Source organism: Zophobas morio, unplaced genomic scaffold (genome assembly GCF_036711695.1).
Source record: "Zophobas morio isolate AGI-343-1 ecotype UQ-CSIRO unplaced genomic scaffold, CSIRO_AGI_Zmor_V1 ptg000048l, whole genome shotgun sequence".
NCBI lineage: Eukaryota > Metazoa > Arthropoda > Insecta > Coleoptera > Tenebrionidae > Zophobas > Zophobas morio.
This window is the reverse complement of record NW_026972153.1, coordinates 334877-403893: the sequence shown is the minus strand read 5'-3', so window position 1 is coordinate 403893 and position 69017 is coordinate 334877. Positions and strand designations below refer to the sequence as shown.

At 33.2% G+C, this 69017-nt stretch overlaps 7 protein-coding genes and 2 long non-coding RNA genes across 17 annotated transcripts; 4 read left to right on the top strand and 5 right to left on the bottom strand.

The window, feature by feature from the left end:
* The first annotated feature begins 10492 nt into the window (after window positions 1–10492).
* On the top strand, window positions 10493–11897 carry LOC135142498 (uncharacterized). Its single transcript, XM_064074212.1, has 8 exons — window positions 10493–10660; window positions 10818–10935; window positions 11052–11111; window positions 11162–11220; window positions 11271–11345; window positions 11404–11496; window positions 11544–11652; window positions 11708–11897. Exons 1-8 carry the CDS (start codon window positions 10559–10561, stop codon window positions 11845–11847), a joined length of 756 nt encoding a protein of 251 aa, XP_063930282.1. The 5' UTR covers window positions 10493–10558; the 3' UTR covers window positions 11848–11897.
* Window positions 11737–13977, bottom strand: LOC135142497 (protein Red-like). 2 transcript variants are annotated; one of them, XM_064074210.1, is made up of 7 exons: window positions 13884–13977; window positions 13685–13761; window positions 12302–13621; window positions 12182–12239; window positions 12004–12122; window positions 11856–11944; window positions 11737–11787 (listed from the first exon to the last, which is right to left on the bottom strand). In XM_064074210.1, the coding sequence occupies exons 3-5, from the start codon at window positions 13048–13050 to the stop codon at window positions 12024–12026; spliced, it is 906 nt and encodes a 301-aa protein (XP_063930280.1). In that variant the 5' UTR covers window positions 13051–13621; window positions 13685–13761; window positions 13884–13977; the 3' UTR covers window positions 11737–11787; window positions 11856–11944; window positions 12004–12023. The 2 variants fall into 2 exon arrangements, with proteins under 2 accessions (XP_063930280.1, XP_063930281.1); XM_064074211.1 differs by lacking the exons at window positions 13685–13761; window positions 13884–13977 and having other exon boundaries at window positions 12302–12873; window positions 12945–12998.
* An 8969-nt stretch (window positions 13978–22946) lies between these two features.
* Window positions 22947–25948, top strand: LOC135142513 (uncharacterized). Of its 6 annotated transcripts, none has more exons than XM_064074232.1 (15): window positions 22947–23259; window positions 23330–23422; window positions 23473–23554; window positions 23605–23699; window positions 23751–23795; window positions 23848–23943; window positions 24587–24798; window positions 24858–24925; window positions 24980–25047; window positions 25104–25177; window positions 25227–25281; window positions 25331–25394; window positions 25447–25517; window positions 25573–25649; window positions 25701–25948. In XM_064074232.1, the coding sequence occupies exons 10-15, from the start codon at window positions 25142–25144 to the stop codon at window positions 25761–25763; spliced, it is 366 nt and encodes a 121-aa protein (XP_063930302.1). In that variant the 5' UTR covers window positions 22947–23259; window positions 23330–23422; window positions 23473–23554; window positions 23605–23699; window positions 23751–23795; window positions 23848–23943; window positions 24587–24798; window positions 24858–24925; window positions 24980–25047; window positions 25104–25141; the 3' UTR covers window positions 25764–25948. The 6 variants fall into 6 exon arrangements, 4 of the variants coding, with proteins under 4 accessions (XP_063930302.1, XP_063930303.1, XP_063930301.1 ...); XM_064074233.1 differs by having other exon boundaries at window positions 25441–25517; window positions 25582–25649; XM_064074231.1 differs by having other exon boundaries at window positions 25441–25517.
* On the bottom strand, window positions 25786–28280 carry LOC135142510 (hepatocyte growth factor-regulated tyrosine kinase substrate-like). Its single transcript, XM_064074226.1, has 15 exons — window positions 28189–28280; window positions 28050–28134; window positions 27911–27986; window positions 27757–27855; window positions 27636–27704; window positions 27527–27581; window positions 27359–27411; window positions 27236–27304; window positions 27077–27163; window positions 26874–26957; window positions 26743–26817; window positions 26437–26682; window positions 26311–26383; window positions 26173–26255; window positions 25786–26118 (listed from the first exon to the last, which is right to left on the bottom strand). The coding sequence occupies exons 1-15, from the start codon at window positions 28220–28222 to the stop codon at window positions 25786–25788; spliced, it is 1521 nt and encodes a 506-aa protein (XP_063930296.1). The 5' UTR covers window positions 28223–28280.
* A 7080-nt stretch (window positions 28281–35360) lies between these two features.
* Window positions 35361–36009, top strand: LOC135142519 (uncharacterized). Its single transcript, XR_010282560.1, has 3 exons — window positions 35361–35598; window positions 35658–35853; window positions 35933–36009. It is a non-coding gene; the product is annotated as an uncharacterized LOC135142519 (long non-coding RNA).
* A 5738-nt stretch (window positions 36010–41747) lies between these two features.
* Window positions 41748–43864, top strand: LOC135142509 (dihydrofolate reductase-like). Its single transcript, XM_064074225.1, has 7 exons — window positions 41748–41837; window positions 41948–42033; window positions 42413–42462; window positions 42514–42619; window positions 42670–42741; window positions 42801–42913; window positions 43473–43864. The coding sequence occupies exons 2-7, from the start codon at window positions 41954–41956 to the stop codon at window positions 43649–43651; spliced, it is 600 nt and encodes a 199-aa protein (XP_063930295.1). The 5' UTR covers window positions 41748–41837; window positions 41948–41953; the 3' UTR covers window positions 43652–43864.
* Window positions 43865–44289: 425 nt separating this feature from the next.
* LOC135142499 (ubiquitin-conjugating enzyme E2 A-like) lies at window positions 44290–46199 on the bottom strand. Its single transcript, XM_064074213.1, has 5 exons — window positions 46103–46199; window positions 45958–46038; window positions 45682–45797; window positions 44532–44620; window positions 44290–44422 (listed from the first exon to the last, which is right to left on the bottom strand). Exons 1-5 carry the CDS (start codon window positions 46144–46146, stop codon window positions 44297–44299), a joined length of 456 nt encoding a protein of 151 aa, XP_063930283.1. The 5' UTR covers window positions 46147–46199; the 3' UTR covers window positions 44290–44296.
* A 2291-nt stretch (window positions 46200–48490) lies between these two features.
* Window positions 48491–49229, bottom strand: LOC135142490 (uncharacterized). The gene is made up of 3 exons (XR_010282547.1): window positions 49052–49229; window positions 48694–48840; window positions 48491–48558 (listed from the first exon to the last, which is right to left on the bottom strand). It is a non-coding gene; the product is annotated as an uncharacterized LOC135142490 (long non-coding RNA).
* A 6396-nt stretch (window positions 49230–55625) lies between these two features.
* On the bottom strand, window positions 55626–60019 carry LOC135142504 (uncharacterized protein HI_1586-like). 3 transcript variants are annotated; one of them, XM_064074219.1, is made up of 21 exons: window positions 59976–60019; window positions 59494–59577; window positions 59361–59422; window positions 59128–59198; window positions 58415–58586; window positions 58040–58154; window positions 57921–57992; window positions 57736–57864; window positions 57563–57664; window positions 57437–57513; window positions 57305–57374; window positions 57179–57253; window positions 57061–57129; window positions 56884–57006; window positions 56660–56830; window positions 56455–56600; window positions 56335–56392; window positions 56216–56278; window positions 56052–56156; window positions 55841–55951; window positions 55626–55780 (listed from the first exon to the last, which is right to left on the bottom strand). In XM_064074219.1, the coding sequence occupies exons 2-21, from the start codon at window positions 59558–59560 to the stop codon at window positions 55659–55661; spliced, it is 1980 nt and encodes a 659-aa protein (XP_063930289.1). In that variant the 5' UTR covers window positions 59561–59577; window positions 59976–60019; the 3' UTR covers window positions 55626–55658. The 3 variants fall into 3 exon arrangements, with proteins under 3 accessions (XP_063930289.1, XP_063930288.1, XP_063930290.1); XM_064074218.1 differs by having other exon boundaries at window positions 56884–57129; XM_064074220.1 differs by having other exon boundaries at window positions 55626–55777; window positions 55895–55951; window positions 56884–57129.
* Between the last annotated feature and the right edge of the window lie 8998 nt (window positions 60020–69017).

The window sequence follows — 69017 nt, the reverse complement described above, 5'->3', positions numbered from 1 at the left end:
AAGTGCATTGTGTGATGAGATCCGAATGAGCCCAAGTTTATTTTTATAGTAAGAAACAAATAACTGCTCAGAACTATTTATAGAGCGAAGGGCGACTACCAGAGAGCGATAGGCGTGCATTTGAGTAAGTCTAAAGGTGAATCGTCTAGTTTTTTTTAAACTTTTAAACTGTTGGAGTAACTATCCCCTTTATCACGCTGTTATTACTTAACCTCTGAGCAATCTATTTAGAATAAGGTATAATTTTTGTGGGGCGACGACCAGGACATAATTCATGGAACAGAGCCATAAAACCAGTAAGTTAGGTTATGACCTTGGAAGAGATAAGGGGCCTGATAAACCGTTCAGCCTCTAATTGGAGGTTGAAAGACGAAATATGAATGCAGGAAGAATGGAGATTTCTCAGGCCTGATTATGGGAGCTTGGTGGAGTCAGTTGTGGATTAGCATGCTAAAGAAACCCCCAAGACACATTATATCACCTCTTCCCGAAGGGCGATTATCGAACCTTACTCCTCAATCGATAAAAATGAACTAATTGTGCAATAAATTAACGTTTAGTAAGCTTTTTTTACTTTTCTAGAAGAAAACTTAAATTAGGAGTGTGGCGGAAAAACCTCTAAATAATTTAGCGGCCGAGTTATTGAAAATGTTTAAAACACAGGAAGGTATAAATAGTATTTTAATAATCTTAAATAGATACTTATTATTTGTATGGGCTTTGCTCTCTTTAAGGTAATAGCAGAAGAGGTTTCCACCTATCTTAAGGGATTTATACAGGTGTAAGATTTTCTAAAAAACATGTAATAGGAAATTAATGTCCGGACGGAGAAGACTTTAAAGATTATTATGATTACAAATCACGACCCAAGGGATAAATGGCCAAAAAGAATAATTTAGAACTGTATACATTCTTTAGCAAAAGCTTGTACAGGTGAAATGTCGAGTGGTTTACCTTTTAGTTGACTACATCTAGAGGTATAACAGATTATTAATAGCGTAGGCGTGAACCCATAAATGCGAATCTTTTTATAAATTAGATAGTGATTTTATGTCAGATGAGGAGTTAAAAACTGCTTGTTTCAATTTTTAAGTATTGAAAAACTAAAGAAGAGTATGACTAAGTAAACAGTCTGATATAAAGGTTTTATGACGTCATATTATGTTGGTAGAGTAGTTGAAGGGTGGGTACTAAATTCGATAGAGAAAATAGATAAAGACCTGCTACAATTTTTTAATTTTTAAATAATAAGCATCCGTTAGAAATATATAGTAGCGTATATGCTGACTAATCACTCACTGAAAACAGTTGAAAAGAATTTTTTAATTGATTATACATAATTTTCTATTGTTTCAAGAAAGGTAAAAAAAAAGTTTTCATGTTTAAATTACATTATTAAAAAGCAACTAGTTAAATACGAAAGCCAAACGTAAACTTATAAGCGTTTTTAATAGATGGTAAGGCAGTGTTACTGACACGGCGAAGATTTAATAATATTACAAGAAAACAACTTGAAATAAAATTCTTTTCCACAGTTTGAGTAAAATAAGCTAAAAGAGCTTTAGAAATTTTCGTACTTAAACTTATTTTTATGTTAAATGTAGTGTAGTCAGATGGTTTCGCGCTTTTTTAGTTTATTTAAAAACTACGGAATAAGGATAAATTAACCTTTCTCGCCACCTTTTAGTTGGTTTTTGCCGTAAAGCTGAAGTGCCGACAGCTAAAAAATAGTAATTAGAAACCAAATTAAAAATTATTATATTACAATATTGCTTAAGTACTATACATTCCCGTAACATGCTGTTGCTTGAAGGTAAAAAGGGAAATAATACTGGTAAATTTTAATATTAATATTTATATTATCGCTTTTTAACAGCTTTAAGACATTAAGCAATATTAAAAAGGGGACCAATTAAAATAAGGCAGTTACTTCAAGCAATAATAGGGTTATATTGTGATGGTCATACTGCAAAGAGGACGTTATTTGGACACTTCTAAACATGGATTAAAAAAAACAATGCTCTTAAAAGGTAATTTCAATGGTAGCCCATATCACTCGAGGGTCTTCTTAAACATACACGTGCAGGCAACTTTAATAAATTACCTATCTTTTGGTTTAAAGTATTGCCAACTGTTAGTTAGTATCCCACTCGCGTATTCCTCGGGTAGCAAGATTATTAAACTAGTTACCAACTGCACTTAAAGACTAAGGATGGGCATGGCGCGCAACTTACAAAAATTTTATACTAATTGTTTAGTGTATCACACACAAAGGCTTGTCACGCTTTACTCAAATAAATTTTAAAGTTGCATTCACACTAAAATTGTACAGTTATACATGAATAGTATGTGTGCAATAAGATTTTTATAAGAACATCTGGAAAATGTTTTATAATTCTGAAAGTTCAGCTATAACTTTTAATTTTTTATTTAGCTTAAAGTGCTTAATGGTTTGTAACAGCACATATGTTAATAACTTGGGGACATAGAAAGACAAGAATATATGTTACTTTTGGCTATAGTATAAAAGTTGATTGTTCCTTCTCAGTTATGAGTAAATATCCTCTTTTATTATTATTAATTTCTTTTGCTGACTATAGGTAGGTCGAGTGTAGACGGCTTAGTCTTGCTGGGGCGAAAGTAAGTACCCCTTCTGTCTTCGGAATAGTAACCAATTTCCTGGTGGTTTGTCTTTTCAACTCGGCCGAGTTGAAGTGCGTCTCCTCAATGCACACTCCCCTTTAAATATATAAAAAGTGGTAAATTTATATATACAATAGTGTGTACATCATGACTAACAAAAATTTTTTGTGTACTTTTCATGGTCAGTACTTTTTATTTATGAAGATAATACTATCACCTAACTGCTAAAAGCACTATTACAGAATTAATCTAGGATTTTTTAACTTAAGGTCTTGCATTTTTATACTGTAAATTCACTAAAATTGACCCTTTGTGCCTATGTTTATTGATTATAAATGAATCAAGATACTATTAAGAGTCTTTATTCCTGCCTGCCTGTGCATTTTAGGTTAAAAAGGTTTTTCAAATGTTTAGATCGAACTACCAAAATCAATCCCACTAAGTTATCTTTCTTATTCGTAGAAGGAAGTACTAAAAGTATTACTCATGTTGACTAGAAATGAACTAGTTTGAGGGCCTTTCCTCCAGCATTTGATGAACTAAACAAACCCTCAACGCAGTATTTCCAGAACGTCAAAGGCGAGTTGATCCTAGCTTATTATGTTGGCTATTTCATATACTTTGATTAGTCAAGATTCAACTAGGATTATGGCACCAACCACTCATAATATAAAAATCCAAGACAACTGATTAAGGTAGAACCCAGGCCCAATCTTGGCCAATCTAGATTATGTCATACAAATATTTTCCCTTTTTTTCTTAATTTGAAGTCAATATATCTCGTTTTTCATTTTCCTACAAGGACCTAGTTTTTTATAAAAGATAAGCAAAAATGTGTGTAGCGCTGGTTAACGTTGTATTACCTGGAAAGTCTTGGCATTTTTCTGGTAAAAGCACTAAAACAAATACTTTCTAAAGTGCGAAGACTGAGGCAAGCATCAAGGTGCTTTATATAATATTGGCCATAAAACCAAATTTACAACTAATTTCTGTAGATAAGTCAATAAAAATATCTCAACCCACTCGTGGCCAAGGCAGGAGGCATAGTGTTATTTATCATCACACATTACCAGAGCAGTCAAAACGTCTCCACTCAAACTTTGTAAGTTGCATTAAACGTTATCTTACTATGGCAACTTAGCAAGTATACCCAAGGTTCCACAGGCTCCTTCTTCAGTAGCTCTAATGTATTTCTATTCATTTTTACTTTACCATTCCATCTAACTTTGTCCCATGTTCTACTCTACATGAAAAGACAGCATTTTCAGCCAAGTAAAATTAGCTCGAAAGCACCAGTACTTATTAAAGACAGTTCAATATGATAAGTAAGCATTTACTTTAATGCCGGCTTCGACGTCGCTCCTAGATCCAAAGAGGAAGAAACATAGCCCCTATCCAACAATCAGAATATCTCCATTACTTCATTATTTATGAGGAGCAAGTACTCTTCCGTCGGATACAACTATTATAGTACCCATAGAAGTCTTCTTCCAATGATACTTTTGTAAGAAATTATAGCATAACATTGGTAGACAATACTCTATTTCAACCAGTTTTTAGCTAGTTTATCAACATCTCGAATAGATGCGAATAGTATTATTGACTATGACACTTATCAGATTTGCCTGGCGTACGGGCATAGAATTCTATTTAACCATCCACAGAATCTTGAACTGGATAGAATCGAATTAGCTTCCTTCTTTGGAAGGTCAACTACCTCAACCGCAATACAAATTTAAACCTAAACTTTTATTACTTTTAATCGAAGCATTCTAATTTCACTACTACCTTCATTAAAAATATTTATAATGCCAGGAACTTTAATACTACTCTCCCGTGTAAGACACTAGCGATAAAAGGACTATTTACCAGACTTGTTGGTTAGAGGTTACTAAACAAAATTAGCCCAAGCATGCTCAAAGTATATGCTAGTTTGCAATAATACAGGGAAGTTAACCGACTAGAATGCTCTGCTGTACTACAACAAGTGGATAACGATACGACCGCGTAAGCTTAGAGAATAAGAATCAACACTTCCTAAGCTGCCAATCGAAGTCTAACACAATAACTTATACACGACATTTAAGACACAATTTAAAATACAAGATACAAAAAAACACGATATACAGAAAACACAAATAGGAAAACAAAAATAAACATAGATTACAAAAAACATTTGTATAATACATTAAGTGTAAAGTACACAACCATAAAACCCATGCACATTAACACAGAAAAACACAATATAGAAACACACGCTAACCCTCTAAATTTTCACGGGAAAATGATCCGTGATTAATCCAATCAGAATCCCGAGAAACAACAAATAAAAATACAAAGAGAAATTAAATTTCAACACAAAAAATTTAATTTGGCCCATCTTATTAATTGGATACAGACTAAACAAAGTAAAATTTTGTATGGTTCCATTAAATTTACTGTACTTACATGGAAGCATATTTCGACCTCTTATAAAGGGTATAAATACAGAACCGAAACTGGTCAATAAGAGCACCCTTGATTTTAATATACTTCTTTTATACATTTCCTTACTCAAAATTTTGAAAAATTCTCTGGTAGTGCAAAGTAAGAACTCTTACAAATCTACGAATGGAATTACATGGTTGTAAAAAGATAGAAAGATACATCTCTTTCCCCAGGCAAAGTTAAAGGCGTGCAGAGATCAGGATAGACTTGCAAAATTAGCCCGAGATAAATCATGATTAGACCAAAATGAGCTAAATCTAACAAAGGAGTTTCACAATATGATTTTTTCTTATTGATTTCGGTTATTCCATTTTTCCAAGTAAATTGGTAACTAACACAGAAAACAACTAAGAAGCTACTGGCTAAGTCCACTATTTGAATACCTCCAGCACCGTATTACTACGACGTTAGGGGTAAAACACCTTTACTAAGCGACAAACCCCCAACGCTGTATTTTTACAATGTCAGGAGTAAAGCCACTATTTGGCGTAAAAAAGGAGAGCTTTAATGTGTTTATTAATTTATTTAAGTTAATATTATTATCAAGATATTATTTACTGTTTTGTTCATTTTATTTCATTTTATTGTATTTTATTTGGTAATTTAGTATTATCAAGATATTATTTAATCTATCTAAGCTTTAGTATTCTTTATTATTATTACTTTTAGTAGTTATAGTTGTAATATAGTGCAGCATAGCCAAAATTCATAAGTGTTTAAGGCGATAATAGTAGGGAAAGTAGTAGTTTTGTCCGTGATAAACTCTAGACTTGATCGTAAGCTTAAGTTAATTAAGGCACTGATAAAGTTACTAGTTAAAGGACCTAACATACCTATGGCTAGGTGTAAAGCGTCTTACCTAGTTTTTAGGGGTGTAAGGCACGATTTTTGAAGTGATTTGTAATTGGATAGGTTTAGTAACTTAACAGAGGACTAAAGAGTCTAGCAAAAGTTGTATACGTAATTTATCGACCGAAGATTGAGTTGTCCCCGTAGCTCAGTGGTTAGAGTGTTGTCACGCAGTCTCAAGGTAGCTGGTTCGATTCCCGCCGGTACCAACTCGCATTCTACAGTTTCCCTAAAAACAAGACCTGATAGAGTCTATTTAGTTAAGCATAAACTTCCGACGTGTTGACTAACTAGTTGGCGAAGGTATTTACAGGAGAGAGCCTTCGGATTATTAATTTTTAAGGGTTTTTTTGATAAATAAATTGCAGATGACTTAATTGAGGATGAGAGTGAACATAAGTAGCATAGAATGTATTACCTGTATACGATTCGGTGCTCACAAAACCGTTGCAACAAAATGGTGAACCTATCTAAAAGCCTTATACGAAAAAAGGCTTCGAGAGTGAAGTGATCATACTCGGCAGGTACGCTACGTAAGTTTAGGCTTAAGCATTTTAAGGATAAAGGAGCTAGTAAAAAAGGAAACCTAAAGTAATTATGGACAAGGAACCCGTAAAGTGAGAAACTTTTTAAGATCATACTAAGGTAAAATAATGATGTAATTGCGGGTCATCAACAAGATAACGTGATGGCAAGAAGAGCCAACCATACTATAAGGAAAGGGCTGGCTAAAAGTAGATATGAAAAAAAAATTAATGGAGAGGAGAGAGCCGTTAAAGACTAATTTACCTTAATAGCAGACTAACAATTTCCTATAAAAAAAGGATGTATATATATATAAATTTATCGCAGTAGTGTCTGTATTTATATTTTTTAAAAAAATAATATTTACATTTCTATATAAATAATTTATTCCTTTTAAATTACAAAAATAATAATTTTTTGTCCGATTAATATATTAATCAAAAGTAGTATTTTTTTGGTTAAATTTATTATTTTTAAATCTTTATTTTCATTTGGCTATTTTTGGTTTTTTTCGTGTTATTGTTGAAAGATTATGTTATTGTATTTAGTGTATTTTTTAATTTAGGTTTCCCGACCTTTAGAAATAAGTTCCTTCTATGTTAGGCTTAAAGACCCAAAGGGTATAATATTTTAAAATAGGACGTCAGCCGGTAACAATTCGTTTAAAGCTAGAACAAACGCGAGAAAGTTGTATTCTCTAACAAATGAGCGCAAAAACGTTAGAGCGGTTGCATTAAGAAGATAAAAATAAAAAGTAAGGCTAAGTTTGTCTTAAAATACAGTTATTACCATTTACGTGATTACAAAAGGAAAGATAAGTTGGAAATTAACCGTTAAAATGACCCAACAAAGTTTTAGACTTTGCTATATTCTTGGTATGCTTGATAGTATATGTACAATATATCATACAATCATTAGAAACTAATACGAGAGGCTATTATCTGGTATTAGATAGACTAGCTAGTAAACTATTTGTTGCAGGATTATTTAAACACCTAATTTTATATAGTGTTAGTGCACAGCAATAACTATGCCCCGGAGACTATTATTTGCCAAAATAAATTCAGCCGAGCTTCCATAGGAAATGTGAGAGGACTCTAAAGGCGTAGGTTCAACAGCACTGGCTTCTGGGGCGTAGGATCATGAAAAACAAAAGACCTAAACGGAAGGAGTCTTTAACTTCAAGACTTCTTTAACCTGATGGGGAAAAAGAGAAGGAGGGACTGATATATTGTCCTGTAAAGGAAAAGGAGAAAGGGTTTCTAGAGAGCAAAAGAGGTGAACAAAAAATGTGCGAGGACACGAGAAGAGTTCCGTGGTGCATGCCAACAGATTAACTGTGGGAGGATTACGTTATTCATCAGTTATTTCTAACAGAACTTAAAAATGGAATAAAGACAAATAACAGAATTTTAGCAAAACTTGAAGCTTAAAATGCGAATAACAAGCATTTTAGTATAAAGAAAATGTGCGGAACTACTCCTGTTTATATTTGTATACAACTTTACCTGGTACTCCATCGAGACAGTAAACTCTCAATACTTCTAGCTTCCTTTCAAAAGTAGACGCATTTTCTTATCGGGATATTGAAAGAGAAAAATCCTAGTGTATGGTAGCCACATATGATCAATAATCGGAGTGCTAAAGGCGCTCATGATGACGACTCCTTAGCTCGGACAAAATAAAGTCCTTCCCAGCTATCGCCTTATAAACCAAACAGAGAGTAGTTTAAATGATATAGATACAATTAGAGCAATGAACATATTTGCAAGGTATAACTTAATTAATAACTTTTAAAGTGGTCATCATATTAGGGTTTTAAAAGCTTGGGATATAGTGTGTCAGCTAAGTGGAAAAGGATTCACTAAGCAAACAATTATAAGAGGCTGGAATCTTAACAGGCACTCACATTTTCCTTTCGACTTCTTGTGCAAGATATACTCCATTAAATGTAATTTCCGATAATTTAAGTATTATAAATTTTTATAATTTTAAGTGACTATTTTCTTTATTATAACCTTTGCTATCCTCTTAAAGTTTTTATTTGGGTTGTTAAATGTAATGCTACATTATAGAAGGGTTAGTAAAAATTGCCAAAGGTACGCAACTTTATACATAAACAGGAGAGCTACGCGCCATAGTGACGGTGCCAATTAATTTTTAAAATTTATTAATATATATATGACCCGGTGCTCGACGAGGTTAGTTACCTCCGAGACATTCGACTTATGAAAAGGTAGCGTAAAAATAAGGTATAACCTTAATTAAAGTAAATTTTCTAACGAGGTTTTTGAACTCTTTTACTGCACTTCGTATACCTTCCATGTAGAGAGGTTTTAAACTTTTTAAATAACACAATTATATGAGATTTACAAAATTAGTGTATCTAAAGCAGCTAGTGTATGTGCCCCTGCACTTAAATTAAACACGTATTGCCTGTTACAAATAAGGCAATCTTTAGGGGGCCCTTCTTTAGCAAACACTCTTCATGAAACAGCAGGAGTGGCTTGTTAAACCAAAAGTAATAAAGTACGCAACCATTAAAAGCCGAAAAGGATTGACCCCACAACCTTGAGTTTGCGCCGTAATACACTTAACCCCTGAGCTACCTTAAAATCACTGAAACCCGGTATGATGGATTTACATTAACTTGTTATACTGAACCCACATAGCTCTTGTCAATAATTTTTAGTCCCCGTACTTAGAGCAGACCCGCGTTATTTAGCACCACATATCACTATAACTGGTAACTGGTATCTTATTCTAGGCCAACTTTTTGACTAACATTTTACTGCTATTATTAAATTCTTCTATTTATTGGCAGTTAATGGACGCTGTATGCCTATATAAAACTATAAAACACCGTTCTTGCTTTTTAAAAAAACTAGGTTGCGTAAGGTAAAAGAGAAACGACGATGGTAAATATTTTCAAATATCTGTGAAATGCCTTTTAGCTTACCAATGCTTAGAACCAGTGTTCGACTTTGGATGAAAGGTAATAATATCCCATTGCACCTATTGCATTTCAGTCGAAGTTTAGTCTATAAATTGTAATGACACTTATAGTTTTCATGACATTACTTATAACAACTTTTATGTTTGCGCACTGACATTATCTAATATGGTGATACCAAAGTTTAATAAAATTTACTCAGTAAAGAAAATATACTATATTTTGTTAATCTCACTAGCCCAGCGACGCTATTAAACGTGACAATCAGGCCATCGCACAACCGCGCGATACAAGAAAAAATATTTGTTAAGCCCTTTTAAGCAATGAACTACAAAAACAAACGTTTTTCATGAAGTCTTAACTTATAAGAAACAAAAATTAGCAGTGTTCTTGAGTTAAAAACATATGTTAATTTTTAGCTCTTAGTATACTGTCGTACAAAACTGCGAAAACTTATAATTATATATATATTAAATATTATAGACAGCAGAGTATTATGCACAGTATTTTCTTTTTTCAACCAAACTTTCATGTATTCCCTGCAACAGGAAACGCCGCGGACAAGAACCCGGAATGAGCGACGAAACCGGATGGACACCGCTCGCACTTAAGTTATTTAAAATTTAAAAGGAAACAACTGAAGAAGCTTCAAAAACATTTAATTATTTACATTTCATTTTGTCATTGCCCATCTTCTAGTGTAATATTGCTCTCTAACCCAATTAATTTTGAAAATAAAAGAGCAGAGCCCCGTGAAAAGACTGGGAAGTTGTCAGTATGTGTTTTAATGTATACGGTTTGATACAAAGTTGTCTCACAAGTTTGTAAATATAATATAAGGGGTCACTCCATGGTTTAACTTAAGTAGGCTTATTTTCAGACCAATTTTTTATAATAAAATTATACAATTGTTTAACTAAATTAAAAAAAAATTAAATTTATTGGTACATAGCGGCAATACGACCCCAGCTTACAAAAAGCGGTGCGTCCTACTATTCCTTGCTTGGGCGTAGTAGCGTGCCCCTTCCTATACTCTTGCGATTCAAAGAGTGGCCGTAGTACTCTTTATATTATTATATTTTTTGCGATTCCTTAAGACCAATGCCTGATGATTCAAAAATAAAGAAAAAAAGTACTGAGCAAAGTGAATCCGGGCTTAGGGTAGTTATTCTTGGCCCTCCAGGAGCTGGAAAGGGGACTCAAGTAGGCCCTTTATCATTAATAGAATTTAGTTGATTTGAAAAAGGCAACTTGCGGAATTATATTATAGATATTTATTATTAAAATAATTAAACGATTGCTAGTTTTTATTTATAAGGGGGACCTTAATGTGAAGTTTATACAAACCAAATATTTATAGGCTCCTAATCTCGTTGAAAAGTATAAAATATGTCACTTAGCCACTGGAGACATGCTCAGGGCTGCCGTTAAAGCTGGAACAAGTCTTGGCATCAAGGCTAAAGCCATAATGGATGCTGGTTCCTATTCGTAAAGTTAATATTTATTTATAGAATTAAGTAATATGAAGTATACTCCAGCTACAATTATTTTGGAATATAAAACTTTGTATGATCATTTTTATACTAACTAATAGGTAAACTCGTGGACGACGATACCATGGTTAACTTGATTAAAGAAAGTCTTAAAAAAGAAGGTAAAAATTGTTGTCGTCCTAACTTAATATTGTAACCCTTGTTTATTAAGAGTGTCAACATGGTTTTGTTCTAGACGGTTTCCCGCGTACTGTTATGCAGGCTGTTAAAGTAACTCCTTAAAACGCTTAAATAATATTTAAAAATTAATATCCCCTAAGTTGGACGAAATGCTTGATGAGAGAAAAACGCCCCTAGACTCGGTTATTGAGTTAAAAATAGACGACTCCTTGTTAGTACGTAATTATTCATTTAATTTTTTTATTAAAAAGGCTATTCGACGGTATATTATAGGTTAAAAGGATATTAGGAAGGCTTGTGCATCCTTCAAGCGGAAGATCTTACCACACTGATTTCAATCCTCCCAAGCAAGACATGCTCGACGACGTAACACATAATAACAATAATATATAATTTTTTAATCTGCTCTGTAGATTACTAAAGAGCCATTAGTCCGCCGCACTGACGACAATGAAGAGACTCTAAAGAAAAGACTGAAAATCTATCACCGACAGACATACCCCCTATGCGCTTATTATTTAGGTATAGTACAATTTCGGTTTTTTTCTGCTAAAACTCTCTCATATCATTTCAAAAGGTAGAAAAATTTTAACGCAGATAGACGCCTCATCCCCTCCAAACGTGGTGTGGGAAAATATTCAAGCAGTATTTTCGGAGCTTGAAAATGTTTGTCAGAAAAAAAAAACTCTTATGTATAATACGTTTATTGGAAGTTAAAGTTTTACCCATTACATAAATAAAGCCTAAGCCGAGCTTATTAGAAAATAGAGAGCATGACTTGAACTTTCGAGAGCGATATAAACAAATATATATCCTAAATTTTAAGGTTACATATTACTTTTTAGAGTAAATAAAATTCAGAAAACTGCTTACCTTAAACTTTAATTAAAGTGTTATAAAATTGGTTCGTTAGTGCCTTTATATTGATTTCTTATTTGGCTAAACTTGTTCAACTCTAAGTCTATCTTGGACTTCATGTCCAACTTCCCGCCCTTTATGGTTATAAACAAAGTAAATGTTAGGACCAACAACCGTCTAAAAGAATTGCTACCTTATTTCGGCGTGTAGTACGCCCTTGATCCATTTTAAGTCCGAACTGGAAGGCGGCCCTAACAATTCGAAGTGCTTAGGTGGGGGTAGATAGAAAAAGAACGATCACATATAAAAGCACTTAGGGACGGCTTCTGCTTTCTCCTTATGTTTCTCCCAGTCAACTTCTGTTTCAAAGTCCCATCTCTTTAAGTGGGCCCTCTTACTACCGCTGTCCATTTTGGTAAAGTCTGGCTCGCCGTCACTATCGCTTTGGTTGACACTTACATCCGCCGCATAAGAATTAGGATAACATTCTAAATAACTTTCCTCCATCTCGTTGCGAGAGGATAAAAATTGACTCGGCTTTTTACTTTGATGTTTGGCAGGCGCATTTATATTGTGGTCCGGAACATTGTCATCATCTTCAAGGTCTTTAATTGCCGTCTCAAGAGTAAATTCTTTGTCTCTAACTTTATTAATACTAACCTTACTATTAGCTAAGTCGTAAACTTCAAAGTAATTTTTAAGATCTGCTTTATAAAATGTGCTAGTGCTATTGACTTCTTCCCCTGCAAGTGTTGTGTCGGCTTCGTCTTCTGAGAAAATAGTTTCTTTTTGGAAAAGCTTATTATCTGGAAGATCGCGTGAATCCGCACTTACCACTGCCTTTTTTAACTTCCGATTCTTTTTACTCTCCCTACCTCGCAATCCCTGGCGGGTGTACAAAAAAATTTGTTGTAGTTTTTCAATGACAATATCATTGCTAGAATCTTGGTGACTACCACTATGATAGTCATCCCTAGCAGTCAAATCCGCCAAGGAGCGCAGGACAGTGGTAGGGGGATCGAAAATATCTTCAGAGTCGGTTAGATCAAAAACGTAAGCCATTCGACCGGGTTGAAATAGCTCATTACGCTTCCTTAAACGGTTAAATAAAACCTTACAAATATTCTTACCCAGTCGTGTCCTACAAGCTTCAAAACCTTCCTTTAAACCATCACTAGTCGGTGCAGCTAGCCGCTAAAAACTTCATCGGATTGAATGGTATTTTCTTTCAACTTTTCTCTTTCAAGTGCAGTTTTTAACAGCTCGTTCCTCGACTTCTGAAGCAAAGCATAATCCAAACCTTTTACTAAGTGCGTGTGCTGTAAATCTCCTCCCAAAAACTTGCTCTCTTCATAAGCCAACTCTCGGTCCTGTAAGTCCAAGTGTATCTTCTTTATAAGCTCTTCAGATTCTTTGTAGTCAAGATTAGTGCCCTCTCTTCTTTCTTTAGCTCTGTCTCTATATTTGGCTGCCAATTCAGCCTCTGCTTTTGCCCTTTCTTTAAAATATTCCGCGTTAGGATTATGCTTTCTTTTGTGAGTAGTAGCTTTCCTAGGAGCTAGGTGGGCGGATTGTTTCTTTATTGTTGCATAATAACTAGCTGCTGCCCCGTTAATAATTTGGTCAGAGTCACCTAATAAAGATTATAATATTTTATACTAAGCCCACAATTTTATCTAAAAGTAAGGAGCAATACTAGTCCGTGGCGTTAGTAAAAGCCTTCTAAAATCTTGGTTGCTTAGCTGTTCTTTTGCTACAATTCTGTGAGGTTTTCTATTAGAGTAATTATAAAAAGTAAAAAAATAGATGTATTTTAACTAACACTTTTACAAAAATAACAACTAGTAATACTAGAGAATCGCGTGAAACATAATAACTTGTTTAAAGAAACTTACAACTGCGGTGCAGCGAAATTAACCTCTGAAACCATTTTACACAAAGGTATAGATACTTAAGCTCGTTAAGTTAGCAATAAGTAAATTAAAGTTAAGTAATCGACATTGAGCGTTGAACACACGGGCTATCAATGCGTAATTAAGTAAATGGGAGTTTCTATCTGCTAAAATGTGAGTGGTCAGAGCAACTTTATTATAAATTAAAGCCATACTATAGCCCAATCCAAAGAAAAGCAATTGAAAAGCTCGTTACAATAGAAAATATGTTACGACTGGGGTTAAAGGCTAATTTCACTAAATTTAAAAATCATAGATTAATTTGTAATGTCAAGGGAGCTTAGCTGGCAGTTCTAAAAATAAAGATCATTTTGGCTTTCTAAATACTAAAGGAAATTATAGAAATACTCGATTTTTAACATTCTTTTGAGTCTAAGCTGATGGCAGATTTTTTACACTAGTATTGAATCGAACCTATAGTAGCACTCTTTCCACCAGAATATAACTCTCAAGACATTTTTAAATTCTCAGAGAGACCGAAGAACTGCGGAGGAATATTAAATTTGGTTTTCGGCCGTTAAGTCAGTTGATTTGCGAAAAACCACTTTTAAGAGAGGTGCTATTTTGCGAATTAAAATTGGAGCGAAGCAATAACTTCCTGCTTAAGCTATATATGTAGAGCCACGATATCTGAATTGCGTTTTTTACCTAATGTTATTGCTACAATGCCATCTCATCCGTAATGTCTGTAAAAAGCGTAAATATATATGTAACTCAAGGTAGCAATAAATGTTAAAAATTTATTAGATAATATAAATATGAAAAAATGACCCCTTATACCAACCAGTCACAGAATCAAAGAGCAGGAAAAATTAACTTTCGCACGTATCGAACTCAAACCCATTTACTAGGCAAATTTTTTATCTATAATCTTTATCATTCATAAACTGGGGTTCCTTCGAGCTCATATTTCTTTATCTAATTAATAATTTTCGTTAAATGTACGACGAGGTCCATCTCTAATAATTTAATTTGCAAAGAAAATTAATTTTTATTTTAATATATTATAAGTATTATAATACTATAATAGATATGTAATAAAGTAATAAAAACTGCTTCATCTATATTTCCTCTTACAAAGAGGTTTGAAGGCGTCTCTTCTTTTAAAAATTATATATTAGAAGATCTCTAATTGAGGTTTCCTAGAGCAGCCAGTATTGCTGCCGCCAAGCTCCTACTGGGTGGAGAATATGAATTACGCTTTTATAAGCCGATTTTAATAACACCAACAAGAGAGGGCGAGAGAAATATAAACGTAGGTTTCTCTTATTGACGCAAACAAGTCATATCTATACTTTTACAAAGTATGTAAAGATTCTAATATTATATTATATAAATGCTTTTTTTTGGTTCCAAAATTTTATATAAAATTATTTGGTTAAATTATTTTCTGCTAAAAATGCTAAAAATTGACATTTATTAAATAAATTAGTTTATAAAGTTCTTAATTCGTTTATCCTCAAACAATTTTTTTTTGCATGTTGTGTATAATTTTAAATAGGATTGCGCAGGTGCTTTCAAAAAAAGCTGTTGGCGCATTTAGTTGAAGATGAAAGGCTAATGTAGAGGAAGGCGACAGCGGTTAGTTAAACGGTCCGTGGCCAAGAGTAATGAAGACGAGATTTGATTTATTGTCGAACAAAAGGCGCTGACTCCGACGGTGTTTTTTAAAAAGATGCTAAAACAAATGCCTTTAGCAGTGATGCATTACCTGAGCCTCCTAGTTAACCGGTGATGGCCCTTGATGCCTTTCCAATTCAATGAAAGAGGGCGACTGTTGTGATGTGCATAAACCCAGAGACCCTAATCTGCAACTAGCAACTACCGGCCCATCAACCTCCTGTCAGCTGCCGGCAAAGTGTGTCAGGCCGCTTTTTAGCGCTGTCTTAAAGTTCTCTTCTTTCGCCCCTGCTTTTCATAAGCTAGCTGCATTAGGTGCCCTTTACGCTGATGATACAATGATCAAGTTACCCGCCCTACTGTGGCAGCATCTTCAGCGCTATCTTAGCGCGCTTGCCGACTGGTGCTGTAAATGTAAAGTTGCTATTATTGCGACAAAGTACAAAGCACTTTCTATAACAAAGAAATGCGTCTTCTCTCGTAGTACGCACAAGAGAAATACTTGCGAGTCATCGAACACAAATTCTTTTCACGACCGCACTTGGTCTACTTAGCAGCGGAGGTCAAGTTGCGCATTACGGTTACTTCGCACTAAGAGCAAGCTTTCGCTGCGCAACTAGATACGCTTGTATGTGCTTTACATTCAGTCCATAATGACATACCCGTCGACCTCTTGAGCCTATGTCTTTAAGGCATTAGAGTTCACCGCATTTCAAATGCGAAAAACAAGTTGCTAGCGTGGTAAAAGATGCGCCGTGATTTGTGCGAAATAAACCCTTCACGGGACTTCAAACGCGATACCTTGCCTTTTATGACCGGCTAACCAGGTACATCAACCACCTGGAGGTGAGCAAGCTCATTCACGAGGACGGAGTACATTGTCGCCTTTCACTTGAAACGTTTTAAACGCTAAATTTTGTTTCACTGGTGAAAAAATATGGAAAACCCTATTAAGCTGTGAATAGAATGTAATTAGTTTACATTAAGCTCAAGTAACTGAAGAGTTGACTGGCGAGCACCAAAAGATAATATAAATAAACCATGCTTTAGTATTTTATTATGTAAACATTTAATCGAAAACACTGAGCGCAAGTGGCGACATACACACCTCTAATAATGTAAAAGTTCGATGAATTTATCTAAACTTGGGTTTAGAACTGTAAAGTCCAGTTATCCTCCTGACGTATTCGAGATCGCTAACGTTATATTTATCGGTATTAAATAGGAGTCATTTTAACTTGTACTCAAAATATCTGTGACTTTACCAGCCTTATAAGCTACTATTTATCTTCTAGAAGTTTTATTATAACTTTTGAGGGTTATCAAAAATTTTAAAATGAGGACTAATTGATAGTATGCTAGGTTTCTATTATTTTATTAATTGTAGGCAAATTATAGCAAAAAAAAAACCGGAGGTTAATGTTAACTCTAAAGTACAATATCACAAAACATTAATAATATCATAATACATAAACAAAATCATTTAAAACACATCGTTAGACTATAAATATTATTAACATTCTATTCTCACCAATTTAGTAAAATGTGTAAACCGAATTTTTTTTTTTGTTTCTAACTCTGAGTGTAACAGTCTATTAGTGAAAGTACATCATGGACACACGTCTTGTAGCCTATTAAATTTTAAATTCTATCTCTTCTTGTTTTGCCCTCCCCTTGTAAACCTTTCGGTGCACATTACTTTTATGGTTTCTATAAATTTTAATACACAAAGACATGACATGACTTTTAATAATGATCGGAAAAAATGAATTATAAACAAGAATTTCTACCAATTAAAATTTCTTACTTGATTTCGTGATATAATTTACACCGAGCAAAAAATGGACGCCCAAGCTCAGAAGAGCATTATGAAAACATAAAGTAGTAACACAAGCCTCTCCCTTATTATTCATTTAATTAATTACCAGCGGATAAATTACAATTACGGGGTAATAATAGAATTAACTCAATAGGACAATTTTTTAGATACCCGTCACGCTAAAGTGGGCGCCCCTTCAAGAAACAAAAACACATTTATTAAAGCATTTAGTTCTAAGTATTAGTGAAACGTTTCATAAAAGAAAATCGAAACAATTATAAATATTTACAAGGAAGTGGATACAAATTAAATTAAATATACTGATTTTATAATTTGGTTAGAATTCATGATTATTTTACCAGTGTTCATATATGGTGTTTTTAGTTGTAATTAATAGTTTCACGTGTTTTAAATAAGTTTATATGAAATGATATATTTTGTGATGTAGCAAATTTATCTGGGGGGTCGTAATTGTTGTTCAAGTGTTGTAATGTATGCTCTTCTTTTTTTAAACATCCTTTACGTAGTGATATGTTTTATCACTGATTTTATACTTTAGTAAAGAGCGTTCACCTTTTGTAATGATTTTAATCGCTTCGTTAATTGTGTAAATTTTTATAAAAATGTCTTTAAATATTTAACCTGTTAGAGTTACTTGTCCTTATAAAATGAGATCACCCGTACCTTTAATCCCAGCTTTGATTATGTTCAAAGTGAGCGGGCTGTTTGAAGGTGCCAAATTTACCACACAATTTTTTTAGAAAAGGTATTGTGACTTAAGGGTTCACGTAGCAGCCTTTAAGAAGTTTATATATTTAAAGTGTCGTGACGAACTTTTTGCTATCTTTAACGAAAGTATCTAGGCTCACATTCACCTTTTTAGTTTGGGGCTCCGATGTAGCGAATTAATGTCGTGCTCATTATTGAGTCAGCTAAGTTTACTACTATTTATCTGTTTAACGAATAAAATATTGTATATTAAAATTATTTCCAATTCGATATTACAAAGGAGAAATTTCAAAATAGTTATTTTTTTTTGTTTGGAATTAATTTACGTATAGCAATATGTGCCTCGAAATGCTTTAAGAAATATTTTTTTGTAACTCGCATATTGTTAAATTAGTTCAAGCTGTATTTGGCGATGCAGAGTATGCTGTTAACGAGACTTTCTTTCAAGAGACCTCAACAATCTAAGTGACATGCTTTGTAACTTAAGTCATATTTATACAAATCCTTATCGCAGTCATTATAGTTCCTTTAAAGGTTTTATTTCAGGCCCAGTTTTTTGTTCCTCAAAAAAAACGAGGTCGTGTATATCCTAATTAATTAAAGCTAACATCATGAGTACAAGCTATTACGAGACTGACAAACGATAGTAATTGTTTTTATCTTTTGTCGAACTACTCTAGAATATAAATTAATATATACATGTATTATAGGGTAATAGTATTAACACCTAGTTTTAAAAAAAAGGTGCTCTATTAAAAAATCCTATGTATTAAAAAGTGAGAAGAGAAATAATAAAGTATAAGGTTAGAGTAGAAAAAAGTATAAATATAATATAATGAAACTAAGAAAACTATTCAAAAAAAATTAATAAGCGAATAAAATACAAATTTTAAAGAACTTGATTTGGCCTAAACTCAGTCGAAAATTAGAGAATACGCGCTGTAACGTAACAGATAAGCAGATAGAGAAAAAACAAAATGAAAAATGAAACGGACACACACTACGTTTAGTGATGTCCTTAATTAAAGAGCTTGTACAAACTATAACCAGAAAGCGAGTGCAAGGAGGCTTGCATACATTTGAAGTTTAATCTTTTCAATTTAAAAATTTAATTTATCTTCGTGCATAATGGATAATCTTAGACCCGCCGAGTTATACTAGTGTTAGAATTAAAACTCTGGCGCTAGTGCAGTCTAATTTAAGAAAATATCTATCCCTTTTTCTCTAATTTTATGTCAAAAACTTTAGCTTTAAAGAAACGCCTCGAACCTATTATTAGCAAAACCATGGGTGGCGTCCACCGTTAACCATTACTTGAGGCTACCCTCGTGACTGGACTCGTAATTGTATCATTTTCTTCGAACTTCTTTATTTAGTAACTTGCTAGTAGCTATTTTATAGCTCCTATTCTTTACTATTCACTTCATTTTAGGGACAAAATTAATTTAGTTCTGTATATGACATTAAATTCTTCGTGTCTTAAACCCTTACTTCGATCTATATCTATTAATGTAAATTCTGGTACCCCTAAGCTTTTTACTCTATTTGCTATTACGTCATTATCGCAAACCACTGATTTAATCAATCTTAATCACTTTAACAGCCTGAGTGAGTATAAAATGTCCCAAACCTTTTTTAAACCCTAAGTTCAATAAGAATATTCCGGAATAATAGGAAAAAATATAAATACGAAAATTATCAATCCAAATAGATTAGCCCTCATTCCTTTTATGTTCTTTTTTTTTGTTGTATTTTATTACGTTATCAGCACCACTTAATTCTTTTTCTTTTTTCTCTTTTTTTTTTTAAAGGAATGAGGGCTAATCTATTTGGATTGATAATTTTCGTATTTATATTTTTTCCTATTATTCTGGAACATTCTTGTTGAACTTAGGGTTTAGAATGTTCTGGACACTATATAATCAATCAGGATGTTACAACTAATTTCGTCTACGGCGCAACACTAATTTGTTGTACGAACTCTTACATGCTCAAGATTCCAAAAAAAAAAAAGGACATGCAGTTACGAAAGGGCAGCGCCTTGAAATTTTTATTTGTCTTAATGTGAAATATAATTGTTATTTGTGATCGCAAGTATCTTATTTTTACCTGTTTTCATATATGTAAATAAGAAAAAAACATTTTTGATAAAGTAATATAGATATAAATTTTTTAATCAGTAATGAAAGGTTAATATTATTACTATAACTTGATAAGTAACAAGAAAAACGATTGTAAAAATTAACTTGGGGTTTTTATTAGCTACCAGCACCACGCTCTAAATAAAGCGCCTTTACTGCGATGCACCTCATTTTTAAAAGGGGTTAAGCAAAGTGCAAAGCATTGCAAAATTGCTTAAAACAAATTAACTTAAGCAGACCACAGAACCCGACACAAAGAGATCTGAAACGGATTAGTACCACTGGCCATAAAAGCGGCCCTTTTTTTGCAGTGGCTTTTTTTTTTTCAAAGAAAGAGTATAATATTTAGAAGTTTCTATTTCTAGTAATATGTTTATTACTATTAAAATAAAAAAATTTCTTTATTTTTATACAAAACTTCTAGTATAAATTATGTTTTGTACAGATTTTAAATAAATAAGGTTAAAGCTTCATTAATTTTTTTTTTCCAATTTTGTATTTTGTGTAAGTCTTTCGTTCGTTTTTTAAAGCATAGTAATGATTAAATAAGCGCACTATCCTTAGGTAATGATCTATCATCCAGTTTGTACACCCCCAACTCTCATGAGTCGTTTCTTGCAAACATAGCTGCTACTACAATAATGCTTGGTGTATTTTGCTAGCCAGTCATCTACGGAAGAAAATAGCAATATGCTAACCTAATGAGGACATGACACGATGTATCAATTTTTAACCTCATAATTTAAAAGATTTAGACAAGGATGATTCACACCTCACATCACCCTAGCACCTCCCTCAATCATTTAGTACTAGGACATTTAAGTTACTACATGAGAGGACACACCTATTACACTCAATGCTACTTGGATAACTCCTAAGCGGACACAAATGTTATTAGTACTACCGAAAGGTAATGATTGCAAGTTAAACACTAGTTTTGAGGAGGAGCCACTTTTTCAGGAGTTACCTAAATTTTTTACGCCACGGTACTATGCCTAGCATGCGCTCCTACCATTATTTTCTTTAAATTTGTTATATGCGCCAACGCATGATAATTTTATGATTTGTGTTTTTAGCGCTTACTATTATTTAAGGCTTCCAACCCGAGGGTGAGGGAGCTGATTTTATTACTATCTTATGTAAAGCGCCTATCGCATATTTTCTCTTTAAGTCACTTTTTCCTCTACATCCAATATCTAAGTTCTGTTTCTTTCTATGGTCTTTTCTTAAGTTCTATTCCGCTTGTGCACAGCTTTGATATAATTGTGCACTACTCCACTCTCTCTCTAAGATCTTATCTTAGCTTTTTTAACTATTATTGTTCAATGTTAATTAATTTACTAATTGTTTTTTTTTCTCCTTACTATATATTATAACTCTTTTAAGTTCACCTTTCGGTGTTTTTATCGTCAGAAAACTTTATGATCTCTAGAATAGTCACACATGACTCACTGAATACTTAACTATAAGCTAGCTCTTTCAAAAAGAAAGATATATAGCTAAGCACTACTCCAAAGAGGAATCAAAAAACTTAAATAACCGAATTTACCCCTCATTATAAAACTCCTATTACTAAAACTTATCGCACTTATTCTTCGGTTAATAATAACACTAAACGTTGCCGATCGTATAATATAAGGGTGTAACAAATAAAAAAAATTAAATACATAGTGACTTAAAAAAATGTAAAAACCCTGATAAATTTATTAACAACGGCATGCAACATTCCTTGTCTAGATAATGAAAATTTTATTCGACCAAAACTTTAGACCTACCACATTACAGTAGCAAAGTACCTGCTCAACCAAGACTTGACTTTAATTTGGTTAATAGTATTGAAAATAAGTTTATAAGCACTTCTAACTATTTGAAATTCATTAGCTTTTTTTTAATGCCTTTGGTAATTTATCATAGTCATTAAGTAAAAATTTTGCTGAATAGCATGGTGCTTATAAATTAAGAAATGTTTCATATATAAATATAAACTAAATGGCAATGGCATACACCAAAGAAAGCAGCTGGACATAAAAGTGAAGTGAGAGTAAAATTTATTAAACCTCACTCCATGTATATATACATGTTTGTGCTGTACTTATCACAAAATCATTCCCACGACTTTTAACAATTTACTCATGACATACTTGCCACCAAGGTGGCATTAATTGTTATTATGTATATACGTAATTCTTTTCTGTCTAATTAATTTTCCAGGGTTAATAAAGAGGTCAAATCACGTTAATAACTCCAACTGGTAGAGTGAAAAATTATTATCGCTTAACTATAATCACTCATTTGGGTTATACCAGGGGATCGACTTTAGGTATATATAAGTTTGTGACTTTTAAAACTTTAAAGCATCTAAATACTAGAAATTTGGTATCTCAGAGAAGGGAAAACTCAAAGATACAAACCAAACGCTGGGCAGGGGCTTTAGTACAGAAACAGCGAGAAGAAAGCTACATAACTAACTAAAACTTATGGTTAAATAAGCTAAGTGTAAAATTAAAAATTGTGCTCATGGATCCCACTGCACTTTAAAAGACATCGTTCCTATGCTGGATTCAAGAATTCATTCTTTAATGTTTAAAAGTTTCATACGTTTGGGAGATATGTTAGGGCTAAGTAACTTGAATTTCTGCCCCTCAAAGTGGGCGTCCCCTTATGTTGTAGAAAAATTCTTACAACTCACGAAGCTATATGAGCATTGTTCGGTCGGAGGTCTGACTTATCATCATGAAAATCGTTCAACCTTCGCAATATATATTTTATTTACTTGCGATGATTTTACCGCTGCTAACTCTTCCAAATGTCTAACAAAGAAAGTACTATAAAGCTCTTAGTTTCTGACTTTGCTAATTCAAAAACTCCTTGTTCTAAGGAGCAACTTACCTCTTTTATTAAATTATTAAAACTTCGAATCTCTTTTGACAAGCTAAAAGTGTATCAAAAAGATTTAGAGAGCTTAGAAAGTAAAATTGTATATTCAATAGCCAAAGTTGAAAAGGCGAAGGTATGAGTTCAATTATCGTTAGTGGGCGTAGGGGGCGTATTCAAACACTCATCTTTGACTTTTGAGATAGGAATTGCTTCAATCTCATCTAGGGACCGTTAAAAAAAAGCGTTCCTCGGAATTGGTGTATGATACACCCTATTTTTTCCTGGAAAATGCGGAGGTATTATATTCATCTCGTATCTTATAAGTTACTCTTCAAGTTGTTGGTAGCCCCAGGAACCAGTTATTCCTGACGCATTAGAAAGAAGAAACAAGTTAAAAAATATTCCCGCCAGACACACGGGAAAGATTTGTAATTTTCTGCTTTGTGTTTTTTAGTTATAATCTTATATAACTAATAAGGGACTCTTGCGGACAAGCAGAGGTTACGAGATTTAGTTATTTTTTCTAATAGGCAACTTCTTTTAAAACCTCTTCAAGATAAAATAAGACTTCTTGTATATTTTATTACTTCTTTTCGTTACGTTACTGAAATATCTTTTAAAAAGAATCTTAGAATGTCTTCGGATTTTTCTGTCCAACAGGAACTTAAGGTTAGTGGACGCAGGATTTATCTTTTGCATTATTAATAATTTATTATAAAAGGAACTCAAGTTAGAGCGCGATTCTCTTATTAACGCCAAGGAAGAATATTTTTTAGAAAATTTAATCGGTTTGGATTGGAATCATATCGCAAAAAATGTAAAACATTTGTATATATTATATAATGAACAGAAATTTACTTTTGAAGGATTCGTTATTTTTATAATTTTTTAATTTGTAGTTCTTTCTTCTGGATAAAGCAGTAAATAAACTTTAAATAAGTGGTTATATTGTCGAATGACACTTTTATGTTTACAGTTGGAGATGACATTGTTTAATTTAGTAAGGGCGTGGTCTATTTTCTTCTGAAATAATTGTCGATTTACATTAGTGCTACTAATAATTTTTTAAAGCGTAGTAAAGCATATATTAAATTCTTTGTTTTGCATAAAAGTTGGATGCTTATTGCTTATGTTAATATATATAAAGTACACAATAAATTTAGAGTTACGCGTAGTTATAAGTATCATATATATATTAAAGACTATTTAAGTTTTTAAAAAGTTTGATATTCCTTACAACAGATGATTAAGTCTTCGCTATAAATCTATTTAAATCTACATCTTTGCCCTATATTATTTGATCTCTATTAATTTTTCGTAAATAGCTGTATATGATACTTTTTAGAAAGTCTTGCTATTTTTTATAAGGCTTTATTTTCGTTAAAATATACGAACCGAAGTTAAGTCAGGAGAATGTTTGTTGAATTCTACTAAAAAAAATTTTTACTATTTATATGCAGATGAGAAAAGAAAAATCTGCTTCGGATTGCAAAATTGAATGGCTTAACAACCACCATCCAGCAACAAACAAAAAGTTACTAAATTTTTTACTATAATAGTATACTAATATTAATTATAAAAGGAGTGGAGCCGGGAGGAGGAGTCTAGACTCACTGAGCTGGTAAATGGGAACATCTATCAAAACTGGAGCGAAATAGCTCGAAAACTTCAAGTAAACAATACTATAGATGTATATATCTAAGTGTGACTATTGAGTACTTTCCCATTGAGACCAATCGCAGAGCGGTGCAGTGTTTTGCCAAGTACCAGAGATGCTTAAACAAAGAGCTTGAGGACAAGTATGCGACCAAAAAACGGATTAACAAATTCGTAATGCTAATGAGCGCTCGCAGCTCATGGACGGCTGAACAGGACGCCCTTCTGCTTCAACTCTATGAAAAAGGACACTCCTGGCTTGAAAGTTCTCATGCCATTTACGCTTATAACGCTTTGCAAACACCCTGACTTTCTCTTTAGTTACACAAGCACTTGAAAGAAAAGGCGTGCAGCAGTGCATGCAGCGTTACACCAAAATAAAGCCCAAGAAGCCGGTATTAGCTTGATACTGTCGGACGTATTGCTTTACACTGTGCATGGCAGGGGAAGTGGACGAAAGAGGAGGATGCAAAGCTCAACGCTGCCGTCGAAAAGTTTGGTACGATAGTAGGAAACAAGAAAATATAATTGTTATAAACCAAATATAGGAAAGAAATGGAAACTCATTGAGAACATGAAGTGCATACCGGAGCGAACAGGCCCTCAGTGCAGGTGTGCGGCACTCCACTCTCCACCTTCTTCGCTTTAATATGTACAGAGAGAGGTACGTTGAGGTTCTAAACGCGGCAGGGACCCGCTGGACTACAGAAGAGGACAACAAGTTGTATGCGATGGGTGAGTTTGTAATAAGGTGGCTTCCGACACACCCTCAATAACTTATCACATTTAGTTTCTATAGCCACAGGCAGTGACGCACTTGAATGGAATGATATTGCGAGTCAATTTCCTGGAAGAACCAAGCGGCAGGTGCTTTTTTTAGAAGTATTACTCAATATAAAATTGTAGAAACTATAATAGTGTAAAAGAAGAGCTAAAAGTCTTTTGAAAGCAAAAAAGCTCCTCACGGCGGATCAAGTTTAATTATAATGGAATTATATTATTTTTAAAAAGAAATAAGTTCATCGATACTCGAAGATGCCCCTTTGCTGTCCTTTTTTTCTTCATCTTGGTTAACAGGGGTTGGAGGGGGGGGCTGGATGACCTGCTCGCCGTAATACTGTGCACGTGGATTCGGCATGGTAGAGTGGCTGTACTGATAGAACGGCAAAGAGCTTGTGGTACATGGCTGAGAAAAGTAGGGGTTCGGCCCGGAGACGGTATGAGATGGGCTTGCATAGCACTGCTGTTGGTTGTACTGCGCCAGCGCCTGTTCCTGCTGCTGGATTAGCCGAAGCTTCTGCTCCAGCTGGATCCGCTGCAGTAATTCCTGCTCCTCCTAAAGTAGTTAAGGTAAATATAGTGACAGCGTGGCTCATGCGAGATCGTGTGCCTTTTGCTGTCGCTTCAATTCGAGAATCGACTTCCGCACTTTCACGATGGTTTCAATCTTTTGCGAGACTTCCAAAAGCTTAACTATTATTCCCTATATCAGTGAACACAACAAAAACAACAACAATTATAGATCTACGCTTCTCGTATTCTGTGGATTCCATTAAGTCTAGCAGTTGGGATTGCAGGGCAATAGTCGACTTGTGCAACGACTAGAAGTCATTACTGAGAAATGCTGTCAATTTAAGCAGATATAAAAGAAGACTTGGATGGTCTTGTCGAGCACGACATTCCTATGACTTCTATGGGCGTCTTGCAGTTTCTTCATATATAACTGAAGAGTTGGCTTTGCCCGTGTAACAAATAGTTCAAACACATCATTGGGTTCCCGGGCCCGGCTTGATCCGGCTGTCTGGGACGAGGAAGCCTCAGCAGCAGCTTGGTACGCCGTGGGAATTTCGTTAGGCTTTTCCTTCTCGGTGTCTGCAGGGCTAACATGGGAGTGACGCGTCTTCGATAAAGAGTGCAAAGCTACCTCCAAGCACACTTCTATAGAGCGAATAACGATTACCTGTTCCAGTTCGTGGAGCTTTAAGGACTCTGCAATTGCAAGAGCTAATTGTTCGTCATTGTGGTCGTCTTCTTCCTTGTATAAATGTAGAATAATTGGTTTCAGTACTTAGAAGAAGCAAATAAGGGGACCAGCGAAGGTCGGTGGACACTACTGGTGTCCAAAGGTGTCTGTTTGTCGGTCAACTGATTATAACAACTGTCACACACCCGAACCTTATAGAAAGAAATAGCGCATCATTTGAAATTATAAGAGTTTCCTGAAAATAATAATTAAGCAAAGAGCTCGAATGCTTAATTAAAGGCAACAGTAAAAGTTAACAAGGAGAAATTACAGGATTTTCCAATCCAATTGCCAGTACAGGACATCTTTTTGACGAGCACAGCTGGCAAAAGGACCGCCCACACTTACGACAATGGTGCTAAAATATATAATAAGGATAACATAAAAAAACTAATGACTCGAAAAAACCCAAAACCCTGAGGGCCCTTACTTTTCTATTAAAAGCTGAAAAAGAGGAGTTGCAGTTGGTGCAAAAAGCAGAATCTTCCCAGGGCGGTGGCTTATTTATGTATATTTTATGAAAAGTAAGATTTAAAAGGCTTTAATTACTTGCCTCAGTAACTTTGTAGGAGCCTTCCTTAACTGTTGACCTGGGGAAAGCGTAGCCTAATAACAAAGGTTCAAAAAAAAAGTAAAGTAATTTTATAAACTTAAGTTAAGTAATTCATGTAAAGTAAGAGGGCTTGAATATCGTATACAACACAAGAAGTAAAGTTAGAACCGAAGGAAAGTAAACAATCGCGCAATTCAGAGAGAGGGCTTAAAAAAGGTTCTCCCTATATTTACGATATTATAACGAAAAGGCACTAGAGAGTATTAAATAGCTTAACTGAAAAGCCAGCCAAGGTGTTTTGAAGCAAAGTCAAAATTCTGGCAACTACAAGATCGTTGCTGCCTTCCTAAAAAACAGTTGGCCATGTGTGAAATTTAAAGAAGTCGAACATTGTGTACGTAAAGCAAGAGCCAAGATTTATACATTTCAACGTTCTTAGCTGAACAAAATTCTTTAGCAAAAAGTGTTCCACAATTGCTTACTAACATTTCTAAAACCTTTGAAAAATAAAAATACCTTACGGTTGCCTAAAGTACTTTGTAAATTCTAAACCGTTAAGGCTAGTAGAGTTTTATTGACATCTTTATGTACAAACTTTTTACTAATGGCTTTAAGCGCTATGGCCGGTCTGAGTCAAAGTATATGTAAGATAATCAATAGTTAATAAATAATTAATTTCATAAAATAATACTTGGTCTCCCCTTGTCTAACCATATCACATAGTTTTGTGTTTATGGCATAGTCTGGCTCTCCAAAAGAGTTGGAAACCGCAATATCTAGAAGTTTTCAAAGTATAATGATCTTTCAACCACTTAGTTGAAGATTTTTACCTAAAGTTTTCTCAAACGGACTTTGTAAAAACATTCTACGTGTATATGGATTAGCCGCAGCAATTTTTTTAACACATAGTCACCCAATTGACTATACCAAAGTTAACAAAACCAAGCGCAACTAATAATCACTAAGAATTGGTATAACAAGAATTGTTTGTTTTTATCTTAAGGCGGACCATTTAATGTGGTGGGCAAGATTAGCCTTATTGGCCAGCATTACGTGCCACTCTGCCCGTTAACCCCTTATAGGTTACTGGTTACTATCTTACTGCTTGTCGCCTAGATTCACTTTAAAAGAATAGGTTTACAGAATTGACTCTAAACGACAGACTCGGTCCCTAAAACGATCTCTGGTACGTTTGAGTACCATATTCTAACGCGTTAGGCAGCAACCAACAAAACAAAAAAGTGGTAAATTTAGTTCCAGTGAACGTTTAAGTTGAGCATGTGCCACGCGTTTTTTTATTGGACAAAAAAAAGTGTTCATTCTGGACGTAAGGTTTATTTTTGGTTAGGTAGGTAAGTAAACATTTGTTTCACTGTTTTTATTTTAAAAAATTAATTGGGATACATAGAATCAAATTTTGAAAATAAATATTGAACTTTAAAGTATAATTTTAACACAGGAAGTGATTTCGCAGAAAAAAACAAATCTATTTTAAGCCCCAGAGTTTTGCCCGTTAAAAGGATAATATGAATAACCAGTTTGGGTATAGTGCTTATCATAAGGTTTTTAATTGAGCATGGTCCCATAATAGTTAAAAACGACAATCCCCCCGACAAGAATTAAATGATATTATGGTCACCGCTCTTTAGTGCGGCCTGGAACTGTGTAGATGGCGCAGTCTTATTAGTAATATTATATATCTATATATATCTCGAATAATTTATAAATGGTTTCCACGGTGGGTACTTCATTTACTCTATATTTAGCCACTACTGTGGATAGTATTACTAAGGAATATCTGTAATGAGAGGTATGGCAACACTCAAAATAGCTTAAATAAATAGATAAGTCTTTCTTAGTTCCCTTAAATTAAAATTGAATAGTCCTTCCCTTAAAATAGCTTCTATATCATAACTCATAGCCAGGAAATCTCCATTCACTAATAATTGTTCATTATAAAATTATCGCTCATAACTTTGCTATGTGCACTAAAACTCTGTAAATTATTATAAACAAAAAGATGTTTTTTGCAACTTACCAAGACTAACATTTACTCATAAAATTTTTTATAGCACTAATTTTAGTATCTATGACTAGCTTTTAAACTAATTTAAAGACTGATTCATGTTTTGAGTCATTTTTACATAAAAAATATGTGTTAACAATTGGAGAAGGAAGGCGCTGTGTGCTGTACTCTCTTTGTAGAACCCTTCTCGGTGTACTGTTTATACTGGATTTAAAAAAATTGACCGCATTTACACACAAGTTCGGGAAAATTTCCTTGATAAGCAGGAGAAAACAGAAACAAGAAAAGTAAAATATATACTTTTCTATAAATCGCTTGGAGATAACGTAGGCCTTTTTTAGACCACTATAGTAACCCTCCTATAATACATGTAAGATATAAGTTGCCGGCATGGGGTTTTCCTTCCATGGTGCCTAAAACAAAATTAAAGAAGAGAAGGGACTTAAAGCTTTGATGTATTTGGTAAAACTTAAGAAAAAAAATCTTTCAATTATGATTAAATATAAGCAGCCTTCTTGGATGAAGAACCTTAAGCTAATCGAGAGCCAAAATATTAAATATTTGTAATTTATGGTGAACTCCTTTTTTTTTCTTGATCGACACTTAAGTAACTTTGAACACTGTGAGCTCTGATGGCAGTCGCATCGGATTTTGAGGAAATCACAGTATTGGCAACCCCGCATGAAGCGCTTTTTGTTAGATGCGCTCCTTGAACTAGTACTTACCAGTCTGTTTTACAGGGCGTGTCATATTTTATTAAACTAACTACCTTTACCTTGCTTTATGCTTTGTTGATTTCATTGGCCTAAAGAGTACTAATGTATCCTTGTGCTCAGAGAAAAGTAGTTCTTCATTTGCTCCGGCTCTTCTTGTTATAAATAAAGTTTTTTAAGGTTTAGTAATGTTGTGTTACACAACCGAATAATAAGGGCACTTAAAAGTTTTTCAGAACTGCTGATAATAGCTAGAAAATTTTCAATCTTTTATGATTTTTTCCTTGAATAGATGGTATAAGTTTTTAGATAAAGAAAATCAAATGGCGTTTTATAACCAACTGTTTCGAGTTTGATCAGAAATAATAAGCTAATGCTATCAATTAGCTCTAAGAATTTACGGATTCTAAAAAAACACAAAACATGAGACACAAAAACACAGAACAAATTTTCAAAAATAAAAATGAATTAAAAAGAGATCAGTAAGAACTGCTTCTAGTTTTACTGTACTAATTCCATAAAAAGCAAATAAGAAAATAATACACTATATTGTATATATACAAAAAAATTGCAGATTGGTATGAATAGACAACTATAATATATGGAAATAATTAAATGTATTTGTAAAAGAGATAAGGACGGATAAACCGGTTGATAAACTATTAAAAATACACATACCTAAACAGAAATAAATCAATTAGAAATAATAGTTAAAAGATAAACCAATTAAAAATATTATAAACATATTTTTATAATAACGCAAACCTTAAACAATTTGGCAGGGACTATGTTAAACAAATATTATTATACACAAATTTGGTAATTATTGATCTCTAAACGGAACCAAATTACATACATTTAATTTTTAAATTTTATCTAAACAACTATACATAAATGGAAGTGCTTCTTTTAACCTTTTACAAAGATATGTAAATGGCTTAATTGACTATAATAAAATAACTCCAAGTCTCCCGCCTTGCTATGCAAGCATTTACAGCGCTATCTTAACGCCTAACTGTCTGGTGCCATGATTGGAAGGTTACTATAAATGCGATGAAGAGCCGAGCTATATTAGTTTCAAAGAAATGCGTCCACTTGTTGATGCCTTAACCTTTAATAGCATGAAGATTCCATGCTGTTCTCAAGCGAAATACTAGAGAATCATCATCGACAATATATTTTCCTGGCAGCCTCAGTGGATTATGTAGTGGCGAAGATCAAGGCAGCAACCAAGGCTCTTTATCCCTTATCTTGCGGAAAGAGTAAGCTTTTTCTGCGAGACAAACGGCAATTGTATCTGTCTTACATCCAGCATTAATGACATACGCGTCTGCTGCTTGGACTCACGGTTCCATGGCGATAGCGCCGGCACTTCAAGTGTGACAGAACAAATTGCTGCGTGTTCTACCAAAGGCACCGAGGTTTGTGCAAAATTCACCGGGGCCTTCAACTGGGCCCTTTAAACGTTGCCTTCCAAAGTCCTGGTGTAGTCCCTTACGACAAGCTCACCAGGCACACCAATCGCCCGCTGGTGAGAGAATTTATTAATGGCACCCTGGAGGTCATTTGTAATATATCTGCGCTCACTCGAGTATTCGAAGTTTTTAACTCGATCGAGCACCAGGAGCTGTCATTTATAAATAAATAAAATAACTTGTAATAGGGGGGTCTGGCTGGCAGAGGAGTGACTGGCCGGTGTCTCTAGGTGACCTCGGTTATTGCGCCTAAGGCCGCCTTTCCAATGTGACTTTTTTAACTGTTTTCCACCACACTAGGCAGGATGGCGGAAGTCCGGGCATGATTCCGCTTTTTCAGTCCTTCGGGGCAGTCATTATAGCTCTCCAGAGAGCGTACAGTGGTGGGCCAGTGTTATTATAATCTCTTATAACATTTTATTGAAATTTTATTTGAAATACCTTTTTTTTATATACGTGCATCTTTATACTTATATATATATTCGTCTTGTTATATGCAATTGTGTTAAGTTTCGCAAGCTGATTGTAGAGATCAATAGTACGTTTTAAAGTTTATCCCTAACAAGTTATTAGTAGAGTATTAAAAGTAAGGAAAACGTATGAATGAACTAAATATAGTTTAATTAAAGCAGTTAAAAAAAAGGCAAAACACAGTTAAACATAATAATCGGCAGTTTTATTTACATTTACTCACGTTAAAAGAACTAGTCTAGTTATAAGACGTTTAACTTGCTACTAAATTAGTGATAATGTGGACTTTGGCCATGTGAACATCTAAATTTCGTGGTAATAAATTCTTCTGGTAATTGCATTTTAACGAAATGTCTTTGTTAGAATGAACTTCACTTTGTAGTTTCAGACTAACTTAAAACAGTCATTATTATACTTATTTAAACTGTTAAGTAATTTTTATAAAGAAAACCATTTCCATAAGTTTACTGAAAAGGGCATAATTATAATAAAGTTGAAAGTGATTAAAGAAAGCAATAGTAAAATACTAGCAGGGTACATTTTTAATATTACAGTTTTTAAGACACTTTTTTATTGTTTTATTCTCCGTTTAAAATACAAATAAAAATATATTTTGCAATTCTTCACAGCCATGTTGTGAACATAATAATATACAAATTTTATTTGGTGCATGTTTAGAATTTAATTATCTCACAGCACGAATTTTTAATTTGTGTTATTGAGGGTAACTAATTATATATATTAGTACCTTATTAAATCAATTGATTAACATATATAGTATATATATAAATTTTTAATAAAACACATGGGTGACTAGTCTATTTTTTTTTCTCTTGCTCTTTCTTTCTTCTTCGGTTATTACCGCGGTTTGAGTGTTTAAGTTTTATGTTAGTTTAGAGGGCAAGCGATATTATATAGGTATTAGTTTAGTCTAGAGGGCGTTATAGTGGAAGTTAATAGATAGCTTAGTAGTCTAAAGGACAACCATGAAAAATATTTAGTTAACAAGTTTCATTAAATGTATTTTGAACAGGTTAAGATACTTTATTTAAACAGTATATTTTAAAATAAGATTTTTTATATACTTTGTATTAAAATAAAATACAAAGTTCTATATAAAAATTTACCATTAGCCCTCCAAATAAATTATTTTATGATTAACTCTTACCACGAACCTATTAGAGCACACTTTCTCTCGAAGTAACGATATTACTAATATTTTTTATAAAATTAATTTAATTTAAGTAGAAAGGTCTTACTATCATAAACCTTTATTTTCGACAACCAAACATTAAAAAAAAATGTCGAAACTAAGCAAAAATTCTCCAGTAACAAATGTATGATAAATAGCCAACTTTTTGTTCTATTCAAAAAATTCTGTCACCTGTATAGGGACGCAAAAGTAATTTAGCCCTTAAGGCGTGTGCGTGTGTCCACTTTTACGTTTTACCGAGATGGTCCTACTCACGTAACTATACTACTGTTACCCACTAATATTTATGTTTCTTAATATGGACAATGCATCTAATAGCGACTTAACCAGTAATTTTTATATTTAATAGGCAAAAGATAGATTAGTTATTTGTTAGGAAGTCAATGAAGATAAATATAGTAAAACTCTTGCATCTTCTCAACTTAACATAGGTATGCTGTTATACATATAATATTACCCCTTTAAAAATTCAGGTAGCGTTATATTTAATTTTTTGGGTAAATATTATAAAAGGTGAGTTTGCAAAGTTTATAAGAACTTTAATCTCTAGGAGTTTAATGAGGTCAATATATAATTGCACCTTTCTTTTAAGTACATTAGTTATGCTATAATTTTGTATATTTATGTAGTTAAATAATCTATTATACTGTGTATGGAGTAAATTACTATAATTCTGTAAGTAAAAGTTTTAGGAAAAGTAAAGTAGTATTAGGTAAATACCAAAGATGATTTTTTACTGTTATGCTATAATAATAGGAAAGAATTATTAATGTTCTTTACCTTATTCGCCCTTTTATTTGACAATGTTTAATAAAATAGAGTATTCATTTGTTTTATACCTTCTGGTGTTTATGAAAATATGTTTTTCTTTAAGTTATTCAGATATTCATGTGAAGTTTTATTCAAAAATTTATAACGACTAGATGCTGAGATGGCAGCCGTGAGTACCTTAGGAAAGCCAGCAATAAGCATGGAACATGCTGATAAAGAGAGTGAACACAAAGATAGCACCAGCCCATTAAGATCATGCTCTTTGCAAAACTTTGCTAATGATAAAACATTCCCAGTTTATAATACTAAAAAAGCAGTTAATAAGGCCTTCAGCATTTTAACAGCTACAAAAAATGACTTGGATCTACAAGATGATTATGTTGATTTAAATAAAAATTTATGTGAAAATAAAACTAACGGATTTGAAAATAGTATTGTGTACAATAAGAACGAAAGTAAATTTGAAGAAACCTTTAATAGACAGACAATTATAGGCAGTACTTGCTCTATTACTAGCGTTGATAGAAATGAGGAATACAATTCTGCGATAGTAAACAGTTTGGCGGAATCTGAGATAGAGGAAAATGAAACCAATGAGACCAGCGATGAAAGTCGACACGAGGGGAAATGTAGTGTGAAAGGAGCTAAAAAACGCTTACGAACACAGTTTAAAACACATCAGCTTGCGGCTTTAGAGAACGTACTGAAATTGCTAATTAATATTGGTTATTTAAGAACCGATCTGACATTTACTAATAAGGCCTTTCTTCGGAATCACAATCCGGACAGAAATGAGAGGGAAGTACTGTCTAGCAATCTAAAACTTTGTGAAAGAACTATACGTTACTGGTTCCAGAACAGAAGGTATGTTTCATTATAAGCTCTACAAGTTTTTTTATGTCGGTATCTATATTTATAATTATAAGGCCTACGCTTCAGATATTTAATAGCTTGATATAATGGTATTTTAATATTTTAGGCAACGATTCCGTGAAAAACGGGATCAAGAGCAACATACATCTTATTTGATACCCAAGTTTGGCCCCTCTTGAAGATGCGGAAGAGATTGGAAAGCAAAACAATGGCCGCCTTAACTTTTATTTTAGAAGTAAAAGTCAGATCAAAAAACGAGAACATGTCACAAGTAAAAAAGAAAAAACACAGGCGGCCAAGTTCAAATTAAAAGATCCCCATGAGCAACTGCTAGAAGGCATAACTATATCCCCCTACCAGCCTAACAAAAGAACCGCAACACCCACTCGGCTCGTAACGCAGACCCCTTTAACCCAGCAGACGTCTCTACAGAGACCAGCATCTTTTAACGGCGTTGCCGACGCCTTTTCTGCGGAGGGTAAAGAGGCCCCTCTTACCGTGACAAGAGAGTCATGCAGTATGAATGGGCGTCCCGTAAACGTCTGTGGCTCGCAGCAAAGTCAGCACCAACATTACAAGGAAGTGGGTGTACCTGTGAATGGCAGTAGACCAGTGGAAATTGTATGGTCACCAGAGAGGTGGCCACCAACGGTAAAAACTCAATACTCTGGCAGCACGCAAGTAGCTCTTAAGAAGGAGTACGTAGTTAACTTTAATAGTTTTGTGTGTTTCCATGTTAATTTTAATTTTAAAAAAGGGAAAAATGCGGCATATGTCCTCTTCACAAAAATATGAGGCATCTATTTGCTGCGCTAGCAGAGGTGTTACCTTCCATACCTGGGCGAGAACTTAGTGGAGCCGAATTGCTCGACGCTGCTATAAATATTATCAGCAGTGTTAATAATATTGTAAATTCAGGCTGTGTTCTCTAACTCTAGAGGAGCTCCTTGCACGTAAGTTGGTACATACTGTTTGACTTTATTGTACTTTAAGCATACTACTTTTTGAAATTTTATTTCTCATAATCGGTAGTGATCGAACTTAATGGATACACAAAAAAAAAATTTTTTTCTTCAAAGACTTCGAAGTGAGAGCTCGTGGCAATTTTAGCTAATACAGAAATTTTAGTTAATTTATATAAATGTTGTAATAAAAAACTAATTTTGCTCTACCATCCTTTAACACAACTCATGAGACAAAAAACAAAAATTATCTTTAATAAATATATTACGCACGCTATTTATATAGTTTTTTAGGGTACCTTACCTAGTATTACTCACGTCAGTTAACTTGTATTATAATTTCTTATAAGTAATGAAGACTTCCGCTAGATTCCATAAAGTCATATTTTACAGATTTGAAGTAAGATTTTAAGTTAAATTTAGATATTTGAGCCAGGTAATAAATAGCCGTTTAATGCTAAGTTAGCGAGGCAAAAATAATTTCTAATTAAGCCATCATTATCGTGTATGACATTTTGCTTTCAGAACCAGTCTAAAGAACTAGAAAAACTTTAGCCTATCTTATAACTTTTTGGTAAGAAATATAGGACTTAATCCAGTTTAGCTGCATTTCATTGCTCTTACTTATTTTATTTTATATTAAACGGGACACGTAGATGTTCGTCTCTCCTTTACAAGTAGAAAGTAAAGATTTATAACGGTATACGACATTTATAGAAATAATTATTTTTAGTTCATACTTTGTCATACGCAGCTCCTACTGTAACTTATACAGAATCCTGATTTGCACACTTGTTTTTAGCCTATATTATGACATCTTCAATGATTGCGCTCTTTACAAGGGTTTTACAACTACTTTGTGCTGTGTTTGCCCTCACGTGGTATCAATTAGACCTTTGTAATCAGTAGAAGATATAAAACGAGATGCTTTACTGAAGATGAAACTAAGGTTCACACGCTCACCCTGAGGCCCAAAACCAAAAAGGCTGTTCCTTTTTTTTTATTAATAACCCCTTGCGGATGCTCGTAAGTCGACCGCAGACCGCTTACATCTTTATTCGAGCGCAACTGCCCTTACATCTCTAGGAGTATCATGACTGTTTCGTTCTAGGGGGGAGTAATGGGTTAACCTGGCCACCCATCGACCAAGTTCTTGGAGATTTGACTCCTCAAATCGGACGGGTTAAAGTTCTTTTCTCCCGTGCACTCACAAGACTGCTACTACCCTTGAGAGGGCTTACATACGTTAACAAAATAGTTTAATTTCGGATATGCATGTGTCTCTATCTGGTATGGCAGTTTATAATTTGATACCCAATACACACTCTAACTGCACATCCCCCCTTTTTAACTATACTTGCCTATACCTCTGGAAACATTGTAAAAACATCCCAACTTCATTATCATTTTATTTTTATAATCTTGGCAGTACAGCGTCTTGCAAGCGGATAAAATAGATTTATTAGGATTACAAGTATTTCTGGAGTCCTTTAATAATATTGTTATATTAACAGTTTCTCTTAAGTGGGCCTTTGGAATGAATCTTAAATGCCCGTCCGTTTAAAACAAATCCAATTATCCGTTGCAGCCACTAGTCTCCCGAAAAACTTCTCTCCATTTATAAAACTCAGTTTAGATATGCCTAAGTGGCTAAAGTTTTATGTAACATATCTTTGTTAAGGTATGTAGTTTTTTCATTTTCCTTTGTACGCGCTACACATACTTGCTTATTTTCATTCCCTTCTACTTGCATATCAGCGCTCGCTAATCTTGACAATAAGTCAGCTATAACATTCAATCTACCCGTAATGATGAGTAGAAATTTTCCATCTTATGTTTTTCTACTACTACCTGAATAAGATTCCATTCTCGGTCGTTCGTTAGTTTCAGCATGCCTATCTCTAATTAGTGTTCACATTCTTCTAGAAAAACCTTTTTACGTTCATCTCCTCTTTCGTGTTATCTGGGGGGTTTAAATTTCATAACCCTTTTATCGAGGTTTGAACGTAGGGCTAATTTTCGAAGCATCTCCACGGGCACGCCTTCATCTCAGTTTTCTAAGGTTTTTAAAAATATTTTTGGCTTCCGCGGCACTCTTAATTCATTTCACTTCATCGAAGTCCTGTAATATAATTTTCGTCTGGTTGTTTACGAAACTTAATTTCTTGTAATTTATTATTATTTTTATTTGAGTGGTAATTAGAGAAATCGACTAGTTCAATACCAAACTTATTTTATCCTTTTACTCATTACTAAGTCAATATTCTTAGGTAAGGGGCGATTTACGATATATGGAGTTCTTAATTCACTTCTTCCAATAAGGTGTAATGTATTACTTTTTGTTAATTTCGTTCATTCATGACTTTGCAGTGGGCACACTAATAAATTTCCTTCCGCATTAGAATCTAATAATATTATAAATATCAGTAGCCTATTTACCTATTTCATGATCTCGTTAACTATAATAATACTTTTGTTTCTGTGTATTTTGTAAACCTTTAAATTATTATGAAGAAATAGGGTTCAAAAAAATTATTATTATATTCTCAATCATTTGTTAAATGACCAGCCTTTTTACAGTTATAAGATACCACCTTTCTTTGTTTACATTTGGTACTTATTAACATTTTTTTTATTAAGTCATTTGTATAGCTTTCAGTGGACTGCCCCTACATCTACTAAAGTCATCCGGATCTGAAATAAAGCTATGAGCAGCACAATCTTTTAAATAAATATATTTTCCTAAAATATTGAACAGGCTACCCCTAATCAAACTCTTGGAATTAAGAGGGAGATATCAAACTTATTGAATGTAGAGTGTTCGTGCATAACTCTCAACATAAAACTAAGTCTTATAATTGCATTATAGAGAGCATAATATTTTTAGCGCAGTCCCCCGCGAAGTAAATGTATATAAAAACTGAACATTAGCACCGGAAGAATAATTAGGTCAAGAAGCATAGTCTGCTAGAGGGAATCTTCTTAAAACACAATCAACTATATAAGGAAATAAAACAAACCCCACGGACCAAAAGAAAAACACCAAAACCATGGTCATCAATCAAGCAAATACCCACGAACAGGAGGTACCATAAATTAATTTCACTGAGTCACCGAACTGAACAATTTTACTTAAAAAAACACCCATCAAGTACCACCAAAACAGAAAAAGTGAGGGGTCACGCCCACTCCAAACACAGTTTTAATAACCCCGTTACAGAAGAGATAGAAGTAGACTAACAGCTAAAGCCACAGTATGTCAAAAAAACCATACACACCCTGCTGACAACATAAAGACTCACAATGCCAAGAAAACAATATGCAACCAAACTAACTGGCGACACAACTCAATAACATGAACAACGGACAACTATGAACAACTATTAGTCGTCGGGCCTTCCTCAAGCGACGATAAACTGGAAACAGAAAGAGAACAGAGAAACATAAAAAAATAGCAAAGATTGTAATAAAGAAAAAACTTAGACTCAAAACAAAAATTACATATAACTTAAAAGGTCATATTCTTAATTTAATTACAATAAAAGTATAACAACATAGGCACCATCTACAAGCATTGCTAGCGGACAACAGAGAATCTTAATAGCTATAGACATAGACACCCTACTTGGCACTGAACCCACCAAACTAAACACCCCCTGGACAAAGAAACTATTCTCAACCAGCACTCCAACCATAAAGAAAAGCCAAAAACAGGAAAACCGGAAACTAGCCAATGAATACATAAATCAAAAAAAATGGTCTAACCACTCACGCCAAAGGGCTAGCAATGACTACTCCCGCATTGACAATCGAGTACTCCTCACTATCGATTACAGAGAAGAAATGGAAAAACTTGATAGGAATTATTACAAACGAGCAGCCTCAGCCGAGCTCGACTTTATAATTAAACAATGGTTTACCGTAGTACGCTAGTCAGAATTACCAGGAAACACAAAAGAGCTTTTAACCGCATAGCAATTACACAACACATTAAGCACGAAATGCGCTACAAAGGAACGCTTTATGCCAGGGGGTACATGCAAGAAGGCATGGGCTATTGAGAAACAACTCCCCTGTCCTTGCCAGGAGTTTTTCTAGCATTTTCGTCATAATAACTAAACTGAAAAACATGGCCATATATTTGGCCAACGTAATCACAACTTTTCCTTAGGTCAAACTTAAAAGAGCCATTGATATACATATACCTTAGGGCTTGCACCTATGTAGTAACAAACTTGCCTCATAGCAAAAAAAGCTCTTTATTCAACACCACAAGATAAAAGAAGAATGCGTAATAGAGCGAACATCGCTATCTCCGACTTAAAGATTTGGCAAGGCTATTTATTTTATCTAAATTAACACCCGACATCTTACTATAGGGCTATCACCAATCTGTAATGGATACTGCTACATTGTCAACAATGAAAAATACAAAATGGAAAACTTAAATAGAGATTACGATATAACTCTTGATAACCAGTAAAAAGGATAGGCCTCACTAATATGGATCATTATCCTGATAAAAGCTGCTAAAAAAATTTAAAACGTATGCTAACAGTTTAAAGCTTGCCACAGTTACTCTGGTTTCAGGATAAAACCATGGAGATGTGCAACATACTGAGGAGAGGGAAGAGGATTTCTTAAGCACTTGAAGAGGAGGTACAACTTCAGCACGAAAGGGGTTTTTTCCCCTTTTTACGTGGTTGTTGGATTCATTGTATCTGGCTAGTGTATGCGTACTTCGTGATTTATATTATATTTAAACATTTATGAAGCATACTTGACTTGCTACTACAACGAAAAGCTTTGCATGAGCTTCACAAGGTAGTATTTAATTATTTTTTTTAGTTGTGTAAAGAAATTACCTGTTATTTTTTTAAAAAGCTCTATTATAGAAAAAGTTTATTTACATAACTTTTAGGTCAGCATACCTCTAGTCTTAAAAGCTTTTGATCGCTGATACATGAAGCCGGCATTAAATACATATTAATTTTAAAGAATGAACAAAAAATTTAAAGCTAGCTAATGATAAATTCAGTCACTGCTTATGTATTTACTTAATAAAACCATGTCTAGCTCACCAAAATTAGTTTGTGAGTGCCACCGCCATAATTTGAAGGTTTCAAAAGGGATTTAAACTTACTTCTTTCTATTGCGTACAAAGTTGAATTTTTTTACCTTTGTTAATATAAATTATGTACTTAAGTATATATAAAATGAATTGCAACATATATATACAAAACAAAAAAGAGAAACAGTTGGACACAAATGTGATCTGAAAGCGACCATTAAGCTACGCACCATGAGTATAAGTTTCGTTGTATTAGGTGTTGTACCAGCACTAAGATAAGGTAGGCAGAGGTGTATAACAGGTTAAATACTAAATTATTAACCGGAATTGAGCAGTAATAGTTTAAGCGTTTATAAGCGTTTACACCTTAACTTAAGCTTGAAGTTGGACTTTTGCATAACCTCGCTCTCATTAATATTATTAATGGTGTTTTAATCGGTGGTTTATAATCTTTACAATTCAACACCTCAAGCCTTAACCCCCTTTCTTAGAAGGGTTATTGTATTAATACATATATATACAGTTTTTGTCTTTAACTGAAGATCGATATATATATAACTTCATTGCGGTAAGTGCATTTAAAATATAAACCTATTGTTTAAACCTGTGATATCCCTTATCATTTACTACTTTATAGGAGAGCGTAAAAAGGCATGTTTTAAGTTATGAAAGTAACCCTTGGCAACTATAAATTTATAGTTTTAATAGCATAATAGTTTAGCTGTCTGTAAAAGCACTTTTTACGTCCTACAATGTATAACTTTTACCAATATTCCTTTTTCCTCTAAAATATTAATATAATTTTTACCCACTTTCATATAGATTTCACTGAGGATAATTATTTCTTACCCATTTAGCTACTGTTGTCTTCTCAACTTCGGCTTCATTGTTACTAAGCAAAACGGTATAATTTTAGATTGTTAGTAATTTTGTTGACTTTCTCACCTAGAAATAATTTATAGCTTTACTATTTTACTTTAATTTTTTACTGATTTTTTATAAAAAAATGTTTAGTTAAAAATGAGAACTTTTTCTATTATCGTAGCCTTAACGAGCGAAGGCGGTATTGGATATAATAACAGTATACCATGGAAGCTGAAGTAACTGAAATTTTTTAGTTGTTAGGAATTATTTATTTTAATATTTATTATAGTTTATAATATTTTATAGTTATTTTTATAGTATATTATAAACAAGTAAGAGAATTCTAAACAAGCTCTGTTCTTATGAAGAAAAGTTATCATATAAGTCTGATAAGCAATTTTTTTTTTTTAATATTTATTTGTCTGAATGGTTCTTCTCGTAAGTTTTTCCCTAATTTTTTGTTTTCTCAAAAAACTTTATAAGTTATTTTGCGAGGTTTAACTTAAATTATTTGTTGCTGATGACTTTAAACCTAGTTAACAGTTATCCAGCAAAATAAATATATTTAAAGAGTACCTATTCTGTTAAATAGATTTTATAACTATTTTTAATCAGGGGTGATATAAAATTTTTTAAAGAGAAAACTTCTTCGACGCTGGACAAAAGTCTACCTTTTAAAATCTATGCCATTTCTATTTATCTTTTTGTAATTTAAGCAAAGCGGAATGCAGTAGTGATGGGGAGGCATACGTGGTTCTCCATCCCTGAAAAGTTTCGACCCCTCCCCGGCCGATTGAATGTTATTATTAGCTCAACTCTCGAGTTACTTTTTACTTTCACCGTTTTATACGAGTAAACCACAAATTTTATAGTTCCAACGAGTTGCCTTCTGAACACAGCGTGGTTTGCCGTGACTTTTCGTCCGCTTTAAAACTTCTATCAACGTTTTATCTTCCTGTTCTCCTCTGTTTACTTTAGTTTATGTCATATATTTTTTTATTAGTGATCCCTACTGCATTCAAATCGAAAATGTTTTTGTTATTGGGGGTTCTTTGCTTTATAAGGAAGCGCTGGCGATGCCACAGTGTACCGCTTTATATATAACTAGAGTTTATGGTTAACATTTTTTTTTACCTAATATCTTTATTATAAAAGCAGTTATCATTTTTCTGTGCTTTAAGTATTTTTTTATATAAAACTTTTTTAGTTGACTGTTATTTCTTTATTGACATTAAAATGAAGCATAAAATCTTAAAAAAAAAGGATCCTTTACTTTATATTTTAATAAAGATAACAATTCTAAGTTGTGTACTGTTATCATAAAGTGATAGATTAATTCAGGTATTATTTATTAATAAATAAGCAAGAATAACTTAATATAAAGAAACTTTTACTCTGCATCTGTTTTGATTGCAACCAAGTCACTTTTAGTAGATTGTTGGTCGTGAAGTGGACATATAAAAGTGGGCGCAGAAGAAAAAAAGCTTTCTCGCTTCAATGTATAATAAAGCGCCATAAAGCATTATATATAGTAGTTACCTTTGTTGGCTGTTTGCATAAGTTTTAAGTGAGTTTATTTATTAGATTTACTTATATGCAAAGTTTTATGTTTATTAAAAAATGTTTTTTTATAATTACTTTTCACTTATAATTTTTGTTATTAAATGTCTCCCAGGGAAGTTTCACTGTGACCGATTTTTTCCCAGGATTGACTTTTCACTTTTTAAACTGCCCCAAAGTTATGATAATAGCAAAGAAAATAGTAATGCGCCAGCTGTACTGTTGAGAAGTTCAGAAGATGGAGTCAACTATGAAATTTATAAACTAATTAGAGTTAATATTAAAAGATATTAAAATTTTTATGTTGCCTGGAAGACCACCCTAACGGAAAGTACGGCTAACTAGACCCGCAGCAATACTTATTATTTTAAAAAAGCTTGTAGTGCCAACACCCCTGAGGTAATCTGGTAACAACCACCGGAAATCTTCTAGGCTTGCGCAAAATCAAAAACATAGAGCTTTTTATAAGATAAACAGACCTACAGGTAACTCTTGGCTATATTATGTGCTTTCTAAAGAAATAAAAATTTCAACGCTGCACTAATTTTTACAACAATCTGTAGAATAGTTAGGAATCTATATCTAAGTGCATGGTCCTTATAATGTAAAACTTTTACCTTTAAACGCTGCACAGGTGGGAGGGCCCAGTCTTTTTCACTTATTCCACTTATAAACAGAGCCTTGTTTCTATTCCTATAAAAGTATTGTCTACAATGTTTTTTTAAAAGAGCTGAGAAACAAATATATACTGACTCTTAACTTAATGATATTAAAAACTTCTTCATAGGTGGGATCAGGCCCACCTTACTTTTTTATATGAGCTACATGGCGTTTTAGATAAGCTATATAAACCGCACCCTTTTTACATATATTAAGAGGACCCAAAAAATGTTTTCAAGTGTTTAAATTTTTTCTATTATAAAATATATTTGACCAGCTTTATTCAGCCCAACTTTTTTCCACAATAGCTCGAACTCTTCTTTCGTACTCCTTCCGATTGTCAGAGTACAGCTTAGCCGCTGTTGCGTTTGCGGGACTGTTTGGGTTGGGTTCATCTAGAAGAGACTACATAGTAAGTTAAAATTAGAAGCTACTAAAACAATGAATAAAAGTGAAATTTAAAATATTAATAATTATACCAGATGTTATAAAAATGCATTAATGAAACTATTACTTGAATGGAAGTCAAAATGGCGGCAACGTCGTAAGTGGGACTCCAGCGGTTTTGTAGAATATCAAGGCATATTGCTCCGTCCGCGTAAACTTTATTATAACAAAAGAATAAGAAGATATATAACTTCATAATGTTAATATTATTCAATATCGCGGGCAATAAATTAGAAGATAATTCAAAAGTTAGCAATGAAGTTAATATACATATAAACTTCACAAAATATTGCGGTTGAGACTGTTACATAACTAAAGACGTATAAGCATGTGATGCATAAAGGTATAAACAAAAACAATAACACGCCGTGAACAATCTACTACTGGGTGGAATCCGTGCTGCTATCAGCGGGAGTAGGAATGTAGCTTACCCAAGCAGCAGTCTAAAAAGGTCTCTGTGAATATTTTATAGTTGCTAATTAATACACTTCGGGCTGATCAAAAAAAGGAACCGTGTAGAACTTCTTTGTAAATAAAGACTAATAACAGCAATGTAATATATATAATAATAACTGGTAATTAACATTATAGATACCGTATAAATAGACGATAAAATCACCAATAAAAAGATACATATATGACAACGTAGTATTATAGCAATAGGTAAACTTACTATAGAGATATTATATATTTATCATTAAAAATATTTATAAGGTAAAAGAAAGAACAATATAACTAAAAAAAAAACCAAAATTATACTTAATATAAAGATAAAACAAGGCAATAAGTAAAAGTAATAATCTAGCTCCTAATTGGGTATATAATAAAACTTATAAAAAGTTAAAAGTGTATAACAATATATAAATATTTCAAAAATGATTGTGAACTAATACGACAATCTCCATATCCTCAAAAATGTAATTAATAAAATTATTCCATATATATGCCTCAAGCAAAAGTTAAACTAAGGTTTAAACTTCTTAAGGTTAGGCTAACTATTAAATTTACGTAATAGTAGAAAAAAATAACTAGAGCACAACCCACAACTGTGTACATAAAGTTATCGTGTAAAAAAAGAAAAATTTATTATTGGAAATCCACTAAGATTAACAAATATTAACTCAATAAATATGTATAGATACTTTTCGAATGGAATATCATAAAAAGTACGCTGTTAACTTGAAAAAAAAAATTTGTAAAAAGTGTATTATTTATACCGTTTGGATGAAACATGGCCGACACAAACCGAACATTCGGTGCTTTATTAGGATAATTTTCTGAAAATTCGATAGTTAACTTGAAAGTTCCATCTTCAAAAGGAGTTTCAGAGGGACTTAAAAGATATTAAGGTATCGTTAGGGTATAAAAAATATAAACTAAATAAAAGCCATTGACATATGGCTATGGAAACTAATTAATATTCCGAAACAAATTAGGGCTACATCATATTAACCTCAAATTTATAGTAACTTATAAAAATTACGTGGAGATACCCGAAAATGACAGCGTTCCACAGTAATATATTGTTTTCGCTTGGTGCTCCACTTACTCCTACAGGTGGATCCTCCTGTAATCTTTGAATAAAATTTTACTAAAGCGTCCGAGCTATAAATAAAAATTAAATTAATAGATGGCCACTTTTTAAAATCACGAAGCAATCTTCTTCGAGCAGGCGTCGACATTAGGCGAGCACCGCTAACAAGAAACTTACCGAAAAGGTGTATTATACAAACACACTCTCTGCCTGGAATTACTAAAGGAATATAATAACCACGAAAAAGCTTGGTAAAAGAAACCAAGTTAAACCCTCCAGAAGGGCAGGTGGCGCCAGAATTTTTTTAGATTTGAACGATAATTACATTTTGGCTGACCCTTTTTAATAAGTAAAAGTTTGTTTAAAAAATTTTATACTTCTGTAACTAAAAGTTAAAATGTTTGCTACTAAATGAATTCAGGCTACTGTTATGATGGTAAGTGCAAGTTTGTATATTTAAGCGAATTAAAAATTTTTTGTTAATTTCGTCGGGGTTTACGTAAGAAGAGCCAGGGTTGAATGACTTTAGTTAAGGATATCATGATAGTCCCTATCAAGTAGCGTTCATGTATTGCATAGTGCTTTAACTGGTACAAATGTATAAATACGTTTTGTAAACTATGGGTTTACGCAGCCTTCTTCGATAGGGTATTATTATATTATTTAATAAGTTCTAGTTTAAAAAAAGAGGCTATACGATGACGTACATCACAGTCGCTGCATAGATATCAGGAATGTTCACACCCGCTCACACTCACAGTTAACTAAACCTATATAAATATTCGAACCAGTTAAAAGTTTAATGGAATCATATTAGTTTTATACGTTACTTTGTGTTCCAGTAGGATCCTTTTTCCCTTTGCTAATAAGTATTTGTTTTTGTAAATCATAGTTATGTTGTAACCTTGTTTCACATAATAAATCTGGATGTAGGTTTTCCAGCTTGATGTTTACTTTTTTTTTTCGGGTTTAAATATCCATTTTTTATTTTAGTTTACATTGTGCTTTTTAATATCGGCAGGGTTTTAGGATATTAATTTGGCTGGTAAATTATATTAAAGTAACGATCCTAGTTTAATTTCAGTAATATTTTCTTCTTTAATTTTGTGTTAGGTTTCTATTTTTCATATATGGAGCCCAGGTTCAAAAATGTTTAGTTAAAGACGGTAAATTATATTATCAGCATTATTATTTGGGGGAGATTTCTAGGCCAATTACAAGTAGGTCTAGTTATTTATAGTTTTAAAAAAACATTTTTTCCTTTAGCTATTATTTTAATAAAGTCCATACGTTACTATCAGCCTCACTATTATTACTACAATTGATAGGATTTTTTATTCAAATAAATTATTTAATTTCACTTGACAAAAGAAGTGTTTACCTTAGAAAACACCACTTCTCGAACATTTTTTGGCCAGCGTTAGGTAATCTCGTGTTAAATACCTGTTGAATCTACAAGAATAGTAGATGTATTACCTTTAAGCTTGATCTTAAGATTTTGTCTTTTGTGTAGAATTGTAAGCATATATCTTTATAGGTTTTTCATTATCAACTTTTTATCATATATATATAACTTTTTTGTCAGTTATTCTCTTGTTTATTAAGTTAATTATATTTAAAATGGTATTGCAGAGAGCATCAAAGTGCTTGTTTTATTTTTTGTTTGACAGTACTTCAGGTCATGTCACAATGTCTTAGATGCTTCTCTCACTTATAGCACATTGAAGTGCGTATTTAGAAATATAAATGGTTCATTACCTTTATACTATAAAAACCTTCAAGGTGCTAATTTGTAAAATTTGAATTTTTTATTAAGGTAATTCTTGGCTCATCTTTGTAAACTTATCTTTCTTAAGTAACAATAAAAAGTTAGTTATTTCAAACTTTGTTTAAGCAAAGACCGCCCTCACAGACCTCAACGTTGCATAATTAAATCCAGTTTAAGATATTTCACCGCATTCTTCCACTTATGAGTATTACAAACGCAGTCAAAAACAAAACAAATAAGCGCAAAATATTTATCTCAGTTGATGGTAAACAGGTGAATAGAATAGTGTAACTTGATTTAGAGAAAATTACTAATAGGCCACACTTACATCGGTGCGTCTTTGTTTATGAAATGTATAAAGTTTATTTTTGTTTAGTGGGTAGAGAGCAGCGCTTTCTCAGTGAAAAAAAGGCCCTTTTAATTTTCTTGAAAACTGAAAATTAAACTTTGTAAAGAAGGCCGTTTTTAAAAAACAAATACTTTTACGCGTTGTTACTCGAGCCGAGCACATAACCACTAAGCCTCAACACATATCTCCTTCAAATTCCAATTACCTAATACCTTTAAGGTTCTAAAGGGCTCCTTTAAGAAATTAAAGGCATGTTTCCAAGAGTATGCTTGGCCGAGTTATAGACAGATTTCATTCCACAAGTATAATAACAACGAACGAAATAGTCGTTCAGTTAACATAACGTTAAACAAGTTAAACAAATTTATTGAAGTTGCCTTCTTAGGTTTATACTATTAATAGGCATTAGCTTTGTTTCTTGGAATTAGAGCGAAAATTAACACCTTAAATAGGTTAATAAAAATTTAGAAATTAAATGGATAAATTAAAGTAGAACTAATTAATAAATAGTTAAAAGCTATTTAAACTTTAGTTGCAGCTATGAAGTATGGCTACCTTACGCTCGGCACATATTTTACCTTGTGTGCGGTACATCGGCCACGGCGGCAATAAGATGAAACCATTAAATATAGCGCCAATTGCAAAAACGGTGATGAGTTTTGGCATTGACCTTTCAAATAGTCCATAACAAAATGACAAAACAACCAAAATTCCAAATAATAAACCTGTTGAAATTTAATATTTATTAAACAACTTTTTATTTTATAGATAAATTATCTTTTATAAATAAAAATAAAAAAATAAGAACTTTTAAGTGTTTATTAACTTATTAGTTTGACGTGCTTTAGTATCTGACAAACGTTAAATAGTGAACAAGACTAAAAATTTTTAGTTTTATCGGTTATAACGAGAGATAAGAAACGATATATAAGATACTAAGTAGCTTTTCAATGTAAAGTTGTCCCACGTAATCAACAGAATTCCATTCTTTACAACTTTTTTGAGAAACTTTTTCATAAACCATCGCTTCTAGTTAAACTTTTTAATTAAGTAAGCAATCAGCGATAGAGCCTTGCAAAAAGCTGTTTCGTAAGTACTCACAAGCTTTAGTAAAACCTCACAATTATCTGCCTTTATTTAATGTTGATTATTTCGTACATGCATAAATATCTGAGGTTTTGAGGGAAGATAAAACAAACTTCATCTGGAAGTCCGGATGCCTTTCTTTTCTAGTAAGTCACCTTACAATTAGCCTCGCTTATTAATGATGATTCCAGAAAACGCCCTGTAAGTTAGAAAAAAAATATTCTCTACATAGTGCTAAAGCCCTATAGGTGGGATGAAAAACTTTCCTTCACAAATTCAACACTTTTGACCCCTTGTATACAAAAAGTTTATTGCACACAAAAGACTATCAACTCTTCTAATTACCAATTGTCAAGTTAATAATAACTACCTTCAGTGGCAGTGGCATTGTCATACCCTCTGGGAAGGAACACGATAATAAAGAAGTTTCTAGTCGTCTTCTACGGACTAAAACCGAACCTTTTGTTTATACCCAACCAATAAAATTATCTAAATGTAGTTCAAAGAAAGCTATGAAGTTAATAAAGGCAATATTATTAATTTTTATTAATAAAATACAACCCAAACTTCTTGTACCTTCTTTTAATAGTAAATTTAGAAAAGTAATATATATGATAAAGTTGCTAGGGGTATATAAAAACTCTCGCTGTAAATTAATATATATGTAAGGGTGACGATAAGGGTGACGATAAAGCTATAACTACATTCTAGTTTCTAATTTTTTATATGCTTACGATTGAGCATGTTACTAATTAATTTTTTATAATAACTATTTATCTTATTTCTTTAGAAATTGCTCCTATCACTTAAGTGCTTAAATTAAGTGAAAGCCTTTTTGAAGTAGAACTAATATAACATGTAACTTTACAAAGGTAATTAATAATGAAAAGAAAGGTTGAAATAAAATATTTGCTATTTGTTAGGAAAACTGTCTCATAAACATTTTACCGAGATCCTCGATCATACAAGACGGGTTAATGCCAATATATTTTTTATAACCAGAACGTTTTTATGTTATTTGTCTGGTTGTTAAATCCTAACCTACTGTTTTCCATTTAAAACCACTGCCGCTCGCTTTTAAAAATCCTTTTCCTCATACTATATTTATTGTGTAGCTGTTCCTTGAAACTAGCAGCCTACAAATATGTTTTCCATAAGAATAACACTTATTAAAGTTTACTTGATTTCTCTTACATTAAAACAGTCAAGATGACCAAATTGAGATCGCCATTATTTAAACAGCAACCCAGGCTGCATTTATTCACTTAAATTTCACTGTGTATGTTGCTTGTTAATTAATAATTCTTATAAATCATTGTAGCGATTCATAAATAATCATATATATATATATCCTTATAATTTGAATGTAAAACTAGTTTATTTAAATGTAATTGCTTTTTATCGCACGTAAATTCATAAATTAATTAGAGTAACATAAGTTTTGTCAGTTTTATAAAAGAATATTCTTTTTAATTATATCACAAAATTAAAATATAAATTTAAGTTTGCATATCTTGACTTTCCTAGATAAGATAGTGGCAGGTGGTGTTGTATTGTAGTTTTCGGTGTATTGCTCATACGGGCTAGCTCTTTGTCTTGTCAATGAAGTTATACGAACTAAAATAAACTCACAAAACTAAGACAGAAACCTCTTCCTATTTTTCTGAACAATTTAGTAGTTAACTATGAGACAACTATATTTTAAACATTTAAAACAAAATATATTCCAACACATTCATTGCCCACAACCCAAAACACTCTTAACTGTGGGGGTTAAACTTCTTTTTAACTTAAAAAAATTATAGAAAGCTCTACAAAAAACGTCTCAAAATTGAAACTTGTTGAACTTGAATTTAAAAGCTCTCTATTCCCCTAGCAGATCTCAGAGCCGTATGTTCAATTATAATTTTAAGTGTGTACCATAAAATCTTAAAAAAGGTAGCTTCTAGAATGAAATAGCACTAATCACAGTTACAATCGTTACATTTGAATGAAGGGTATGAATTAAGTATTAAGCTTCTGACAGTAAAAAGGGACAGGCCCTAGCAACCCGTAACTGGTGAGTTGGGGTTTGTCACCTCGCTGAAATTAAGACATGTCGCTACATGATTATATTTAGTGGGAAATCGCTCGCAGTCTTGTATCATTTAGTCAGTTCGCTCTCTACTGGTGTAGTACACTCATGCTACGAAATAATTTTTTAATTTTGGAGTATATCCCTAAAAAGCCAATTTAGAGTTTGCCAAACCCTCTCACCCATCTATATTACTGTTATTTCCTCCATTTGTGTTATGGCTTCCACGTCTTCAGGACGTGCTATGAAATTGGATGATCTCCCGGTTATAAGAAATGGCAACAATATTTAAAATGAGTTAGAAAGTGATTATAGTGGGGAACGAAGGGGATATTGTTAAACTTGGTTTCGTTAGTTACCATGGGAGTGATCCCAAAGATGAACTCGTCGAATCTTAACATGAGTTATCTTTAACTGATGTTGATCAGCCAACTACAAAAAAAAAAAGCACAAGACAAATACCAAATCATACTCTGGAGAGGACAATTTTAAATACTCTCCAGAACCTCTAAAGTAAAATTTCTGAACAAGGAAGTATAACATAAATACCCATATTCCAGGCATTCTTGACCAGCAAAGCAGAGAAAAAATTATTGTACCAAGCTTCCTCCTTGAGAGCTATTGTTCACGTTGAAGCTATTAAGCGAAATAACTTAATAGACAAAAGAAAGTTGTGGCAGATTAGGCTGCGGTTCTTATTAGTAGATAGATACGATTACAGCAATCTAAATATCAGAATTTCGAGCGTTCCTAGGGAACTTAATATGTACTTCTGTTGAGGTAAATATCCCAGTTCATAAGTTTTAACGCAAATTACCATTTTTAGGCATTTTTATGGTTATTATTGATTATTTCATTGCTTGGTATAGTGAAGGTTCACAAAAAATAAACCTGCAGTCGTATTAACTTTTTTCCAGTGCTTTTTTGTTTCAGTCACATCCGTATGTGTCTATATATATATTTGTTTACAATTAATTTTTAAAGGCTTAAAGTTTAGATACCGGTCAGTAAAGGTTTAAATACCCTAATAACTTCAGTCTCGAAATCGGATTATTAAGATTTTGAAGCACTGTTAGCTACAGATGACACCAGCTGCGATATCTTCCGCTGCGTCATCTCTTTGAAGCGAACACTGGTTATTCTAGAAGCGTTCGCTTTTATAATGCGTCTGATAGACCAGAGAGGAATAAAACTGATGCAACGACTGCAATATTTTAGATTTTTGAGACGTTTGTAAAAAATTGTCGACAAGACTACTCTATTGGAGATACGCTTGCGTAGACGAATTGCTTGTAGGATTTAGAGGGCGATGTAAATCCTCATGTAAATGCCAAATAAATCTAGGAAACACGGTTTAAAAATTATGGTATTGAACAATGCGAAAGCCCAATACTTTCTTCTTAAACAATGTCTATATTTATTCGGTCAGGGGACAGGAATGGACTTACGGTTTTACTTAAGACATCACTTTAGTGTCCCTTGTGCCAAAGAAGAATAAATTTTTATTTTTTTCAATGCACCACAAAAACCGCATTCACCCGGTGTCTGGGTAATTAGAATTATCGAGTTTTTCAATGAAACCAGAGGAGGCAAACTATACCGTTTACTCTACTAGTCGACGAACCAACCTATGGTTCAAGCTATCTTCTTTACTCTTTTAAAATTGAGCCTCGTCATTGCTCGAGTTATTTTATAGTATCCCTGGCAATCGTGTGCAGAAGAGATTAGAATATATCAAAAGCCTTACTAAACAACTTGTAAAGTTTGCACAAAAGGTTGCTGAACAGTCGTCTCCTCGTGAATTGCGACTGAACCTCTCATAAATTCCTCAAAAACCCATAACCAGCCCAACTCATGAGAAAAGTTAGGTATATTTAAGAGGGAAAGACAGAAAGACAAGTTTTACTTGTGTTGAATGTAGCACTCCAATCTGCGGCAGCTGTACTGTTAGTCGTTGTGGGATTGTAATCAATAAATTTTTGACAAGTAGTTATTGTTTAAATATACTATGTTGTTTTATAGTTTCGGATACTTCATTAGAAGCGTGGTTACATAACGTTAGCTAATTATTATGTTTCAGTTTATTCTATTACAGAAATAACGCACATAGTGTCATTTTGTATGCATCATTCTATAGATACTCCCTATTTAAAGTGTCTTTATTCATAGTTAAAGCTACAATCCTACCAGACTTCCATCATATTACGACATAGTAAATAAGCAGCATTTGAGCAGGTAAGGAAGTTTGCAGAGCGCTCTTTGAATGTAAGGGTTTTATTTGAGTTTCAAAGGGGCCACTCTACTACTAAGCTCTCGCAATATTTTTTTTCCGTACAATTTGCGAAAGGAATTAATCTTGTAAATAATTTTTGAACGCAAGGGGCTTGTAACACAGTGTGGCCCGCGAGTTTAACTTCATAAGAATCAGATATTTTTTCGCTTCCTAAGTAGTTCCTGCGCTAAAGTGTATTTTGCGTAACAGTAAGGCGGCCAGCTTATTTTAAAGGTCTGACAATGAAACACACACATGACTCACTGTAATTTTTACACAGTAAGTTACTGCACTTGAGTAATGGTTTGACCAGGTGGCGTATATTACAATTAACCCACTAAAGAGCAAAGCTTATTTAAAAAGGTAACAATCTATAACCCTGTAGGCTTGACAAACAATGTTTTATTATTATAATTATAACCACTAAATTTTGTAAGTTATCTTTTTGAACTTTTATACTACTTGTTAAAGTCAGTGTCTTTAAAGCTCCTTCTTAAATGTATCATATTTTACAAAACGGTAGTTTCAAGGGTTTTAAAAGTACCACGCTCTCCTGCTTTCATTGTTAAACATGCCTCTATTTTTGTTTCTTAAATAACTATTTGGAGTTGTTGTCGTAGCTTAGAGGTTAAGTGCATTGTCGCGCAAAATTAAGCTCGTGGGCTGGGTTCACTTCTTCGGTGTTTGATAACTGCACATTTTAACTTTGCCCTCATTAATTTTGAGAAGATGGGGAATATATCGGTAAACGCCGGCCAGTATGCTGCCTGCCGGACCTTTTCGTTTATCTCTTCACTTATCTCAGGAGGCTAGTATATTGCCCTCAGTGCGAACTATATATTTATGTTACAATTAAATAAGATTTTTCTGGAAATTTTTTTTAAGTATATACCGATAATTTTTAGATTTTTAGTAGGTTTTGAATTGTTAAACTTTTCTAGTTATCGCCTACTTCCCACCTTTTGCGTTGGTCTCTAAACACCTTTTTTCCTACAGTTCTATAATTATATGGAAAAGTGCATTTTTGATGCGTGTTCCATCGTTTCCCTACAAAAGTTTTCCCTTTTTCTTTCAAGGCATGCCCTTTGTTAACTCCTTCTAGAATCTCGCATCGTCTGTTATTTTTATCGAATTTTAAATGTTTTAAGATTAACCTAACGTTTTTGTTAGCTTAGCTGGCTTGTGTTTGGTAGCACAAGTATAAAGTACTTTCAAGTAGCTGATTGAAGGCTCTATCTTGCTTTATTGGTTTTCCTATTCATATTAAACATTTACCTACCAACTTTTTTGTAATAAAGTATTACTTAGAGTAAAACGTAGTTCATATATTTTAATGCTACAGTAGTAAATATATAAATTCTATATTTGGGGGTGCCACCAATATTCCGCTTTCTGCCGCTTATAACAATTTTTAACTCCTAATGAACTTTGCTCAAAATCTACAACTACTAGTGTGCTCTACCCTATTGGAGTCTTGCATGTGCTAAAAGTTTCTGTCAAACATACAAAAATCTTGTTTCGATTACATCAAAAAGCGAATGACGCTAATACTCGCTCTGTCGGTATGCGGATAAATGATAAAATTTCTTTCCAATACTTGACAATCATGAGTTGTTGAAAACTAAGATAATAGCGACAATATCGAGAATCCATTATAGCCAACGCTTAACTTTGCGACCACAAAGCTAACTTGGAAGGTTCAAATAACCAAGCACCCTTAAAGTTTCTTGTATATCTGCTTTACTAAATTTTCTCAGTTAGGCAAGTTAAATTAGCTTTCCTTATGTAAAGCTATTATAAGTACTATTTTATATCCTGACAGTAATTATATAAAATAATTAGAATTTTTTGAATCAAGATTTAAACTCTACAAAAAACATCATATACTTGGCAAGACGCGGTAAGCAAAAATGCTATATTATGAGAAAACAGATATTTTTAAGTTTCTTGACTGCATTCACTACTCTTACAATAGGCATATTGGTTTTTCAATGGTACAATAAATTACTTGCGTGTAAAGAGAAAGGTTTGGAAAAAAAAGTTACGGAAAATTTAAAAGCGGCCTGATATAAATAAAAAAATATTAAACCGTTTTTATTAGTAAAACTCATCTAACGCTTGACTTTTTGTATAACATGACGCAATGTCCTCTCAAAAGGGGAGAGGACACGGACTGCAGAATAAGAAGCATTTGATTTGTTCTCCACATCAACCGGCGCAGGTAGGCTGGCTCCTGCAAACAAAACAATTTTTAAACTAAATAACCTTTTCATATAATATTAAAAGTGTATACCAAAAATTATAATCAATAAGAACGTTAAGGCGAAGGCTATAAGATAGTAAAAACCAGCATGCATGCCATTGGCCACCGGTATGTACCCAAGTAGTATCGCAATCAGTCCGGCTAATAATAGATTATGATAACCAACAAAGTGAGAAGTGAAGGGTATACTGGAAGTCAAGAATACTGAAAAAAATAACTATAGTTGAGTATAACTATATACCGACAAGAGCATACGGAAGTTGAGTTTTGGTGTGAGCAATTAGGTCGCACCCACTGCAGATACTCGATATTAACGTTGTATCAGAAAGAGGAGAACAGTGATCGCCTATCATAAATATATATATACAATAATAATAAGTACAACAATAATAGTAATGTTAAAACCAAAAATTGCTCCGTCAAAAACGGCAGCGCCAGTCATGTAAGCTATAAATTCCATATTTGGGTCTAAATAAAAGTATTAGTATATGACAATGAATTGATACTTTCAATAATAATAAAACCTTTTGAAGTACTAATTCCAGCATAGGCCAAAGGAAGAGTAATCGGCATTAATATCAACTAAAAGAACCAAAATAATATAATATTCAAAATTTATAAGCAATTGCCATGAATTCCTATACCATGGTAGCCCACGAGGATCCAGTGCAAAAAGATGACAAATAGGCCAATAAAAAGGAGATGGCAGGAATGTAACGGATATTAATGCCTTTAATAAAAAAAGAAAGATAATAGGACGTCTTCAGCTCAGAGCAGGTATTTTGCAGAGCTAAATAGAGTAGGATAAGTATAATAACAAAAGATAAACAGAATATTAAAAAGAGATACCCCACGACAAAATAAGAAGATACACAGACTCGCGCATACTGGGAATCGCGTAGAGAAACGCTCGAAGTGCATCGTCAAAGCCAATCACATTGCCGTATAGTGGCAGTAAGACGGCAAGCCCAGTAATTCCTAATGAACAAAATAGCAAAACTCTTCCACTGTCCGCATTTGCTGATTTTCACAACAGTAAACCCAATGTTAAGTACAATAATAATAATATAGACCCATTGCGATTGTCCATGCCTCCTTATTAAATATATTGAAATTTGTAACTTTCTCGATTTTCATTTTGTTGTCATAAAAAAAACCCAGTAATGCAAATAAAAGAAGGGACACAATAGGGATGGCTAAAAGACAAATAGGAAAACATAAAAGTATCAATGAAGACGAAGCAAGTAAACCTGCATAGTACCATCGTTGCGGTTTGTTGGGGTCTGCCTTAATATATTCGCTGGCCGAGCCAATATTTTCTAAAATAATAGTTATAACAAGCTTTGCCAGTATTCGTAAGAGAACGACTTATATTTGCATCATCAGCTACAACTTTTCCCTCCCGCAGAGCCCGAACCTCTGCCTTCAGCATTGGCCCAAAGTCTTAAGAAAAGACGGTAACTGGTCATTGTAAAATATTATACATTGAACGACCTTTTTCAAAAATGGAAGAGAAACACAAGAGAAAGAGGGTGCATACAGAATAAAAACGGTACGCAAGCGTCTAAAAATTTTATAATTATTAATACTACTTATTAACATGATAATTGTAAGATTCAAGGAAACCTTTAGAAAGAAATTAAAGCCTTTGTCTTCGACTTGGGAAACTTTTAAGCCATTATTTATAGCATTCAGCTCTGGTCCTGGAAAAGTATTCAGAATTATGACAGTAACATAAAGAGAAAACTTCACCAATCCACGTGGATATTGGTATCAATCCTGCTACGGGAGAAGCCGTAGAATCGCATATGTAAGCCAGTTTCTCTCGGGAAATTTGCATTTTATCAGTAAGAACTTAAAAAATTAGAATTAGTAGTAGTATTATTATTATATGTACAACCACGTAAGTATATAAATATTACTACCTTGAAACGTGGTACCAATAACCACAGAGTTGCCATAATCGTCAAAAAAAAAAAGAAGTCCAGCAACAACAGCGGCAATGCGAGTGCCACGTGGCGAACGGGCAAATTTTGTTAACACTTTACAAAAACCTACCGACGTAATGTGAAAGTGACTAAAAACTACTATCGCAGCGAGAGATACTGACCGTCCAGTCCGCCGGAGCGCTGCATTACATACACGGCGCCGATAAGTACAAGGGTAAAGCCAAGTGTATAGGCTTATAGGAGGCATTAATGATAATTGATAATCACGAGAGTAGCTAACCGTGATCCACATCGAGAATGGCTTTCAGTAAAAGTTTATCAAAAGCTTTAACAACATCCGTCGAAAAGGCGATAAATCCGCCAATTATAACACCCATCCCCAAAGAGAAGAGCACCTGAACACAAGTAAATATACTTTAGTTAAAACAGAAAAACTTTATTATTATTACAATTTATACAACAAGACATGTACTGTAATAGTTCAAAATAACGTCGTCTAATCTATTTTTTTTCTTGTTTAATTAAAATCATATGTAAACCCACACTGGTTACCAGTGAAAATATTTTTAAACTGCACTTCTTCAAACATAAAAAGAAAAATATTTGGTAAGTATACTCTTCAAGATGCAAGAAACACGTAAAAAGGAGGGAGCACCTGGCCATAACAAGCAGAAAAGCCCACTGAAAATATCGGGGGGATCATGGAGGTCCAATGAACTTCTATATTATCACAGGAGCCCACATCGCGGGTACAAGTAACAAACTTCTCCTTAAGAAACCGAAAAAGTAACATCAACGAAGTAATGAGGAGAGCAAAGATGAGATGCCTGCGGAGTAGATAACAAAATATGGAGACCATATTCGTCCATATAACCGTAAAAGCAAAAATAAAATCAATCAACTAAAAAAATATGGTTAACACGTAATTATAATTAAATAAATTTAAAAAAAAAAACGAAGTTTTAGTGCAATGGAAGGCTAAACGTCTTTAAGCTGTATAATAAAAGTTAGAGATGACATAGAAAAAGATAAAGAGCGCTTAGTAAGTAATAAATAAGACTAGGTAAAGTTATGCCAAAAAGTTTGGCCGGTCAGCTAGATAAAAGTTTATCAGTATCAAAAAAATAAAACAAATTCATAATAAAGTGAAATATAAACTTTTAAAAAAAAACCTGGGTTGTAATAACAATATGATCACAACTAGCTTGTTAGGTTAAAAAGTAATAAAAAAAGTGGTATTTTGTACAACAATTTAAAAATACAAGAAACTTTAGAAGAATTGATCACAACAAACTTATTTAAAAAACTATAGATGTTACTACCCCAAATTAAAACTAAGAAACATTTAAAGTAGAATAAAAATATAACCTCTTCCATGAAAAAAACTCATTAGGAATCTTCTTTCGTATGTATTTCCACGACTTTAGCAGCCAAAAAAACTTTATTTTTACATAATATATTTTAGTTATATATTACTAAATAAAATAACGAAAGATAAACAAAAAAAAGTAAACATTCATATAAAAGTAAACAGTGTTAATAATATAAATTTTATAATAAAATCATAAATAAATTAAAAGTTAATAAACTAATAAACTAACGATTCTATTCGTAAGAGTTGACCGAGCCTTAAAGGATACTGAATCTTTCTTACCAGAATCCGCTAATAAAAATATATTAAAACAAAAAACTCTAAGTATTTTATAGGCTGTTAATAAAATAAAGAACAAATACACGGAACGGAGGAAGTAGACCCGATAATTATTTCTTCATCCGCTTCTTTTTCAGTTGTTACATCCATTTATTTATATGTATAAACTAAAAAAAAGTAAAAGGAATTATTATACTAACTAATATAAATTACAAAATATATTTATTTGAAACGTTATAAAGTTAGAAGATTGGCTTAAAAGACTATTTAATAATAAACTTGAAGAAAATTAATATAAAATAATAATATATGAAGAAATGCCTTGAGTTGGAGGAACCAATGATCACATAAATAAACAAAAAAATATGGGAAAGTAAAAAATATTATAAATTAATAAGTAAAAAATAAAAGGTATATAAGCTTACTAAATAATCAATTATAACTATTTATCTAATAATAATGCAATTTTAAAATGTAAACTAGAATTAAATGTATACACACACAAATCATGAAAAAGATAGAAAAAAACAGCGTAAAAATAGAAGACAACATCTAAAAGAATTACATATATAATATTTAGATTAATAGCATGTGTATTAGCGTTTCCAATACTTGTACCTCTAACGACACAGGCGACAGAGTTACGTAAAATATATTAAGTTCAAGCACAGATAACCACTTAGAATTTGGACAATATGACACGTGAAAATACATTTTTTGGTAAATATTTTTTTACTAGTGGAGTTCGTAAGCTTAAAAATTAGCAAATCAGCGTCCTTTTTGTGTAAATATTACCTCTTATAGGAGAACTAATTCTAATATTTGGGGTTTAGTTACACCTCAATTGCAATTTAATATAAAAAAGAATTAGAAACGTTGTTAGTTTAAAAGTTTTATAATTTCTAGAGAGCTTAATAGGGTTTTAGTTATTTATTCTTATGTTTTAATATCAATTGTAATTAGTTATTATATTTAAAATTCAAAATTTATTTTTTCAAGCTTTTCTAAACAGGATATTTGTTGTTAAAACCTTCCATGAATATTAGCCACAGCTAAGCTGTTTTATTTATAGTGCACCCAAACCACATAAATTTTAAGTAAACTTTAAAATTTTTTTTATTCTTTAAGACGTTTTTTCTCGCCATTGTCGTTGTCGGTTTTAACATTCCTTGCAACGGTTTATAGTAAATTAAATTATTGGTTTGTTACATCTCAGTTTAAAAAGGTTAACAGGTTTTAATAATCGTTAGCGCCCTTCCATACCAAGATTAAGATTAAGAGGTATCGTTGTAGCTTAGTCAATTGATTAAAGTATTGAGGGCAACCGCTTCGGTTGCGGATCTCGAATCTTATGGTCCGACTCCCTTTTCCGGTTTATAACGGCTGCATTTAAACTTCGCTCCCATAATTTCTAATGCGTCATAGGCACTTGCTCTGCCATTGGCTGAACGAAGGGGTTAGTTCTAATGGTTACTGACTAGATCTCATAAGCCTCTGACGAGGATTCAATTCCTTCTAGCACATCAAAATCCTTTGTGGTTTACGTCGAGGATGCAAATTTTAACTAACAGGTTCAATTCCTGTAATGACCTAAGTAATTAACCTTAGTTCACAAAGAGTAAGGAGGCCTCCTTAGTATTAAAAGGCTATTGTGAAATAGTTCTGTCTCGGTTATAAAGAGTGGAATAATTTCGGCTCTCTCTGGGAAAGAAACTAACAATTAGTAGGGCAAATATGAAAGGAAATAAAATAATTCTGGCCTTTTATATGGAACTGCGCTGGCAAGGTGGTGTCTATTTTAAGCAGGCACTTAGTATGTTCCTAATGTGTTATGCAGGCCTATGGGTTTCTGTCAATGAGGTCAGTACAGTAATAATTGTGATGAAGGTCTTACTTCATGTTAGCGTTAAAGCTTCAAAGAGCTTGTTTAACCGGGCGTCTTATCTGTTAGCTTTTGTGGAATACTTTATAGTGAAATATAGAATAATATAGAATAATAGAAATAATAAAATAAAATATAGTATAATACAACAAAATAAAATAAATATAGTAGAATAATTGAACGGATAGAATGTAATACATTAGTATAAAATATAGAATACAATAATACAATATAACTTGACCTTTGTAATTGTGCTAATATGGAAATGCTGTTTTCAGCAATGGTGCTCTGATTCATTCTAATTCTCTCGTGTTCGATATTATCGCCATAAATTAATTAGGGGTTATCTTACGAGCTGACTACGGCTTTTGTTAGAGCAAGCCAGTACAATGGAGTGATAAACTTAATCAATTTACAGTATTCTTTCTCTGGTTAGGGATTTAGCATGGCTTGTAGCTTACGTAGACTATACTAACCTATATCTCTTTCCGCTTGAATTGATGTTTTTATGATGAATGCTGCAATGAATTATAGATTGGGCTCCTCTCCCAGGTACCCTAATGACAATCTACTTTAAGGGAAGGCTTCCAGGAAGGTACCCTACTCTCTTTTACTAAGTAATTACACTATTTAAGAATAACGCTACTGGGCAGTGGTTTGTTTTAATAAACCCCTACAACTCTCCCAAGTTTTAGAATGGGCAGCACGCTCTTTTCCCTCTTGGTTCATTTTGAGTTCGCGAAGAATCTTTTAAAACTCTTTCTAATTACTTTGACCACTGCGAGGTACGCTTTGGCAATCCTTTGAAGATATACACATGCCAGCGGTACAGATCTGCTTCGGCTATAGGGCCATGTAGTTTTGCCCCTGGTGGTGGCAATTGACCGTTAGCTATTCTCATTTTTTTCGTAATAGGGAATACAGTCTTTAGTACAGCAAGAACTGCTCTTTGTTACCGAAAAGATCGGCCCTATTTATAGGTGTCCAAGCTGATGCTTAGTTCTCACGTTCTCCCGTGGGTTTAAAATCCAAGGGGAACAATAGGACACCATGGAGAGATTAAATTTGGTCCGACTAAAGGTATATCTCGACTTGGTCATGTCATCACCCTCTATTACTTATTAGCGTCATGGGTTCTAGCTCCTTGGGCCTCCAGGATATTCGCATCTTTCACTAGTGTGACATAACTTGAGCTCATTTCTGACTACAAAACCGTGGAGTTGTGTTTATGGTCCCTTCCTTTTTCAAGCTCTGTGCTGAGCGTTTGGAGGCTACTCCGGAACGCTATAGATGGCGTCTAAAATCGAACTTATAAGTTTATTTATTAATAAGTATGCTCCCACTCTTGGGAAAACTTCAGAATTGTGGATATTCTATGGAATTCCCTGTTTTATCTCTGTGCTAGAGACTAACTTATCGTCCCGGGCTTAATTGGGCTGGTCCCTTTAAGATACGAGTAAGGTGAGGCCTTCACGTGTGGAATAACTTTTGTAGTTGATGCTTGCGCCTTTTTGCTGGGTGTTGCCTGTTGATGTCAGCTATTCTTATATTTAAATTTAAATCAAACAGAGCCTTTTAACCCTCGAATGAAACCTTGGTGAGACTTGCTAAGCTATGTCAGCGACTGTACCTTTCATCAAATAAGTACTGCCGAAGGCTCCCGATATAAGGGTGGAATAACGAGCGACTTTAATAACGCTAGGCTCCTTTCTAGGGGCGCTAGTACGACTGGGTACTTTGTTTCTCTTCGTGCTGGTGTAAATAGTGTGTGTTGCTATATACCTTCGCTAGTATATAGGTATATGCGCTCTTACTGATAATGTTATTTACCTTTATATGTACATATAAATTTTCGCGCGGATCCCACCCAACGTCGCCTAAACAGTAAGCATTTAGGATACTCAACAATGACTAATTTATAGGCCTGAGTGATATTGTACAAAAAGCGAGGCACTCATGACCGGGTTGCGAGTTAGTACAAAAACTTTCAAAAGGGTTAACAACATGGAGTATAACAATTACTTATTTTGTAAATCCATCTTACTAAGCTCAGGAGTTGTGGTAGCTAGGCTGTTTCATTGACGCAAAAACTCAAGTTCGAAGATAAGATGGTCGCTCAGCTCTTTAAATTTGACTGCATTTTCTTTATTTAAATTCGATGTCTAATTTGTAATAAAACACTAACACCCTAACTTTCACTTTTTATAAAAAGTACCAAAGCCTCATATAAAAGCAAGGCTACGGGGTCAAACCGAGGCAAAAAATAAACAAAGAAAAGAGAGCTGCTTTATTGAGTTACTCTCCGTGAGTACTTTACATGAGTCTATTCCGCTCGTGGTCGGAAGGAAAAAAGAAATGATACAATTTATTAGCTTGGTGTCAAGAAAATTGTAACTAAGCTAACACTCTCAAAATTACTGTCAATAATTTTTAAATTAAGCCTTTGTCAAGGATTATATTTCTTAAAGTTTTTTGGATGTGGTCTATGCACTTCACTTTAACGATTTACTTTAGGTTTGCTACAAATTGTTACTTCATTATTTGTGAAAAGTTATGGAGAACTTTTTACAGGCCCTGACCCGGGAGAGGAGCCAAGTAATAAATTTAACTAAAATATATTTCTTTCACCTATTGATACCGATCAAGTTACTCTTAACAATAATCCCTAAGCTCGAACTTTTTAATTAATAAACTTAAAACCTGCAAGACTTTACCAAAATTAAGAAAAATAGGCTAATAATAAAAATATAAAAATAGCACCTTTTATAGCAAAAAAAAACTACTAACGATAAAGATTGCGAAAACGCAGTTAATAATATCAATACTAGTAATAATAGTAAAAATAATGGTATTGATAGTTCCATAAGAAGTTATGAATAACCCATAACTCTTAGTAGTTAAGTTTAGAGATGTTTATTCGTACAATTTAAAGACGTGACATGGATTCAGAAGAATGGTACTTAAGAAAGTAAATATAAAAAACTTAGAACCGTACTTCTAAATACTAATCTTATCAGTTACCTTTTGAGAAAGAGATAGAAATGGTCTTACATAGCGTCTTTATTGAGCTAGACGCCACCCTTTTGCAGTCACCAAAATGCGACACTATAAAAAGATCAAAACTTTACTGCTAGAGCCACGTTGAACCACCTCTTCTCAGAAAATTAAAATGTGGTCTATATAACGGTCTCTAAAAAAAATTTTTGAAGAATAGCGGTAGCGCATTGCTTTAGATGCCAATATTCTGTTGTAGCGGAATATCTTTCTCCTTAAGCCACAAATATTTTAAAGGCGGTGATAGTCATGCCACGAAGATAGTTATCTCAGAAAGATAAAGGTAGGTTTTTAAGGTGTACAAACTGTAAGGGGGGCCTCACCGCTAATTAGGAAGGATACATTATTCATTAAAAACGCTCTTAAAAAAATTGGGGTATCCCAAAACAACGGGAACATAAGAGATTTGTCCTACTGGATTACGGGGCGATCTAAACCTACAAAAATCGGGTGTCAATATTAGCCCTCAACGTCTACCAGTCTAGGTCAATTTAAAAGTTAATTATGTGATATATTCCCACTAACTGAGGCTATTGGTAATAAAATTTTAAAGTCAAAAGAAGATTTATTTGTAATAATTAACAATTGGAAGTAAATATTGTTAAAAAGATTTGAGAATATTATCTTGCATGGTGGATGGCACACAAATAAAAAAACCCTAATTACTTTAACTTGTTGCTCGTTACCAATAGTTACTATACATTTTTCGGGATCTCACAATAGAAGGTACCAGACTTTAACCGTTTATTTACATATAGGTGCACTTTGGGGTCCGCTAAAAAAGGATGGGTTACAGTTAAGAAAGGCTTCTAGCAAACGGAGCTAATCACAAGTAATCTTCAGACCTTAAAAACTCTGGGTACGCATTACAAAAAAATGGCTATGTACCAGTGGTATTAGCCTACAGGTAACCAAGAAGGAAGAAGTAAATTAATGATATAGTTACTATACGGCGTATTCAACTCAGTCTTGCTAGGCTAGTTTAACTGACTGCCTTGTTTTAGGGCCCCGATTGGCCCAATCACATTACGCCGAAGGGTCGCACTAATCTATATATATGTATACGTCCCTTAAGTTTTACTTCTATTCACGAACTGCATACAGTTTTTATCTTATCGGGCATAATTTTATAAAATACCTTAAATTATGCCAACTCGTTTTGACTATATTGTAGTATATTACAACGACAACTACTAAAGTAATAAATTAACAAATAAAATAAAATGAAATACAATGAAACAAAAGAATCAATGATATCTAAATAATAATATTAACTTAAATACATGAATAAACCCCTTACGTTGATGAAATACTGCGTTGGGGGTTTGTAGTTTACTACATCAAATGTTGGATGAAAGGCTCTAAAACTAGTTCAGTTCTGGTCAACATAAGTAACACTTTAGTACGGAATTCTAAGAAGAAGAAAGATAACTTAGTACAATATGAGATGTAACTCTTTACTGGGCAAACTTTGAGCATCTAATGGCCCTACCTGCTTTGGTTAAGTTCATTAGCGCACGGTTATTTATTTGTTTATTAGTCAATCTTTTTATTTATAGTTGTATAAACTGGTATTAGTAAGTTTAAGTTGCATAGTAGCTTATTACAGAAGGGGTCTAAAGGTGGTATCCCTTAATAGAGTTTGTGGTAAAATTCGACACAGCTAAAGGCTAAAAATAACATAAACTACACAGGTAATAATCAAACCTGTCGGAAATCTTAGACGGTTGGTCAAGTTTTTTTACTTGGAAATAACTTGAGCAAGGTGCCTCATTTTTGGCCTAAGTAAGTTAAAGAATTTTTCTACTATAATAGCGCTCTAATTATAACTCGTTAGAAATCTTGACATTGGGTATAACCTTGATAGAATTATCGATTCTCTCAGGTAAAGTTATACTTTTATTTTTAAAGTAATATGATTTACTATCTCATTTAACTAATGAAAAGGCTAACCTAAGCAAGTAATCTTAGAAGAGTGCAATAGTTTGTTAATTGTAATAAGTACTTGCAAAAATGAAAAACTTACAAAATTATACATAAAGCAACGGATTTAGTGTATTTACTACAATAAATATGATAAACAACAAGCTAAATTGTGCCAAAAATGATACGAACAAACTAAATTAACTAAGACTGAACTAAGACTGAACCATAATTAACTAAAAACGACCTAAAAGAGCCATAAATGACACAAATCAGTCAAAAATAGAAGCATATTGAACAAAAATAACCTGAATTGAGTAAAATCAGACAACTTATATAGTACTTTTCACAAAGCTAAAACATGAAATATAACCTGGCATTAATGTAAACATGTCATAATTAAACAGAATATAACAGAACTAACTCAATCGCAAAACACAGTCATTTAACATAACTTACACAATAATAGAACATAACATGTTATAATTTTTCATAAACTTTAAAGATAAAATCTCTCATAACAATTTAGTTAAATTTAGAAATCTAATTAAAACCTATTAAATTTAATAAATATAGTTATATCTAATTGAAATCTATTCAATTAAATCTAATTTAAAATCATATAACAAGCATATAACAACCTAGTTCAATTCAATCGAGTTAATTTTTTTCATTAATTGATTTTGTGGAAGTATCAAAACAGTGTATTATCTATAATATTTAAAGTCCCGAAAAGCAGGTTATAATAGAGCGAGCTAGTTAACTTGCTACTCACTTCGCACTTTCTCTCATGCGCTAAATTTATCCTCATTGGCGCACGAGCTTGCGTCGAAGCCTCAACTAAGCTGCAACTTCAGCAGGTAACTCCTTTGTAGTTGAATTAGTCAAACACGTTGGCGACTGAATTAGTTTAGCTATTTAATGGGTAGGCTAAGCTCATGGGGTAAGTGCTAGTACACATCTTCAGGTTCTTTATTAGGGCTTTCGTGCCTTGTACCTTTTGGTCGAATTGTGGTCATTCGCTTAGTTGTAGTACATTCTTTAACTTGATTGGAAATAACTGTGACATTTCTGGTTGAGTTATCATAGAAGCGTCCGAAAAGGTTGGGCCCATTCTAGGCACGGCTGATGCGTTCATTAGTCTTGCAGTCTATCGGTAGTTGTGAAACAGTGAATTGTGACTGCAGGTTACCATCCTAAGATGGACTAGCATGTGTATGCAAACTAACTAAAACTTGTGGTGTATAGACACTTTCTAGGACAAATTGCTTTTGGGATACTTCAATCGAAAATTACTGGAGTCATTGAAGCGACTAGCTTTCTACTGTAAAATACATTCCTGAAAGAGACAACTTTTTGTGCTGATTATGGTTACCCTGCTTGATTAAATCATGTTGAGGGATACATGTTACTTAAAAGAGACGAAAGCTTATTGCTAAGTATCGAAAGATACGCTCTTAAACTTGGTAAAATGACGCATTCAGATAAGTTTATAGACAGGTGCCATCTTCCCTGTATCAAATGAACTGTTGCTATTATCTTTAACTTAACTAGCTAAATAAAATAGATCAAATACTAGCATCGATGCTATGAGTTTTGTACAACATATTAAGTTTGATGACTTGGGAGTGAAATCTCTCTCTACTTCTGAGTGAAATCACTCTCGTGATGTGTACTAGGGTCGCCTTCCTGGGACAATCCTCTGTGAAATGCAAGGGAAGTGCTGTGGGAATCCTTAAGTTTACTATTATTGATGGAAGCAGATAAGCTCTATAGATCCTACAGCCCCTTGTCACTAACTGCGCGAAGACTTTCGTTTGGTAGCTCTGTAGAATGAGCAACATAATAGTACTAGCCCTAGTTCATGGCCATCGGTCTAGTTATAAAACTAACTAACTTAATAAAGATCGGTGAAATCTTATCATGATAGACTAGATAATAGTGCTGGTACTCTGTGTACGTTAACTTTATCGTTAAAGTAAATAGGGTACTAGTACTAGTTTAATGTCTTGGCCAGCCTGGTGCTGGGAGTATGCTTTACTCGTATGCTCTCGGTGCCGGACCTGACTCGACCGGTTCGGTATAGTGTTAGTTACTATACCTACTCACCCTAGATATGGTAGCGGCACTATGCTAGATAGTGCTATTACCTAGTATACTATTAGAATGAGAGTGGCCGAGAGATATTCAAATACTATTAAAACCATATTTCAAAACATTGTGGGAATCTCAAAGAGTATACTTTCCGCTTTCGGAACCAGGTTTCAAACTTAAAAAGCTTAGCGAATATGTCTCAAGTACTAAGCTCTCTAGGCTTTTTAACTTAATGACCCCACTGCTTTTAGGAAATTGATTAAAAGAATTGCTAGCTAAATCGAGCTATATGAAGACATATTTTTAAAGGACAAAAAAGCCTTCAACAAAATTAATGATTTTTTAGACAAAGAGCTGGTTAAACTTATATCATCTTTCAAGAACAAAAGTTAAACTGTATAAATTCGCAGACTAATCTTTTTGAAAAACTATAAGGTCTCTCGTTAGCTGTACCACCCATTTATCATGATGGCGTAGCACATACTGCCAAAGATAAATGTGACATGTTTGCACAACCCTATTCTCAGTTTGAGAATCCCATTATAACTCGCGGAGAAAGATCTTAGTTTGGGGCAACCTGTAACTATAATTTGGACGCTCGCTAATTCACTAGTTGGGAAATTATTACAAATACAGTTAACTCGCTCTAATCAT

What these genes read in the sequence shown, in the direction of transcription:
- LOC135142498 (XM_064074212.1), top strand. Translation starts at nt 10,559, where the DNA reads ATGCCTGATGATTCAAAAATAAAGAAAAAAAGTACTGAGCAAAGTGAA. An exon ending in AGAAAGTCTTAAAAAAGAAG is followed by an intron (nt 11,112 to 11,161) that starts GTAAAAATTGTT and finishes TTGTTTATTAAG; the next exon opens with AGTGTCAACATGGTTTTGTT. An exon ending in AGCAAGACATGCTCGACGAC is followed by an intron (nt 11,497 to 11,543) that starts GTAACACATAAT and finishes TCTGCTCTGTAG; the next exon opens with ATTACTAAAGAGCCATTAGT.
- LOC135142497 (XM_064074210.1), bottom strand. Translation starts at nt 13,050, where the DNA reads ATGGCTTACGTTTTTGATCTAACCGACTCTGAAGATATTTTCGATCCC. An exon ending in AAAGCAGAAGCCGTCCCTAA is followed by an intron (nt 12,240 to 12,301) that starts GTGCTTTTATAT and finishes TCGAATTGTTAG; the next exon opens with GGCCGCCTTCCAGTTCGGAC. An exon ending in GTACTACACGCCGAAATAAG is followed by an intron (nt 12,123 to 12,181) that starts GTAGCAATTCTT and finishes ATAACCATAAAG; the next exon opens with GGCGGGAAGTTGGACATGAA.
- LOC135142513 (XM_064074230.1), top strand. Translation starts at nt 23,056, where the DNA reads ATGTCTAACAAAGAAAGTACTATAAAGCTCTTAGTTTCTGACTTTGCT. An exon ending in CAGACACACGGGAAAGATTT is followed by an intron (nt 23,555 to 23,604) that starts GTAATTTTCTGC and finishes ATAACTAATAAG; the next exon opens with GGACTCTTGCGGACAAGCAG. An exon ending in AAGATAAAATAAGACTTCTT is followed by an intron (nt 23,700 to 23,750) that starts GTATATTTTATT and finishes TCTTTTAAAAAG; the next exon opens with AATCTTAGAATGTCTTCGGA.
- LOC135142510 (XM_064074226.1), bottom strand. Translation starts at nt 28,222, where the DNA reads ATGTTTTTACAAAGTCCGTTTGAGAAAACTTTAG. An exon ending in AAACTCTACTAGCCTTAACG is followed by an intron (nt 27,856 to 27,910) that starts GTTTAGAATTTA and finishes TATTTTTCAAAG; the next exon opens with GTTTTAGAAATGTTAGTAAG. An exon ending in TGCTCGACAAGACCATCCAA is followed by an intron (nt 26,384 to 26,436) that starts GTCTTCTTTTAT and finishes AATGACTTCTAG; the next exon opens with TCGTTGCACAAGTCGACTAT.
- LOC135142509 (XM_064074225.1), top strand. Translation starts at nt 41,954, where the DNA reads ATGAGAACTTTTTCTATTATCGTAGCCTTAACGAGCGAAGGCGGTATT. An exon ending in AGTATACCATGGAAGCTGAA is followed by an intron (nt 42,034 to 42,412) that starts GTAACTGAAATT and finishes ATTTTTAATCAG; the next exon opens with GGGTGATATAAAATTTTTTA. An exon ending in GCTTTAAAACTTCTATCAAC is followed by an intron (nt 42,742 to 42,800) that starts GTTTTATCTTCC and finishes TTTTTTTATTAG; the next exon opens with TGATCCCTACTGCATTCAAA.
- LOC135142499 (XM_064074213.1), bottom strand. Translation starts at nt 46,146, where the DNA reads ATGTCGACGCCTGCTCGAAGAAGATTGCTTCGTGATTTTAAAAA. An exon ending in TTGCTTCGTGATTTTAAAAA is followed by an intron (nt 46,039 to 46,102) that starts GTGGCCATCTAT and finishes TTTTATTCAAAG; the next exon opens with ATTACAGGAGGATCCACCTG. An exon ending in CCATTTTGACTTCCATTCAA is followed by an intron (nt 44,423 to 44,531) that starts GTAATAGTTTCA and finishes CTTACTATGTAG; the next exon opens with TCTCTTCTAGATGAACCCAA.
- LOC135142504 (XM_064074218.1), bottom strand. Translation starts at nt 59,560, where the DNA reads ATGGATGTAACAACTGAAAAAGAAGCGGATGAAGAAATAATTATCGGG. An exon ending in ACCAATATCCACGTGGATTG is followed by an intron (nt 57,514 to 57,562) that starts GTGAAGTTTTCT and finishes ATACTTTTCCAG; the next exon opens with GACCAGAGCTGAATGCTATA. An exon ending in TTTTGACGGAGCAATTTTTG is followed by an intron (nt 56,157 to 56,215) that starts GTTTTAACATTA and finishes TATTTATGATAG; the next exon opens with GCGATCACTGTTCTCCTCTT.